At 43.7% G+C, this 72,089-nt stretch overlaps 1 protein-coding gene across 2 annotated transcripts; it reads right to left on the bottom strand.

Moving 5' to 3' along the window:
• Positions 1 to 21,164: 21,164 nt before the first annotated feature.
• Mindy4b (MINDY family member 4B) lies at positions 21,165 to 53,820 on the bottom strand. Of its 2 annotated transcripts, none has more exons than XM_063282895.1 (12): positions 53,596 to 53,820; positions 53,337 to 53,364; positions 51,578 to 51,745; positions 44,215 to 44,334; positions 43,445 to 43,536; positions 40,467 to 40,632; positions 39,784 to 39,849; positions 36,385 to 36,455; positions 35,316 to 35,388; positions 34,546 to 34,707; positions 24,412 to 24,592; positions 21,165 to 22,993 (listed from the first exon to the last, which is right to left on the bottom strand). In XM_063282895.1, exons 1-12 carry the CDS (start codon positions 53,658 to 53,660, stop codon positions 22,851 to 22,853), a joined length of 1,335 nt encoding a protein of 444 aa, XP_063138965.1. In that variant the 5' UTR covers positions 53,661 to 53,820; the 3' UTR covers positions 21,165 to 22,850. The 2 variants fall into 2 exon arrangements, with proteins under 2 accessions (XP_063138965.1, XP_063138966.1); XM_063282896.1 differs by having other exon boundaries at positions 21,171 to 22,993; positions 53,337 to 53,370; positions 53,606 to 53,712.
• Positions 53,821 to 72,089: the final 18,269 nt, after the last annotated feature.

The raw sequence follows: 72,089 nt of genomic DNA on the forward strand, positions 1-72,089 counted from the left end.
ATTAATCAAGCTATTATTACGATATTTCTACTTCCAGAAGAATGGACAAGTGGCAACGGAGTAGTCAAGACATGCAAGTACAGCAAGGAAGGGCAATAAGGAGCCATTCTGAAACTGAAGAGGGCACGGCTGATAAGGCTCTTGGGAATGGGAGCTGCTTGAGGTAGGTGGGCAGCTACACCATGAGATGCAAGTCAGTCCTGGTCCATCCTCCCTGCAGCATCCACTGGCCTCTGCCTTCCCACTGCTGTACTTGCTTGTTTGAGAGTGGAAGCAGCCTCTCGGGCTGGGGTAGGAGGTGGCCGCTAGTGATGAGCTCGCAGTGAATCCCGCTTTTTTATTTTTATGGCCAATCTTGATTTCACAGTCATGATTTCTATCATGACTATTTCCCCCTGTGCAACATTTTCAAGGATGAAGACACTTCCAGCAGTGTCTTCACCGCAATGGTTGGTCTGATTTGGGGTTGTACCCTATGTGTATACATTTTTTTAATTATGGTGCTAGTTTAGCTATTCTGCCAGCCAGGTTCCACCTCCTGAAGATTCCTAAAGCATCACTATTAACCATGGACCCAGTGTTCAAACTCATGAACGTGGAGGGGACATCTCAGACCCAAGGCCATAACAGATGATCATAGGCTTGATGCTTTTAGACATAGTTTTAGGTGGTTTGTTGTCGTTCTGTTTGTCTGAGATGGTTTTGCCCATGTAGCCCAGGCTGGTCTTGAACTCATGACCCTTCTGCTTTAGCTTCTTTACTGATGATTAGAGGTATGCAACGTCACATCTGGCTCAGAGGGTTTTGAGTATAGCAACTCCATGTACCCATCTTTTTACTTCCTAGTGCAATAGCAATACTACAGAGAAGATGAGATGCTTTCTTTTAGAAGGGCACATTTATCACATAGCTGTAGAATTTGGTGGTCTGTTACAATTGCCAACTTGATTAAAATATGACATACCCAAGGGATTAGTAAAGCACATTTCTGTGTTCCTGTAATGGAGATGTAGCTGGCAATTAGGTCATGATGGATTTTTCTTAATCAATTAATTAATATTTTGGCGGATGCATAATATAACGGCACCACTGATGCTGGTGAGATTTGGGGGGGTGGGGGTTTAGTTTGAGGAAGTACAACGCTGGGAGGTTCATGGGCTTATAATCTTGTCCTAGTACCTTCTTGTGTTCTTTCTCTACTTAGTGATTTCCATGGTGTGAACTGTGATGCTCTGCCATGACTTCCTCACCGTGATGTCAAAACTCTCTTGACAGTGATTCAAAATAAGCCTTCCTTTCTTGATGTTCCTGTCTGGCCACTGTGACAAGACAACGAATGGAGGCAAGGATGTCTATTTGTCTCATGGTTCTGAAGGGACAAGACTGGAGGATTAATTTGCGATGGCATTGCTGGCAGAGTCCTCCAGCAGTGCAAGGCTTCACATGCCAAGGGACGGGTGTGCTCATGTCTCGGCCTATCTCTCTTCTGTAAATCCACCATCATTTGATCCTGGGTCCTTTTCTTCTTAATCCTCCCCAAAGCTCCACCTGTAGGCACCACAGTTGGATCGAGTGCCACCCACTTACTACTTCACACTCAGGCTCAATGTCAGCACACGAAATCTTGGAAGATAGATGCCCATGACCCTGTGCCAGTTCATCCCCACTGGAAATCACTGCACGTTTACTACAAGTTGTTACCTAATAAAGGAAAGCAGGTTACCAATGGCAATAGTCAAAACACTCCTGGAACACAGTCCTCTGAGCATTGCGGTCATGGCTGTTTCAAACCAGAGCAGCTCATGAGCAATTCACAAGACTGGAGGTCTATGGATATTGCTTTGTGGAGCTAAGGGAAAGCTCATGGGGCACATGAGACAGCTTGGTGGGAGTAATTCTCACTGCAGCATGTGAGGCCCAGTCAATATATAGAGTTTGTTTCCCCAGAAAAGTTCAAGCAAGATCCCCAAAGAAAAATCTGAGAACAAGTGTTCTTACAGAGCAGAGCATTAATAAATCTCCACTTGGTTTCTGTAGAACTTCTCTCTGTCTCTGTCTCTCTGTTTCTGTCTCTCTATCTCTGTCTCTCTACCTCTCTGTCTTTCTGTCTCTCTGGGTCTCTGTCTCTCTGTTTCTCTCTGTCTCTCTCTGTCTCTGTCTCTCTCTCTGTCTCTGTCTCTGTCTCTCTCTCTGTCTCTCTGTCTCTGTCTCTCTGTCTCTCTCTGTCTCTCTCTCTGTCTCTCTCTGTCTCTCTCTGTCTCTCTGTCTCTCTCTGTCTCTCCCTCTGTCTCTTTTTCTCTCTGTCTCTCTCTCTTTCTCTGTCTCTCTCTCCCTCCCCCCGACCCCTATGCCTTCTGTGCATTTCTAAGTTTCCAAAATTTTAGATGGTCTAATTTCTGAAAGTTGCTCAAGATTTAGAAATTAGCATATTTTTCTGAAGGACAGTCAGCATTCTTGATGTTTCTCTCTCTACTCCTTACATGTTTACCTTTTCTTAGTCCTCACAGTTCGTTGGTGAGCTTTCGTATGGGTTTACACTGCAGGAGTCTGTTTCCCCTTTTATCCATAAAAGACACCTTTTGAGTGGCAGACCTGAGGTGAGCCTGAGCCTCCCGTGGTCTACCTCTGACAGTGAGCTAAATCCCCAGCCTTTTTTCTCCTTAGACAAATGTCGATAAAAGAGCATCTTGGGAAATGTAACCTAGGTGCTGTTTCTTGTTTTGTTTTGTTCTCTGATGTATTAATGAGCATCTGTTCAGCCCTGTTTCTCATGCCTTAGATGTTTTATGTATCCTTTTTCATTGCCACAACTGGATAGCAGTACATTTTCTTAGGCCAAGAACGGCTGCTTTTCTTTCTCTGACTCTTCAGTTTTGAGCATGGTAACATCCAGCATTCAGGCCATAGAAAAGTCTGACTGAATGGAAATGAATGGGTCTGGTCACCGTGAGACGTGGTGCCACTTTCTGTACCTGTAGAGGGTTAGGTTTGTTTTGAGCGCCCAACCCTGGTGCTTTAAGCAGAGATTTAAAACGAATCCAACCAGTCAGATCAGAGCCTTGACCTATACATTTTGACAGTCTTGACCTTGAATGCTCTCAACATGGAAAATATTTAATATACAAGTGGACTGTGGTGTACTCCATTTTGGAGCAATCCTTCTTTAGCGAATGCCATCTGTCAGGAACTCTGTGGAGTCAAGCTGTGGGTCCACCCTGTTACCTGTGCTCAGCATTGCAGCTTTGGCTGGAATACAGCTGCAGTGTTTTGCTTGGAGAGTCTTTGGGGACCAAGCTTGTGCTTGGGACCTTCATGGCCTTTCTTCCACCCTGGCCCTCATGCCACAGTTTTCTTGGACACAATGGCAAGCCTAACCTTGGGAAGTTGTCTGGATATCTCTTTTTCAGTAGCTTACTGTCCTACTTGTCATCTGTCACTCTGGTAGGACTTCTGAAGGGTGTCATGAAAAGGAACCCCCCCTTGGGGTCAGTTTGGGTCTATATCACCTAATTCTGGAGTCTTAAGAGAAGTGGGGTTTTTGATAAGTAGGGATAAAAGCCTGGTTAAAAAGCATCATTTGGAGACACAACTTAAAAGAATCACATGTGATGAATAGGTTAAAAAAATCGGAGACCAAATATAAAAGCTAAACAGATGGCCGGTAGAGGCATTAGTGGGTCCAAAAAGGAAGGTGACCAACTAGAACTAACTGTTTCCATTGAGGGATCTCTGACATGCAGCAATGGAGAGGTGACTGGCTGCTGTTTGGGTCTGATGGAAACTGGGTTTACAGTGCAGGCGGCTGGGTGTTCGCCCAACAGCGTTGCTATTGTGTCCGTAGTTTGGCCGGAATCAGCTGCAACTTTCTGCTTGGGCATAGTTTCTGGACCCACCTTGCCTTGGGGACCCGTGCCATGTACGGCATCTTGATCCTGATCTACCTTCCACACCTCCCTCTGGCAGGCACCCGGGAGCACTGCTTTAGTTTCTAACTCCAGTTCTCGCCTGTGGTGTGAGCAGCTATGGATGGCTCCTAGCCCTTCCAAGCAGGGACAATGTGACAATGTTCAGCCTCACGCTTACCACTCACTCTTCCTAACTTCCCTTCTGAGGCTTCCTTGTAAATGTTGAAGTGCAAACAAACAAACAAACAAAAAACCCACAGAGGGGGCTGGAGAGATGGCTCAGAGGTTAAGAGCACTGTCTGCTCTTCCAGAGGTCCTGAGTTCAACTCCCAGCAACCACATGGTGGCTCACAACCATCTATAATCAGGTCTGGTGCCCTCTTCTGGCCTGCAGGCATACATGCAGGCAGAAAGCTGTATGATGTATATATAATAAATAAATGTTTTTTTTTAAAAAAGAATCTTTAAAAAAACAAAAACCCACAGAGCCTTGCTTGGTGCCCACACATACATCACCAGGAGTATAGAGTAGACATGTCAAGGAAAGGCCCTTCATCCTGAGCTGATGAATAGTCTCCCTTTCCCCGTGAGATAAGCAGCCTACAGGGGACTTTAAGGAACTTGGCAGAGGAATGCAGTGAGGTCAAGTGCCAAGCGTACTCCACCATTGTACCCTATTCTTGCCCCTCCTTCCTTCCTCATGGCTCCCCTTGTCCCTTGCTCCTGGTTCCTGGAGTCATAATCCCTGGTAATGATAAAATATGTAGTGTTCTACAACTTGCTACGGGTATTATTTGACTTAATGATGTCATAAAGCAAAGTTCATTCAGCAAAAGCCATAACTTGCAAATTCCAGTGTCTTCCCATCCTAGCATTTTGTGGTATAAGTCCTTTTGATGCTGGCTGGTGTCAGTATGCTGCAGAGCCCAGGCAGCCTCCACCGTCGGTGTCCTGTGACTTCATAGTGTGCCACAACATTAAGCTCTGATGCCTATTCAATGAATGTGTGGCTTACGATGTCTTCAATGTCTTGGGCCCATTAGGATGAATGTGGAAGTGAATCCTCTAAGTATTCACCTCTTAGACTCTCCCCTGGAGAACACTGCTTCCTCAATCCCATGTTCAACCTTTCTGGACCAGGACTCCATCCTTCCCCATGTTCTATGAACAAGGCAAGATTGGAAATAAACAACCATATGAATACTTCTTTCTCTTTCCCCAAAGGAAGTCTTAAGCTCTATAAATCAAGAGGCAGGGAGCATTTCACAAAGCCACTCAACCACACATTTCAATTTACATCTCATTGATCCTATGTTAGCATGTAGGGAGAGAGTTATTAGAGACCATGGCTCAGTGCTTCCCGCAGGCACCTCTGTCTCTCCCAGAAGACCTTGTCACTGTGAGAGGGCATGGACAGCCAGGTAGACATAGGTGTCAAGCCCTCCTGGTGACATTCAGGAGTTGGAGACAAATCACTGTGGAGGAAGATCCAAGTTAGGAGAGAAGTCACCTCTCTTGCCACATTCCACAGACATTTCTCTTCGGTCATCAAAGAAAACAGGCTTCAAGCATCATGGGGACCATAGAGCTCCCACTCTAAATAATACTCAGAAGAAATACAATTTATTACTCACTGACTAGTCTTCTTTTAATTGGAAAATCCACATGAAAAAATCTTAGGAAAAAGATAGATGATCAGCTGTAGTCATGTTCACCCAATACAGGTGCAGGGACCTGGGCGGGGCAGTTAGCGAGCAAGCATGGTGTGGTCTGATTCGAGGGTCCTATCAGTGGCTGTGCTGCTCCTCCCTGTGCCACTCAGATTGGTAATTTTCACACTATCTCCTTTTATAGCCCCAGGTGTGTGCACACAGAGCCTCGTTGCTGGCTTTCTCTTTTGTGCCTATCATGCAGCAGATTGCACAGCTGGAAACAGTCTGGATCCCTTCACTCCTAAAGCTGGTGTCCTGGAGTACGGAAGTCTTTATCAAGTCCTTCTCTTCTGGACTCAGGAAACATGAGGGTGAGGAGGCCTAAAGATGTCAGAGCCAGGGAGAATGGAAGACACCAACAAAATAGGCCTTCCAGACACAGCAGGCCCAATACACGTGTGAATCCACAGAACCTGTGGCAGCCTGCACAGGGCCTGCCCAGAACCAAACCAGACAGGGTCCCAGAGCTACAACGGAGAAGTAGACACAAGTTCCCATCCACAACCAAAACGCTATCTCCAGTTAAAACTTAGTTTCTCCAAGGGAATCTCACTGTGCATACAAACCAAACAGAAGGGCAGGTCCCAATGTCCAGTAGTAAAAGGCTAATACAGTGCAAGCTCAAAGCTATTTTTGGAATAATTTTTTCTCTTATTGCTTTGTTTGGGCTATTTACTTATTTGTTTTTATCTTATAGGTCTTCTGCTTGTATATTATAATTGTCGATTTTGAGTTTTCATGGGTTTTGTGTGTATGGTTTGTGTGTGTCTGTGTGGTGTGTATGTATGTGTGGTATGTGCATGTATCTGTGAATGTATGTGTGTGTATCTGTGCTTGGGTGGTATGTGTGTATGTGTGATGTGTGTATATGTGTAGTGTGTGTATGTGTGGTGTGGATGTATGTGTGGTGTGTATCTGTGAATGTATGCGTGTGTATCTCTGCTCATGTGGTATATGTGTGGTGTGTGTATGTGTGTGGTGTGTGTATAGGTGTGGTGTGTGTATTTGTGTAGTGTGTGAGTATGTGTGGTGTGGATGTATGTGTGGTGTGTGTCTATGTCTGTGTGTATGTCTGGTATATATCTGTGTATACGTGTGTGTCTGTGTATGTGTATGTCTGTGTATGTGTGGTATGTATGTGTGTCTATGTGGTATGTTTGTGTGTATGTGTAGCATGTGTGTCTATGTGGTGTATCTGTGTGTGTATGTATAGTATGTGTGTGCAAGTGGTTTGTATGTGTAGTGTATGTGTCTATGTGTGGTGTGTATGTGTACATGTGTGGGGCATGTATATGTGGAGTATATATGTATGTGAGTGTGTGTGAGTCTGCATTTCCCTTGCTCTTTCTTAGTCCCTGTTTTCTTTTTGTAAGTTTTGTTTTATCCTTGTTTGTTTCTTAAGAGAGAGATAGTTGGAGTTGGAAGGGTGGGGAAGGTCTGGGAAGAGATGAGGGAGGAGAAACTGTGATCAGAATATTTTGTATGAGAATAACTATTTTCAATAAAAATAGTCTTCCATTTTCCCCTTCCTTTCCTTTTCCCCTCCCCTCTTCTCTCCTTCCTCCTTCCTCTTTCCTCTCCTTTCCCTATCCCCTCCTCTTCTCTCTCCTCATTTTCCTTCCCCTCCCTCAGATAGGGTCTTACTATATAGGTCCAGTTGACCTCAAACTCATGATCCTACAGTTCTAGCCTCTTGATTGCTGGAATCTCACTTATGCACTACCATGTCTAGTTTATTTCTTTGCAATGTTGTAGATTAAAACTCTTGCTTCATATAGGCTACCAGCCCCAACAACTGAGCTTATACCCACATCCAGTTATCATAGATGTGAATATCCGTAGAAGACAAGTTACTAAAAATTTTCTCAATGGTGTAATCTAGGAATAATAATTCTAAGTTGGATTGGTTTTGTGTATGCATACATAGCAGCTGTCTGTGAGAGCATCATTTGTTAGCAAAAGATCCAATGTGTTTTGCAAAAAGTCCATGGGCTTACTTGATCTTTAGTGGCACCACCAGAGATACGATCATTTCTGTCCTACCCATTGCTTTGTGTTTCACAACAGCACTGCTTTGAAGATCAACTCCTTCTACAGGATGTATGATGTGGGGACCCTTTGAGGTATTGCAGAGGTGCTCCACAGGGGTGGATTTCCTAAGAACCTGAGAGAACTGTACATCTTTAAGGCATCTCACAAATCCTCAGGGGCTTTGGGTTAAGTCTTGGCCAGATCCAGCCCTGATCATGATCTTTCCGCCCTCCACTAATACTGGGAATTGTTTAAGATCAAGCTGTGTTTGTTAACAAATCTCCCTGCCGTGAATGGGGTGAGACAAAGAGGATTCTGAGCTCCATAATGAAATATACTTCATGGCAATTGTTCTCCTTATCCCTGCGTCCTCCTGTCCTACTTTCCATGAAGAGGGAGCTTTTGCCGAGATCCACAGCAGGCAGAGAACAGTTATGTTCTACAGTATCATGGATGCTTGTGGCTCAACATTTTTGTTATTCCAAAGACCCCTTAAGCAGTAGGTTATCGAGTCACATTTAATGATTTCATCTCTAAAAGAAAAGTCCTGATTTATAGTGTTTGTTAATTTATGTGATGTAAATAATCTTCCCAAGGTCATGCTATGCTGAATATTTATAGAAACTAGGAGGAGGTGCACACACTGTAACACCATGCTCTTGAAACTCCAGTCAACTCCAAGATACCACTGCTTCAGGTGACCCCTACTGACAGAGATCTGCTCTGAGGATGCCAAAAATGACCTATTCTATTCCCTTATCTATTAAGGGAACTGTTAGAGGTATTTTCTGAATAATGTATACACCATATATTAAAAAACTCCAGGATCATACTGTAATAAATCTGTAAATATTACTGAACGATGTAGAGAACCGGTATGCCCTCCAGCGCTTGCATGATGCACAGAGAACATGTTACATGTGTATGCACAAAACCATATCAGTATTTGTGTGTGTGCATGTGTGTGTGTGTTTGTGTGTGTGTGTATCTGTGTCTGTGCGTGTTTATTAGGCTTAAAAATTGTGCTAACCCTCAAGAGATGGGTTCAGTGGATAAGAGAACTTGCTGTGCAAACATGAGAGTCTGAGTTTGAATACCTGCACCCACGGGGAAAGTCAAGAATGATTGCCCATGCACATGTAAATCCAGTACTGACAGGGTAAATCTAGAATGGCTGGGGATTGCTGGTCACCAGTTTAGTTCCAAGTCCAGTGAAAGAGTCTGTCTCAGGAAATAAGGTGAACAGTGACAGAGCAGGGCACTTCATGTCCTCCTCTAGCCCTAATGTGTGCATAGGCGCGCGCACACACACACACACACACACACACACACACACACACACACACACACGCACACACACATACACACACATGCACACACACACACACACACACACACAAAAGCAACTTGTATCCATTTAATAATGCATCTTCTGGGGCTGGAGAGATGGCTCAGTGGTTAAGAGCACTGACTGCTCTTCCAGAGGTCCTGAGTTCAATTCCCAGCAACCACTTGGTGGCTCACAGCCATCTGTAATGGGATCTGATGTCCTCTTCTGGTGTGGGTCTGAAGATAGCTGCAGTGTACTCATATAAATACAAATAAATAAATAATACTTAAGAAATAATGCACTTTCTTCTCAACCATTTCCTACTTCAGAACCCATCCATTTTTTTCTTTCTGTTCTTTTTTTCTTCCATACCTTCCTCATCCCCCCCTTCCTTCCTTTTCTTTGTACCTGCTGGGGCAAGGAAGGCATCAAGAAACCAAGTTTAGTTTAGCACCGGACTCCATTTTTAGACACCCAAGACCCAGACTTTACCTATTGTTTAGAGTCCCACAGTTTTTCAGCGGGACTTTGATTATTTACTAAGTGTTTTAAGTACTAGTGTAGGCTAGTGGTTTTAATCAATATCTGCTATCATCAGTTTCCTTTGAGAATCTTAGTCATAAGTTACATGACACATTTACTTTAATATAAAACTTGACAGGTTTTTTTTTCTCAAAAGACTACCTAGGGATTTTTCATTGAAATGAACACATATTAATTTAGACTATACTCAGTCCTGACCCATCTTTTGGTGGGTGTTTAGAAAGATGATTATAGGGCTCTCCTATAGCTTGGATGGATCCCTGTGTGAACATAAACCCCTTTTGGATATTCCTACTACCACTACAGTCCCCTGGTCTTCTGTGGATGCTGCTCATAGTTTTATCAACTCATGATGGCAAGACGTAATCTAGTCAAAATAGAGAAGCTTATAGAATCAGTAATTTAGTCAACACACTTTTAATTAGTGCTCGATCCTAGTACCAGGTCCTACATTAACTGCTGAGAGTCAACATTGGACAAAGCAGACGAGATTCTTCTCCATATGGGGCTTATATCTTAGTGAGAAGAGGAAGGCTGTGAATGAGTGGATGGATAGGATGAGAGTCAGTGAATGAGTAAAGGAAGGAATGAATAAATGAATGAATGAATGAATGAAGTGCCAGCAGATCACCTCTGGGGGCATTATTTAGTTAGGAAGCAGAGTAGCACTGGACTCTTTAAATCTCTCCAAAGCTCCGTATGTGGTTGGCTACAGAGTCCAAAGGTTGCTGTTTCGAGCCAGAGCTGTTGGAAACACCTAGTTTTAAAGGTGACCTTTTGTTATTGGTAGGACTCGGGATGCAAATTCAATTCTCTGGGAAGTTATCTATGCTCGAGAGACCTAGTATTTTTATTAACAAGCAGCAACCTAAGAGGGGCAGATTCTGAGATATTCTAACCCTCTAAGCCATTTACCTCCCAGCCACAGGCCCTCTGTTACTCTGAGTCTCTCCCTGGCTCAGTCTGTCCCTGTGAGTCCTTATAGCTGCTCTCTCATCATGACCTCATGGCGAATCTCTTGGCAAACTGCTCCTTATGACTTCGCCTGGACCTTCTGCCTCATGGCCACCTCTTCTCTTCCTTCCTCTTGGTCCTCCTTGTATTCCTTTCTACCTGGCATCCCCTCCCCCCACAACTGAACTGAAAATCCCTTCCTACTCTTGTCTGCCCAGTTAATTGGCTGATCAGCTCTTTAATGATTAGGAATCAGCAGCTGAGTACAAGCTGCTCCAAGTTGCCTCGAACCTGGACTTGCTAAAAGCTGGTGTAAACCAGTCCAGCTGCTGGGATTGTCCCTTGTTTCCTCAGCTGGCTCAGCTAACCAGATACTTCTGGTGATACAGCCCATTCTGACTCCCCTTCTAGCCTTTGACTAACATTCTAGCCTCTCTGGGTCCTGACAATAATGTCCTAATTTTAGCAGGAAGTAGTTTCAGAAGAGAGTACCTCACTCCTTATCCTCTACAAGAGGCTGGAGTGTTAAAAGGAAACTCCCCAGCATAGGAAACAAAATTTTCTTGTTTTGCCTAAAGAATGTCAAGTGCCCCATCATATTGTGTGACTGATTCAGCTAATGACTTTACCTGTTGATAGATTTGGGACTATTGGTCTTAACAGGTACTTTTCCTGGTATGCCAACAGGTACCATAGGTAGCGTCACTTGTATTGAAGATTCTATCAGACAAATTGACTGGCTTGAACGTCCATGACTATGTTAGTGGTTCAGAGCCAACTTCATTGTCCACCTCTATGTTTGACCTAACATCTGTTCTTGTGAGTATAAGGTAAAACCCTTTTGGAATATACAAACGGATCATTAGCCTCCACCAACCCAAAGGCTAAGTATGTCATCTGATAGCATTTAAGGCCACCAGCAGAGAGTTCCCTGCTTCGTCATAATTGACCTACTTGATGCTCCCACAGTCGAATCTCTTTACTTAGGACTTTTGTTTTTTCGTTCTGCTGCCATATTGGAACATGGTATCTGGAGTAAGATATTTACCATCACAAAAAGATTCTTATTCTCTTTTGTCTTATTTGGGTTTTTGTTGTTGTTGTTGTTGTTTTCTTTTTAAAGATTTATTGTTTATTTTATGTATGTGAGTACACTGTCGCTGTCTTTAGAGGGCATCAGATCTCTTTACAGATGGTTGTGAGCCACCATGTGGTTGCTGGGAATTGAACTCAGGACCTCTGGAAGAGCAGTCAGTGCTCTTAACCTCTGAGCCATCTCTCCAGCCCCTTAGTTGGGGTTTTTATTGCTGTGAAGAGACACCATGACCATGACAACTCTTATAAAGGAACACATTTAACTGGGGCTGGCTTACAGTTCAGAGGTTTAGTCCATTATCATCTTGTCAAGAAGCATGGCAGCATTCGGGCAGACATGGTGTTGAAGAAGGAGCTTAGAGTTTTATATCTACATCCTCAAGCAGCATGAAGAAAGAGACACTGGGCCTGGCTTGAGCATTTGAAACCTCAAAGCCCACCTATAGTGGCCCACTTCTTCCAATTAGGCCACACCTCCTAATAGTGCCTCTCCCTGCGAACCCATGGAAGCCATTTTCATTCAAACTACCACATCTTTGAAGCGGAGGCACTGCTTTTCATCAATGGAGGACACTTAAGCTGTTGCTGTAAGAAGGATCTTCTAATGTTGACTGTGGTGTAAGAATAGTGGAAAAACAAGATACTGCTTTTTTCTCCTTCATCTTTGAAATCTTAAATTTCTTTCTTCAAAAACTTGAAGTTTTTATCATATAAGTTTTTACTTACTTGGATAGTATTATCCCAAGAAATTTTAATAATATTTTATGCTATTGTAAAAGGTAGTGGTGTTTCTTTCTTAGACAGTTTGCTGTTTGTATCTATGAGGGATGCTAAATGTTCTGAGTTAATTTTGTATCCAGCTATGTTGCTAAAAGTGTTTATCATTTGTAGGAATTCCTGGTGAAATTTTTAGAGTCACATATAAGTACTATCCTGTCATCTGCAAATAAAGATGATTAAAGAACTATGAATTCTTCCCTTCTAATTTATATCCCCTTGATATCCTGATCTTTTCATTTAACTTTGGTGTTATGCTTCAAGAAAATTATCCTTTTCTTTTAGATTTTCCAATTTGATTGAATACAGCTTTTTAAAGTATGTCCTTATGATTCTGTGGATTTTCTCCATGTCTGTTGTTACTTTCCCCTTTTTGTTCCTGATTTTGTTAATTTGGATATTTTTCTCTCCACCTTTTAATTTAGACAAGGGCTTGTCAATCTTACTGATTTTATAAAGAAGCAAGTTTTTGTTCCATTGATTCTTTGTAATGTTCTTTTTGGTTTTTATTTTATTGATTTCAGTCCCAAGCTTGATTATTTCTTGGTATTTACTCTTTTAGAATGTGATTTCTTCCTTTAGTTCTAGGGTTTTTTAGGTGTGTTGTTAAGTTGCTAGCATGAGATCTCTCTAGTTTCTTTATGTAGGCACTTAGTGCTGTGAACTTACCTCTTAGAGCAGCCTTCATTATGTCTGATAAGTTTGGAAAGTCTTTAACTTTTTTCTTGATCCGTTTTTCATTCAGTAGAAATTGTTCAGTTTCCACAAGTTTGTAAGCTTTCTGTTGTTGATATCAAGATTTAACGCTTGGTAGTCTGATATGTACATTGTATTATTTCAGTTTTCTTATATCTGTTGAAATTTGCTTTGGGTCTGAGTATGTGGTCAATTTTTAGGGGCAAAAAATTCATGGGGCTTAGAGAAAAAATGTATATTTTGTGTTTGGGTGAAATGTTCTCTATTTATCTGCTAGGTCCATTTGGTTCATAATATCTGTTAGCTCTAACATTTCTCTGTTTAGTTTTTGTCTTGATGACCTGTCTACTGGTGAGATTAGGGTATTAAAATCTCCCACTATCATTATATGAGTATCAACATGTAATTTAAGCTATTGTTGTGTTTTATTTACAAACTTGGGTGCCCTTGTGCTTGGGGCACAGATGTTATGAAATGCAATGTCTTCTTAGCAGATTTTTGCTTTGATGACTATGAAGTAGCCTTTCCTGTCTCTTCTGTTTAGTTTGCATCTATTTTGTTATATATTAAAATGGCTACGCTAGCTTTCTTTTTAGGTCCATTTGCGTGGACTATCTTTTCCAACCCTTTATCCTGAGGTACTGCCTACTTTTGATGTGGAGGTGGATTTCTTGGATGCAGCAGCAGGACAGATCCTGTTTTTGCGTCCATTCTGCTAGTCTCTGTCATGTCTTTTTATTGGGAAATTTAGACCACTGGCTGTATCAATGGCCAATGATTGTTGATTCCTGTTATGTTGGTGTGTGTGTGTGTGTGTGTGTGTGTGTGTGTGTGTGTGTGTGTGTGTGTGTGTGTGTGTTTTTGCCTTCCTTTGACTTTGCTGGTCTGAGGTATTTATTCCCTGTGGGGTTTTTTTTTTTTTTTTTTTTTTTTTTTTGTAGTTAACCTCTTTACATTGGAGTTTTCCTTCTAGAAATTTTTGTAGGGCTGGATTTGTAAATGTTGCTTAAGTCTGGATTTATCATGGAATGCTTTATTTTTTTCTCTCTATGGTGATTGAAAGTTTTGATGGGTATAGTAATCTGGGCTGGTGTCTATGGTCTCAGAGTCTGCAGCACAGCTGTTCAGGCCCTTCTGGCTTTTAGAGTCTCCATTGAGAAGTAAAATGTAATGCTAATAAGTCTGCCTTTATTTGTTACTTGGTCTTTTTCCCTCTCAGTGTTTAATATTCCTTCTTTTGTTCGATATGTTTAGCATTTTGATTATTATGTGGCAAGGGGACTTTCTTTCCTGGTTCAATCTCTTCCATGTTTCTTCCTCTTCTTCTTCTTCTTCCTCTTCTTCTTCTTCTTCTTCCTCTTCTTCTTCTTCTTCCTCTTCTTCTTCTTCCTCTTCTTCTTCTTCTTCCTCTTCTTCTTCTTCCTCTTCTTCTTCTTCCTCTTCTTCTTCTTCTTCTTCTTCTTCTTCTTCTTCTTCTTCTTCTTCTTCTTCTTCTTCTTCTTAAAAATTATGACCATTTTTTCTTTTATTGGATTTTTTTAAATTTACATTTTAAATGTTATCTACTTTCCCAGTTTCCTCTTCAGAAACCCACTATCTCATCCCCTCTCCTCCTGCTTCTATGAGGGTACTCCCTTACCCACCCACCTACTCCCTCCCATCTCTCTACTCGGACCTTCCCTTACACTGGGGCATCGAGCCTTCACAGGACCAAGAGCCTTTCCTCCCATTGATGCCTGACAAGGCCATCCTCTGCTACATATGTGGATGGAGGCATAGGTCCATCCCTGTGTACTCTTGGGATGGTGGTTTAATCCCTGGGAGCTCTAGGGTGTCTGGTTGATATTGTTGTTCCTCCTATGGGGTTACAAACCCCTTCAGCTCGTTCAGTTCTTTCTTTAACTCCCAATGGAATCCCCGTGCTCAGTCCAATGGTTAGCTGCAAGCATTCTCATTTGTATCAGTAAGGCTCTGGCAGAGTCTCTCAGGAGACATTCATCTCAGGCTGTTGTCAGCAAGCACTTCTTAGCATCAGCAATAGTGACTGGATTTGGTGTCTGTGTATGGGATGGATCCCCAGGTGGGGCAGTCTCGGGATGACATTTCCTTCAGTCTCTGCTCCACACTTTGTCTCTGTATTTCCTCCTGTATTTTGTTTCCCCTTCTAAGAAGGACTGAAGCATCCACACTTTTGTCTTTCTTTCTTGAGATTCATATGGTCTATAAATTGTATCTTGTGTATTCCAAACTTTTAGACTAATATCCACTTATTAGTGAGTACATACCTTGTATTTTTTTTGTTTTTGTTTTTCTTTTTTTTTGCGATTGGGTTACCTCACTCAGGATGATATTTTCTAGTTCCATCCATTTGCCTAAGAATTTCATGAAGTCATTGATTTTATAGCTAAGTAGCACTCCATTGTATAAATGTACCACATTTTTTTGTATCCATTCCTCTATTGAAGGACATCTGGATTCTTTCTAGCTTCTGGGTATTATAAATAAGGCTGCTATGAACATAGTAGAACATGTGTCCTTGTTATATACTGGAGCATCTTTTGGGTATATGCCCATTGCATTCTTCTTGTGCCTTTATCTCCTTCTTTAGGTTAGGAAGTTTTTCTTCTATGATTTTGTTGAAAATATTTTCTGTGCTTTTGATCTGTGCTTCTTCTCCTTCCTCTATTCTTATTATTTTTAGATCTGGTCTTTTCTTGGTGTCCCAGATTTCTAGGATGTTTTGTGTCAGAAGGTTTTTAGATGTGACACTCGTTCTCTCTTCCATCTCTTGTGTTTTGTTGGTGAAGCAGGCCTTGGCACAGTTCCTGTTAGAATTTAAATTTCTCATTTCTAGAATTCCTCTAACTGGTTTCCTTACTGATTCTATTATTTTCTGGTCTGGAATAGTTTTATTTGCTTTTTATGTTTGTTTATTTGTGTTTTTCAACTGTGTTTTCCTGGATTTATTTAAAGGGTTTATTCATTTCTTTCTACTGTTTGTGTTGTTGTTGTTTTTATTGCCTCAGGGTATTTATTCATTTCTCCTTTAGGGGCCCCTATAATATTCATATGACTGTTTTAAGGTCTTTTCCTTGTGCTTCAGGTATATTGAAAAATCCAGGGCCTGCTGTGGTGGTTTTGCTGGGCTCTACTGGAGACATATTGCTCTTGGCATTATTGAATTATTGATTGTGTTTTTACAATGGCATCTGGGCATCTGGGATTTGTATGATTATAGGTCGAGGTGCTAATTTCTGGTTTTGCTTTTGTTTTGTGAATGTTTTGTTCCTTGGTTTCTGTTTCCTTTCTGGATTTTAAGAGAATGTAATGGCTGTCTATTGCCTTGTAGGAAATTTTCTGTGAACCTAATGATTGTAGACCCTGGAAGTTTTCCATAAAATGTGCTTTAGGGTATTAGGAGATGACACTTACGGGGATAGGCTGGGGGTCTAAAGTGATTCACAGAAGGAGGGAGGATCTATTTATTTAATCTCCTTGGAAAGGGGATAGACAGTGAAGAGAGCAGACGTTCTGCTCTAATGCTGGTCTTGAGACTAGTGGATTGAATCTGTTTCCTTGACCTGCTCAGCTAGTTTCCAGTGCTCAGGGAATGTCTGCTAGCAATGGAGGCTGGGAAAATGTAGTAGTTGATAGTGGAAAAGAAGATCTTTGTGATCTACTTGGGATGGAGTCAGAGAGTAAAGGGAGACCACAGCATCGTGTGAGACTGTGGGGATTGAGACTGGAGGAGAGGAAGGAAAGATAAAGGTTGCAGATGACTACCTGTTTCCTGACAAGATTTGCCTCTGGGCTAGTTGGAGATGGGGGCCACTGGCATTGGGAGCTGGAATACACAATGAGTTTGGGCAGGGAGGTGAGGAATGGAAGGTCTGTGAGATCCACAAGAGGTGTGGTTGGGTGGAGGGAAAGGGAAGGCTGCAGCAGGTGGAGTGTTGCAGAGCTAGGGGTTAGACTGAGGGATTGGGCCTGAGGGAGAGCGAAGATCTGCAGTCTACCTGGTTCCCTGGCAGGGATGGTTTGTGTAGTAGGGGATGTTTGCAGGGTTTGAGTCACAGCCCAATTTTAGAACATCACCCCAAAGAGACCATAACTAGATCTAATCTTCACCCCCTTCCTCACATTTCTGCTCTCCCTCCAACCTTAGGAAACAGCCAACCATTGTTTATCCTCTACTCTTGTCTGTTATAGTAATTTGTTACACATTTGCTACACACTAGCTTGTATGATGTGTGGTCTTTCACTTGGCATAACTTTTCCAAGTTCATCTATGGGATAGCCAACTACGATGTGGTCATCTATGTATGTTATTCCTTTTTTATTTCGGAAAATATTATATTGCATGGGTATATTGCATTTTAAAAACACATTGTGGTGTGTTTGTGTGTGTGTGTGTGTGTGTGTGTGTGTGTGTGTGTGTGTGTGTGTGTGTGTAACGTGCTCACCTTTACCTGGATAATTATATTTGATAATACGATTGAAAATATCACTCTCACAGCACCACCTTGTGGTCAGCAGTGGAAATGCTTTCTTTGTCATTTGACTCAAGTCACTGAAGGAAAGAAAAGGACACACAGTTTTGTGGGAGTTTAGCATGTACCAGCCGCCCCAAGTCCTTTTTGGGAAGAGCTATGAGGGTAATGTTTTAAATATGGTTAAAGTGTGGAGGTGAAGGTGTATCTCAGGTGGCAGAGTGCTCTCCTAGCAAGTATGAAACTCTGGATCAAATCTCCAGCTCTATAAACCAGGCTTGGGGGTGCTTGCCTGTAATCACAGCAGTCAGGAGGCAAGGACAGGAGGGTCACAAGCTCAGAGTCATCCTCAGCTACAAAGAGTTCAAGGACAGACTGGGTGGGATCCATGAGACCCCATGCCTCATAAATAAGTTAGTAAAGTAACTAAAACTGGATAATGTGAAAATAATGGGTTGAATTCACCCAAACTTGGTCCTCTCTGAGTTTTGACACAGTCTTGGTCCTCTCTGAGTTTTGACACAGTCATTTACTAAAAATACTTGTTATCTAGACTGTGTCTGGCGACCAGTAACGGTGCCTTAGGGATTTGCGGCAGGATGCATTTCTGCAATCTAGTTTTTCGTTTATTTTCATGCAGTTGGGTTCTTTTTGTTAACCTTGAATGCTAGGGATTGAATGCGAATCTGACAAATGCTCCACCACTGGCCTACACCTCAGACCCAGATGGACACACCCATTCATAGCAAGCCAGAAGGAGACACCTGGAAGTGGATCCCTGCAGCGATTGGGCCTTTCTGACCTCGTCGGGTCTGGGCCGTCCCTTTCACTGGTGCCCTGTGTGTCCCTTGCTCCGGTCCTTTAGATGGTCACTCCTGTTCAGGCTGACTCCTGTGGGTATTTGGGAAGCCTTTCTGCTATATGCAATCAGGTTCTCTCTCTCTCTCTCTCTCTCTCTCTCTCTCTCTCTCTCTCTTTCTCTCTTTCTCTCTCCTTTCTCTTTTCCTTCCCTCTTTCCTCTTCCCCAAAGAATGTCAGACCAGAATATTTAAAAAAAATTAAACTTAAACAATTACCATGCTGAAAATGTACATATTTTATATAAGGTCTGTTTTTTTTTTTTTGTTTTTTGTTTTTTTTTGTGTGTGTCCTTTAGATTTCTTACATCATACAAGTTCCTATGATTTGGTCATGTCCTCCAGTATTCGTTCGGGTCCGGTTCAGTCCAAACCAGCTCTAGCCAGTGGGAAGTCTTCCCCTCTCCTTCCCCTCCCCCATGTCTCCCTATCTCCATGCCTACCTTTCTCCCTCTCTTTAGTGAGGGAACAACGTTTCACCAGTTACCAAATGAGAAACTCAGAAATCACCATCTTCCACATTCCTCCCCTTCCCTCTTCTTGCAGCCCACCTCAGCCTACCCTTTCTTTGACCTCCCTACTTGCTTCAAGGCACTCTTGTCAGTCTCCTGTAACTGCCCTCAGTCTGCTCAGATCATTCTCAGCCGACCATCCAGCTAGTCTCTGGGCTCTGGCCAGTCTGTTTTCACAGCAAGGCCTTTGTTCAAAATGCAAATCCTGCCAGGCCTATTGAAGTCCTTCTAGAGTCTCGCGCCCCCTAGTGTAGAAGGCCATGTGGTGCCTTGCCTGCCAGTCCAGCTGTTTCTCTCCCTCTCCTGGCTTCTCCGTGTGTTCTCTGCACATCGGTCCTGTTGGCTTTAAAGCCCATGAGACGTGGGAGGAGGCTGGCCGATTTTGCTGTGTTTTTCAGCCGAAGCACAGTGACTGGCACTTGAGGAGGAAATGACCCCTATTGATCATATTATACATTTGGTCTCCAGCTGGTGACGCCATTTAGGGAGGTTCTGGAAACTTGGGAATTAGAGTCAAGGTGGAGGAAGAAGATCGCCTGTATCCTTGAAGCTGTATGCTTCCTCGACCCCCTCTAGTGTCCTGTCCATCTTGATATGAACTTCTCTCTCCGGCTTTAGCCTCCTTACCATGATTGAAACCTATGAGACAATGAACCAAAAGAAAGAATTCCTTAAGTTGTTTTCAGATATTTTGGTTTCAAACGTGACTTGGGAACTAGAAAAGTTGAATGAACGACTGATAATTTCTCAAACTCCCTACCAAGGCAATTATGATATACCAAGGCAGTTGATAAAAATACTTATTGTTTAAGGTAAGCTCAGGTCCAGGTATGACTGAAAGTTCCATGAAATCTGGACCGGGCAACACAGGCCTCATCTAGTTGCTTTGGGCTGTTTCTGAAAGACAAGGAAACCAGACCTGCCTGCCCCTTGCCTAGTCCTATCTGGTCTATCAGTATGCTTAAACTTGAAACAATTGTTTCCATGTTTCTCCCCTGGTAGTATACTATTATTCCGAGTCACATACTAGTCTAGGTTTGTCTTAGGGTTTATGTTGGTGTGATGAAACACCATGACCATAAGCAACTTGAGGATGAAAGGGTTTATTTTAATTCACAGCTTGTAATCTATCAAGAGCCCAGGAAGTACCTGGAGCAGGAGCCTGGAAGCAGAGCTGATGCAGAGGTTATGGAGGAGTGATGCCCATGGCTCCTTCAGCCGGCATTCACAGAGCACTCAGGACCACCTGTCCAGGGATGGCCCCACTCACAGTGGGCTGGGCCATGGCACATCAATCAGGAAGGAGGAGAATGCGCTAATACTCGGTGCACAGTGAAAGTTTATAGAGACATTTTCTTAATGAAGAGTCCCTCTTCCCAAGTGACTCCACCTTGCGTCAATCTGATGAAACACTAGCCAGGACAAGGTTGATATTTCAAAAAGAAAATATTTCTGTCTTCTCATCATCCCACTTGCACTTAAAGGTACAGTCAGCTTAGGTCGCTATTCCGAAAGAGTAATATATCCATTGTTGTGTAAATTGCCTTTCCCTTGATTGAGAAGCTAATGGGGAAAAAAAAATAAAGTCATTTCCTTTGAAACACGACTTTAAAGGTGAACTGGTAGTCAGGAAATGGACAGCTTGTGGAAAAGGTTGGAGTCAATGTGCTGTTGACCTAGGCATGATCCTGTCAAGGACCGTAAGCTTTAGATCGTGGGGAAATGCCAAAGCCTTAACCCACTTCCGGTGTGGTCCAGAGGGATGGTGAACTCTTTCTTTGGTTGCTGTGTGAATGGCAACAGGGTAGCAAATGTCTGTTCTAGTTTTTCTGCCCAGACGTTTGCAGCCCGAAGAATGCTCTTCTACAGAGACTGCCCCTACCTAGATTGGCTAAACCTGCTTCCTTGATCAACTGTATAACAAAAGCCCTGCCCCCCACTTATAAGTAAGTAACAGCCCTGCCTTCTTGTGCATCTGTGTGCTGTAGCCCACCTCTCTATTCTGCTGTACACAGTAAACACACTAAGCTTCTCTGCTACGGAGGCTTCTCAATCAGAGAGCCCACCCACCCCCAGCTTGTCTGTGTGTCTGTCTTTTCTTCATTCCCACACTGCCAGACTGGTTCATCCCTGGAGCCATGCTCAATGCAGAAATAGCTATTGCTAAATAACACATCCCCATCTTAAAAATAAATCCAAATACACGAGTGGGTGCTTCACTTCAAGATAAAGTAAAAACTCACACAGAATATTGACATGACATGCTAGTGAAGAATACCTTTATGTAAAACAATTATTATCTTTCCATATAAACATGGGAACTTAGTCTTCCCTTCACTGTCATTATTTTATTAATACAATTTTGTTTCAGGAATATTTAAACATGAATTACAACATATGACACGTGGCAAGCTAACATAGCTATAAACAAGATAAAATTTCAAAGACTATGGAAACACCAAAGAACAAATAAAGGTAGGGGTGGAAATTGGGGACCTGGGCTCTTTTCAACAAGCTGCTATAAGGAGCTCTGTGCTTTGGGTGAGAGTTGCTGGGTTTTCTCATCAGTAACCCCCTTCTTCTTCCTTCTGCAGAGCCCTGAATTTGGGTAGCAAGTGAACCTGTGTTCAGTCAGACACGAGGGACCACAGCTGATCTGAGAGTCATGGAGTCCCCAGGGACCAGGCCCCAGGCAATTCTTGGGCCAAGAAACTGTTCTTACTGAGGCTTGGCAATGTCTCTGGGACTGAGTGCTACCCGACACAGTGCTTCATGGTTGGCAATCAAGCTCCCCAGTTAGCAACCCCCAAAGAGACAATGTACCTCCCCCAAAACACAATGCAGCTAAGCCCAAAGGAGACCAGCGTTTGTATTTAAAATTCTCAATGAAAGCGCAGATGATAAAGATTCCATAGCCAGCCGCCTGAGCCAATGGGCTTTCTCTGTTGACACAAGTTATTATTCACTTTGAAGCCTTGTCTTCCCCACTCATTCCAGGTTATAATACTATTCTTAAGCCAAATGAAAAGACATTTAGTAAATTAACATGGACCCCGAGTGCAGAGAAGTTGTTCCTTGGAATCTCTTTGATCTCTACACCCAAAGCCCTAAATTAGTGAGTCAGCAGACAGGCTGTGGGGGTAGGAAAATGTCTAGATGCTTCCCCTGTATCTTCTAGAAAGAATGTGTGTCTAGTATGTGTACCTTTTCAGAAAACGTGTGGGTATTTAGCATAAGAGAGAAAGATCCCATTCTTTAAAGGATGTTTTCATCTTTGAACACTGAGATGAGAAAAGACTGTAGAATCTTATTTTATGCAGGAATAAGACGGTCTCTGTTTATGTTATTATTATTTATATCTACCTTAAGAGAAAGAAACAAAAAGAATACCGGTAGGAAGAATGTCTCCTTTGGCCTGATGTTTTAACTGCTTGAGTCGTCTGAGCACCTGCAGAGCTCCTCCCCCACTGGGCACCGCCCTCTCCCAGTAGGAGGAGGCCCCTTAGCTAATGTGGCCCTGTGAGAGGTGTCCTTGGAGAGGAGCACTGCCTGTACCAGGAAGGCTCGAGAAGACTTGAGCTGTTGCCATGACTAAAAGCCGATGATGCACTCTGATGACTTCATCCTCAAATGGAAGTGAGCCTCAGCCTCCAGTCTTAGTGAAGCCACAGAAAAAGAACAATTCGGAAAACATGAAGAGGAGAGACAGTGTTTTCTCTTCTGAATTAAATGAAGGAATTACCACTCAGACCCTGGGATAAAAACACATTCTCTACAGCACTGATAATGACTGAAAAGGCACAGCATAGCGAAAGAATGAGAAACCAACAGGGGTGCTTCTCAGTGGGACTCGCGAAAGGGGAAATATAGGAATTAAACGCCCACCCCTGCACTGCACATTTTCATCCTTTTTGTTCTGACCCTTCAGAGTCCTTCCTAGTTTTCTTTTTAGAAAAAGGGACTAGTTCCATTCCAGTTGATGGTAGCCTCTCTCCATTTGGTTCTGATTAACATTTCCAGCGAAGAAAACCGTCTTCCCGATCCGCGTTTATCTTCATGGTGCCCCCTTTCCCATTGGTGAGAATGAGTATCTGAGAAAAGAACAGTAGCGTTGACATCCAGGTCCACTGGCCCATTCCCAACAAAGCCAGCATCCCGGGAGAAGACACAAAGGGCAGGGTAGGCTACGGTCTTAGAACTGGCTAAGTGGAAGGATGCTTGCAGGCAGTGTGTTAAAATACCCACATAAAATAAATCTGCAGTCGCTATGTGCTGGGATGAGAATATTCACATCATTTAATGCAACCCGTGATGTGACACATAGGTGTTTGTCACTGATATAGCCCAGGAAACAGATAAAAGGAAAGCCCATCACTTGTTAACAAGTGTTCATTTTGAGGTAGATTATAGACAGGGAATTTAGAACTTGTTCTCAAGGCCTAGGTTTCTCTCCTGTGACCCAGGTGACATTTGAGAGAGTATGTAAAATATCATTGCTGCGCTGCACTGATTCATTTATTGGCCAAATATAGCAACTGTACCACTAAGAATAGATCCTAGAGTACCTGCTTCATATGGCCACTGGGAATTTAATGCTAGTGCTACATTCACTCTCAACACAGTACTCAGAGCAGAATGTGTGGGATGTTTGTAAGCAGGGGAGGGGGATGATGCTTAGCTCACAGGTAAGGTGAAATAAGAATGGTAATAGATGGTAAAGAACATGTGGCCAGTGTCACACTAAATTAAATGAACTAATATGCATTTCTCATAATTACAGAAAAAAATAGGGACCCCAGGGTTATGGTGCTAAATGCAAAATCAGTTGTTGACAAAACCATACAACTGGGGCCAAGGCTGCTGACAGGAGTCATGTGTCACCTGTTAACGTCTCGTCAAAGGTGCCAGTATTGAGAGACTTCTTAAAGTTTCCTCGTTAGCTTAAGGAACTGGAGTTGTAACTGAGACAAAAGGATCTTCCTGCCACCGTGGTTTGCTACTGTCCATCCCAGCATCTGGTTCATAGTTTTCCCTCAAAAATGCTTTTCGAATTAGTCTGGACAAAAATTCATTCTCACTTCAGCTGTGTCCATCACTGGATGCATTGTCCTGTGTTGGCCTTGGGTACAGCATTGGCCTGGGTACAGAACTGGCCAGTGGAACTCCGTGTTTCCTTTGCTTTTACATCCCTTTCTTGGGAGAAGAATTCCTGGAAACTTGACTCTTTAACTCTTATTTTTTTAAATCTTATCTAAAAATGTATTTGTTTTTCCATGTTATTTCTAATGCTAACACATGTACACACACACACACACACACACACACACACACACACGTGTCTCCATTTTCAAGCCACACATGACAATGGATTTAGATCTAGGCAGGAGCTTCATTTCAAAACCCAAGTCTGAGTGTTTCGTGCAGCATGAATGACCACGCGGCTGTTAAACAAGGACAGCTTTATCTCTGGGTGCACTAAAGCACACACTTGGGAGTCTCAAGTGCCCACCTATTGTAAGATGCACAGGCCTTTGCTGGGAGGGCTGGCCACTGTAAAAGTGCAGATCAAAGACGCGCTCCATTTTCCAGTCTGATAAGAGCTGCCTATTTGTGCAGAAAAGGATGCTGTAATTTCCGTTGATGTTGCACAGCCAGATAGGAAACACAGGAGTCTTCAGCCTGCTGCCTACCTGGAAGGGGAAAGGAGGACGCAGGTGAACATCTAGATCCTTCAGAGTAGTGACAGAGGCCGATTCATCCTCCTGTTTAAAAAGAAGTTCCACTTCAAGCTTCCTATTGCACATGTAGCTTGCAGGCCAATGTACATGATGTAATACTCAAAACTGAGGCTTCGTGGAGAATGAATTTGCACTTACGAATTTGGTGAAGTGGAAATGCCTTCCTTTGCCCAGAATGGATTGTGCTTTTTAAAATGCAGTGGCCTTATAGAGAAGGCAAAGATTCTCTAGCATGGCTTTACAGCTAGATAATATAAGCTGAAATATAACTATGGATGTAGATGGAGAAGATGAGAACGCCGCTTCTGTCTGTGTCATTGGCTAGAGTAATTGCTTCCAGTGTAATTCCCGAGGTCAGGCAATGCTTCACGAAGCATATGTGAAGTTTCTGGTAACACAACCATGTATACTGGAGAAAAAAATGGTAGGAAATGTGGGAAACACACTTGTGCACACTTATACCTGCGAGTTAGTATGTAGGTTATTGGTGGAGACAGACACACGACAGAGTGTATTGGTTTCTTATTACCATGGTGGGCTAGAGTTCTGAACAATGCAGAATTCATCCCAATTAGATGAAAGTAGAAAAGGGTAAGCTAGGAAAACCATCCAAAATGTCTTCCCAAGACAGCCAGCACTGGGAAACTCTCAGATTTTAATGACTTAGTTTTTAGGTCTTTTTCTTTTTTGTCATGTCTCAAACCACTCCTGATTTGTTTGTATAGATACAGTATTTCTTTTCTAGAACCATACAGATGTCTCTTTGAGCAACTATTACTAAATAAAGACCATAGCAGTTTTCAAAAGTTCTGAAGAACATTTGAAATGTAGTTGAGAGGGCAATTGAAGCCAAAGGTCAGAGACATAGGGACCATATGGAGCTACTATGTCTAAGGGTTTTGACAAATAGGGTACCACAAGTAGCCCCAGCATTTGGTGGAGGGTGCCTGGTCAGTTTCCATTCCTTCATGGATCTCTAAGGTGGGGTGTTTTCTTAGGGCCAAAGGTAACAGTTAGGACCTGTTTGTGAGTGTATATGAGCTTTATCCACATTGAAGTCTGATTTAAAGACTGCTCTTCTGGAACCTGAAAGGCCTCATAAAGAAGTTTAGCTTTGATTCCAACAGAAATACAGATGTAGCAGTCACTACCTGCCATTACCAGAAAGGAACATAGTTGCTATTTACAGGCAAGAATTCCTATGTCTAAGGTTGATTTCTCGAGGTAGCTGGGCAAATGTCACGGGAACTGAGGATCAGGATATGCTTAGGTAATGAACAGGGCATCCATTAAGTCTGGAACAAAACAAGGAAGTTGCCAGGGGTTTGCCCTAAGAGAGCGTAAACTTTGAATCAACGTGATATGGCGAAGCCTTGGCCTCATTAACAGTCCAAAGTCTTGTCCAAGTTGGTTAAGTATCACCAGGCCTTTGTCTATGGATATGAGTGTGTTTCCAGTGGCTACAGAGGCAGTACAGATTAGTGGCCAAAGTTATGACAAGAGATTATAGCCATCGCTGGGCTTCAGACATAAAGGTCTATTGGGAGAATCTTTCAGGGTTCTTGAGAAAAACTCTTTCAGGGGTTTCAGACAGTATCTGGGTAGACTGGCATCCCAGACCTCTGAGGAAATATTTGGGAACTGACCAGATACTTGTGAAACAACTATATTTCTGTTTCTGAGAAACTTTCCATTCAAGATTATTAAAGTAACTTGGAGTACTTGTAGAATCCAGAAAACCAGAAAGGGAAAGGAGGAGGGAAAAGAAAGAAACCAGAGGCCGTATGAAAAGAAGAATCATGGGGAGGCAGATTTAGGTGGAGAGGGATGTGAGGGTAGGGTGGCAGAAGGGATAGATGAGGGATAAATAAGGATGCTTGAAAAACTCTACATGGAAACCTATTTTAATATATATATATTAATATTACACTTGCTCTTGGAAACCCCCTGAAACTTGATGGTAAGAGTTTATTTCTTGAAGACACTGGTCATAGGACATGAAAAACATCAAGTTAGAACTGACAAGAAAGATTCCTTCCTGATGGTTAGCTTTTATAGAATTGGAAAGTATTATCTAGGCTTTCTGGTAGGGTGTGGAAGTCATTAACATTTTTACCTAGCTCCGAACCTGTGCACTTCAATAATAACTCACGTGGCAAGATATCTCATGGATACAGTAGTAGCATGATTTTTATAGGAGTAAGTAACCACTTTCTGATAGGATTTAAGGCCTGCTCCACGGGAGAAAATGCATGCCTGATAGTTTAAAACTAGCCAAGAACCTTTGGTTGGGAGCTAGAAAGCCCTGGAGTCAACCAAGTGCTATTTTTTGTTGTTGTTGTTGTTGTTGTTGTTAAATGGACCAACTGTTGCCTAAATTCTTATCTTTATACGCACAGACATGTGCAGATCTCAGATGACACCAGAGAAGTTTCTTTGTGCAGTGGACAGTGGTTAACACAAATACAACTAAACAAAGTGCAGAAAATAAGTGTCACTGGAATGCTCAGCTGTAAATGCGACATCTTTCCAGAACGCAAAGCTACTGCGGCACTTCTGAATGGCACAGTGACCAGATTTCACCCCGAGCAGGCAGTGTTTCCTCCCTGGAGAGATTGTGCTAGATAGAACCTTGCATGATGCTGGTGGCACTTTGGGTAACAAGTCAGGAGATGAGCCTGAAGATTACCACTGAGAAAACATCTGGTTTGAAGTAATGTAACTGGTCAGGCAGAAATGAAGATCTTCTAAAGAGACACTTGTGACTCTCAGTGTGGCTGTCAGACTAGTAAAACAATGAACCCTAAACAAATGGGGCATTCCTGGAGAATCTCATGCTGGGAGAAAGAAAAGACCCCAGCCAAGAGAGAAATTGAACTCCCGGATTTGAAGTAGTTCTAATAACCTGTCGGAGAGACTGGAGCCCAGATAATGATGGATGGAGGGTAGGCAGGACCACTCGTTGGCCAGGACTGTTTAGTTGTGTGAATTCTTGGCCCACTATTTAAACTTTGGTCTCCCTTCAGGACCCAAAAATGAGCTTAGGGTTGTTGCTGGATCTCTCTGGTCCTCTTTCCAGTGTGATCACATCGAATAAATCTCCCTTTTGTGTTTTCCGCTGTTGATTTAACTCTTTTAACTGGATTATTAACCTGGCTTGAGACAAAGGGGCAACCCTCAAATTTGAAAACAGTAAATCCTGTAAAAATAAAACAGAGCACCTTCTGGGTGAATCCTGTCAGCTTCCACCCCAACCCCTGTCCCCCCTTTTGGCACTCCACAGGGCCGTTTGACTGGCGTGTCTCCGTTTAAGCATTTTAATTGTTTTTAGACAGACATGATTTACCAACTACCCTTCCCCCTTTTGCAGGATTCTAAATATATTGCGTTGGTGAGATTCCACCAATTCTGAACTTGTGCACGTTGCCATGGTAAAAAGGAAATTAAATTGTGATACAGTGGCACTATAAATAAAATACCTCCCTTCTTGGGCTCGTGTATTGTGTAAGAAGCTCAGTTGTTCCAGCATTACCCACAGCAACCTCTGTAACACACGCCTTTCTCTAAGCCAATGTGAAATGGTACGGACAGGAGGGATGGCACGGAGTCCATCGAGAGAGCAAATACTGAGTCAGTGTGGATTTTCTTTCCCGGGCCTCTGGTACAACAGTGCTTAGAAAGCGCGTTTGCATAATGAGCTTAATATTGTGCATCCCCGGGCCCCAGGCTGGTAATGAGAATGGCGGAAAGGTATAGGAACCGTTGTGCTCTCTTCATCGAGCCCTGGTGACAATTCCAGCACCGTTAATGGCGTGGCTTTCCTCTCTGCCACCTGGAACACGCAGTTAATGTAACTTCTCTGGCAGAGTTTGCAGGTATGTTGTAAAGACAAATTGGACCATGCCTGCGGGGGTGCAACCTTGGTGACTTAGTGGCAGAGTGTAGAGAGCGCCGCTTCATTGGGTATTTTCAAAGTTGGGTTTCTTCTCATCAGCCTCTCCAAAGGGAAGATGTAAAGAGAGCAGAGGGTACCACTGGGATGGGCGTAGGCACTGCCAGGGCTGCTGTGGGAATGATTCTGGCAAGATCTAAATGACTTCATTCCCTTCGAAAACTCGGAGTTGGTTTTTCTTCCCGCCGGCAGGTGTGAGGATAGCACGCACCCGCTAAGGCTTTCCAGATGGTGTTAAACTCAAACTGCTTCATGTTCTCACTTAGGTATTGGAGCCCCACACGCAAACCTGTACCTTCAAATAGAAAAGTAACAGGGAGGCTTCAAAATGGTGCTGCGCCTCATGGGTAACTGGCTGCTTCCTGCAGGAACTGTCAGTCTGGTAGGCTCTAGGGGGCTTGTCATGTCATCTGATGAGAACACTATCTTTTTTTCCTTTTTAAAGCTCACCCACTGAGCTGTGACATTGGGACAGAAAGATGTGTGGGCTTTTTTTTCCCTGCAATCTCTGCAGTTTTATCACAGAGTAAGAAAAGATTGACTCAGGGAAGACAAAGGCAGAGCTACGGGATGGGTTTACCTAAGTCACAGAACCCAGCTCTTGGGTGGCACGGACATTGACTTCTAAACATAGACACTGTTTTTTTCTCTTAGGTTCATCTCACCAGTGCGTACACATACTATTAGAGTCTATTGTGCCCACCCTGGGTAGGACCCAGCTAATGTCCTGAGAGCACTGCATAGCACGTCTGTGGGTCTCACACAGTGTTACCGTGCCTTGGGCCAGAAAGGAAGGGCCCTGGCTATGGAGGCTCTCCAAACCAACAGTATGCATCACACTATTCTGAAACCTCATTTTCTTTCTTGAGCAAATGTCTGCTCTGCAAGGTGTTTCCATCCCAGAATAGGATGCCATGAAATATTTGACTTCAGAATCCACTGCAGCCAGCACAATGGTACTTGTACCTCTCTAGGCACCGTGGAGCTTATTCTAATAAAGGTGAAAAGTGCTGATACCGATAGATGTTATCTGCCTCTCTAGGAACTGAATGGGGACAAATACTTTAGAAAGCATGCGACCAAGTACTGTGATTCACATCCACAGAAGTTCATACCAGTGTTAGCTTTAAACTACTCAGCTGTCATACATCAAAATCCTTATGCTGGGGCATGATGATGTGGGCCTTTAATCCCAACACTTGGGAAGCACAGGCAAGTGAATCTCTGTGAGTTCGAGGCCAACCTGGTCTACAAAGTGAGTTCCAAGACATACAGGGCTACACAAGGAACCTTGTCTCAAACAAAAACAAACAAACAAACAAACAAACAAACAAAAACAAGGCCCAAACAAAACAATTCTCTGCCACTGTCTAAATGTTAGAGCCTCAGCAGCAAACACTAAAGGTTGTGTTAGACCAATTTGCATTTATAATTGATTTTAAAGTGCTAATTATAACATAACTCCAAGAACTAGTATTTATATATTTATAATTTACTGGCAAACCACTGACATGGTCCTACAAAGACTGCGAGCTTGGAGTCTTGCTAGAACAGGACTCAAAACCCTTCTCTGACATGTAACAAGTCAAGGCTTTGGGTAAGACCCCCTTCCTCCCTCTGGCCGTTCTAATCTCTTAACTTAATGACTAAACAACAAACTGGGCTTAAGATCGTAGCTTTGGGTTGTTAGTGGAATAAGACGTCATTGCTAGTATCCATTGCTGGTAGGGAGTCTGGCAAAAGTAAGTACTCTCTGCCCACAGCTGTCAGCGCCACAGTGAGTGAAGTCTAACTGTAACCGCCATCTGTCACGAGTAGGGAGAGACACACCTGTGCATGTGAGTGCAAAATCCAGTCACTGCTATATGAGCTGAGGGTTGCTTTTGTCCTGATGCAGCAGGATGATATGGAAAGAGTTAAAAAAAAACAAAACAAAAAACCTTCACATGAAATCCACTGTGTGTGTGTGTGTGTTTTATATATATCCATGTTTCAGAAGCTTAAGTAAGACAAATGTCTGCTTGTAGCTGCTCCATAATACATTAAAAAAAAAAAGAACTCTGAGTGCATGACAGAAGCATCATCATAAACGTCCTCAGGGTTTCAAGCCATTAGTGTACAATTTCTGGCAATTTTCACCGAGGGCACATTCGCAGACATCTCCCTGGGGGGAGAACTCTGAGTCCAAGAAAAGCAGGATGAAAAGCCACATTAGTCACTTTCCCTAAAGCTGGAGGCATTTTAGATTTCATTTCTATGTAGATTTTTAACGTGACCCCAGGCAGTCTCTAGCCTCTGCCCTACTTCCAATTGGCAAGCAAGCCTTGGATGATGCCCTGTGGTCTCTGACATCGTGTCCTCCTCCCAGCAGGGAAGCTCTCTTTTTTCCCTCATGTGCTGTGGGCTCTCAACTGCCTTTAAGTTCCTTGCAAACATCCTCTTCCCATTAGAGGCTATTTTAGGCTCTGCAGGTAATTTTCTTTAGAGCATGGTTTAGTGCCAGATCCCTGTGAATCCTTGACTCTGACTCTGACTCTGACATGCCCCACCCCTTCGTGGTGGCATTTTCTCTGATGTGGTCCTTTTCTTCCGAGCAGCTTCTTTGCAAACACCTGTTCCATTTTAGCCTCAGATAAAGCCTGTGGCTTGTTCCCAAAGCCTCTCGAATGTCACAAGGGAACAAAAGGCTGTCCACCTCGTCAGCTCTCAGGAGACAGGGTATGCTGATTCTTGGAGGTTCTGTTGAAACACCTGGTTCCTCAGTCCCTCACACTGTGGATTTAATCACGGAGCCAAAGGGGTTTATTTAATTTCATCCTTCCTTTAGAATAATAATTTTCACCTAGGGACAATTCTGTCCTCACCACCCAATAGGGACACTTGGAAAGGTCTGCAAATGTTCTGGATTGCCTTGCTGGTGGTAGGGCAACTTGCATCTAGTGGGTGCTGCCCAAGAGCTTGCAGCGTGCAGCATAGCCCCACAACCATTGATTGACAGGTATTCACAGTGTCCAAAGCCGAGAAGTCTTACTAGGGACAGAGGTTTCTAGTCCTCGCTGACCATTAAGATCATCTGTAAATTTTAAGGTCAAGCATCTAGTGTTCCCCAGATAACGTAAGACTGTTTGGGAGTCAAAATGGCCTTTCACTTTTAGGACCCCATGCAAAATGAAAGGGCAGCGACTCTTGTTAAAATCCTAATGTGTAGTTCTGTTTGATGATACGCATGCTCTACTTATGCAGTTGGTGATGCTTGGGGATGTCCCCAGGCACGGAGAGTTCCCAGAGCTTTCTGAGTGGGTTTAGTATGCAGCCAGATTGATGTCATTGCGAGCCAGCATTTATTATTTGTGTTATTATACAATAGTGATACTCAACCTGTGGGTCATGACGCCTTGGGAGGGGGAGGGTCAAACGACCCTTTCACAGGGTGCATTTTAAGAGCCATGGAAAACACAGGTAGTTACGTTATGATTTGTAACAGTAGCAAAATTATAGCTATGAAGTAGACCCTTTCACAGGGTGCATTTTAAGAGCCACAGAAAACACAGGTAGTTACGTTATGATTTGTAACAGTAGCAAAATTATAGCTATGAAGTAGCAACCGCAACTATGAAGTATGCTTGGGAGTCGCCACACGTGAGGAATTGTACTGAAGGGTGGTAGTGTTAGGAAGGTTAAGAACCATGTTCTAGAATAATCAGCATGTGCCATGTGTGGGCCACATAGGACTCGTTTTTGTATCTGGACACAGATCCTTCCCACTAAGTGCTCTGAGTGACCCTGGCTGACTGACACATGAGGACGCTGCTCCTTGTCATCTGCCAAAGTCTTGTATGTACCGAGGGCAGTTTGGCCAGCCGTGGGGATTGAGAGCCATGATTCTGTTTGCTTCAGACCCATCCTGTTGCTCAGAGGGCAGGAGAGGCTTATCAGTCATCAGCTCAGGTTGAGTGACTGGGCAGGTCTTTTCCCTGCTGAGGTCTCCAATGTGTGTGGATTTCTGGGTAGGACTATTTTCTATCACCGTAGGACGCCTTGCCTTTGTAGTAAGGCTTCCAAACACGGGAGGGGTTGCCCACTGCTGGACTGTGGCACAGAGGTCAGAGGCATGGGGAGAAACTCTTAAAATGAACATGTATTTATGTAACTGTGTGCAAGGGAAAAAACGATTGCTTGGTTTATATCACCACGGCAATAAAGGTTAAAAACAATCTTAAACTCGAGTTGAATTAAGGAAAAGCATCAGTACTAGTAAAGATGATGTTGGGGCGTGGTCTAACTCATAAACCACCCGACCATATTGTGAAAGAACTCTGTAATAATAGAGAAAGCACTAAAATTATTGTCACTTTTATTGTTCCACCCCTTGGGACTTGATCTAGTTTATTTTCCCAGTTTTGTCAAAACAGAAGCTTGGCACATCGCTGAGTTCTGAGAGAAACAGAATATTAGACCAGAGGCATGCAGTGACTTATGGATGGCTAACGGAAAAGCAAGAGATGTAAAAACAACCCTTACTTGTGCCCGAGTTTTCTCTATTAAACGTACTAAAGTCCAAAGTAAACCCCCAAAATGTCTAGAAAATGTGATTAGGGACTTTATGATCACAACCCATCTGTTCTCATCTTGGACATACCAAAGTTTGGCCTTTACTATTCCTGTCGTGGGGTTTTTTTGCAGCCATTGAATTCACTAATGGCCAGATTCTCATTAGCATATAAAGATAAATGCAAAAAAGATACTAAGGAGAGAAACATAGGATTACACATGAGGACGGAAGAGAGAAGGAAGCATTTCTGAAAAGACAGATCGCTGGATAACAGGGTTGGGCTAATTTCTCTTAGTTTATTTGGTACTTCTCACATTTTGTCTGATAGACCTGGATTATACGCTTAAGGACAAATGAGGAAAACATTCTGTGCATAAAAGCGAGCAGCCTGCGTGGCCTGATGATGCCATCCAGACACATGGGTGAGATGCTGGGTTTGTGAATAACACACAGTAACTAGACACAGGCAGAGGGGCAGGCAAGGTTGTCGATTTGAACACACCTTGTGAGAAAGTCTGTGCACATGAAGGGCATCCAGCAGGAACAGGCGCACTGACAGAGGGCAGGGGCTTAGAAGGGCCCTTGCTTGCCCCCAGGGTTAGGAGGGATGGGCAAAGGAGCCTCCGTCAGAGGGAACTCCAGAGAAGTGCTGCTTTCCATGAAGTGGCCTTGTCTCTCCCGAATGTCAGGATGAAAACCTCTCATGGTTCATGGTCTGGGGAAACTGTTTGTGTCTTCACTTTCCAGTCCTTGTTCTCTACTTGTGCATTGTTTGCTTTCTATCAGAAGGTGTTTATCCTCTGACCCAAACATGTTTGTGATAGATATATCAGAAATGGAGCCCCCATTCTATATTTCTTAAAGAGTTCAGGAATGGGAAGAATAAGTACACTCATTTGCATAAATAAAGGATTGGGGATAGAGCTACTTGCTCGAAATATTTCAGAGAAGGAGGCTGTGGCTGCCTGGGCATGAAAGGAAACGTCCATGTATCTGGGTATTTCGAATATTGTTTTTCAGTCAATGTTTTCACACGAGGTTTTCATTTTATATATACTTTGTAGGTATTAAAATATGTAAAATACAGTATGAAGAACACAGACTTGGATGTTTCCATTTAGAGTGTGTGTAAGAGAGAGTCAGAGACAGAGACACACAGAAAGAGACACAGAAAGAAACAAAGAGAGTCAGGGAGAGAGAGAGAGAGAGAGAGAGAGAGAGAGAGAGAGAGAGAGAGAGAGAGAGAGAGAAACAGAGACAAAGAGAGACAGAGATGGGAGGGAGGTATATCAATGGCACCAAAAGGAAAAGAAGGCTCAGAATTTAATCCATATAGAAACTTTTAAAAATGACAAGATACTTGCATTCTGGTTAGAGAGTTAAGAGTCAAGACACACTAACCTGTGAGAGCTGGTCACCCTCAGCAGTGTCCTTACTCCACTGCAAGTAGCCAACATCACTGCGGGTCAGGACTCCATGTAATGCTCCCTCAGATCTTCCTTCCTCATAGCCATTGAAGACATTTGGACTTGCTCTCCCAGTCAAAATCATGTTCAAAACTGCCTAGATTGGATATTTCATTAATATTTATATTAGGTAGCAATGGAATGAAAACCTTTAAAAAGTATTACAGAAATGGTCATGGATGTCGCTCAATAGAGTACTTGCCTGTCAGGCCTAAGGGCCTAGATTCAACGCTCAGCACAAAAAAGGCAAAAAACGTCATTTTAAATTCTCAGTTTGTTTTGCTTTGGTTTTGTTTGTTTTTTACTGGTAAAGAATTCAGCCATATCAACAGAGCTCTGGAAAAGCGTACATGTGCTGTGAAATTGATAGAAGGAGAACAATAGTCTCTTGGCTTTTCTTCTATATTTGTTTAATAGAGGTTTCCATTGTCGTGCGTTAGGAAACACGGAGCTAAAACGTTTCATGCCATTTGTTCCTGCCAGATCTTAGGGAGTCTTGGCAAGACATCTTCTGTTTCTGAGATCTCAGGCTTTCAGGGTTATTCTAGGAAGGACAGTGGAAACCAGAAGAGAGTAGGCTCTGGTAATAATACTTTATCTTTCAAAGACAGCACGCTCAGGTTTTGTATGAGGAGAAAGTGGACTTCCTTAGAAAATAAGCCTGATTCAGAGTCTACAAAAGAAATGCAAAGTCTTCCCACCTACCTGCCTGCACAAGATGCCTCCAGCTTGAGATTGCAAGAGATGAGTGGTGGTGCTATCCAGGTCCTTCTGAAGCCTGCAGAACGAGGGAACTGTCAGCATCTGGCCAGCAACAGTGATTCTATTGGGGAATATACGGGAACAAGGCCAGTGCACATATCCTTCATGTTTCTATATCTCGTAGGACTGGAACCTGTGTAGGGATGATGGGGAAGCAATGCTTTGGATGGTAAAGCAAGGGATACGTGGTAAGGAAGGGGGATGAAGACACAGGCAGGCCATACAGCACAGTCCCTGTGTGTGCTCTGGAGGGACACTGGGCTCACTAGAGAGGTGGCTAGCTTATCCTCTGACAGTCGGGACTCATGACCACACACCAGAGTGTTGGCTTAAAGCAGACCTGAACAAACCTATCAAGTGCACACCAGGGTGGCTGCAACTTCATCTCTTGGCTTAAAGATCAGAGGCTAGAGGTTCCAACCCTTGACCACATAAGGTGGCCTGGGACTCCTGTTGTCAACAGTGGAGCGTGCTGAGATGGAAACAGTACTGTGTTTCTGGGCGGAATTATTCATGAGACTGGAGGGCATGCCTTCTATGTGACAATAAAGATTTGGTGATAACACGTAGCTGAGGGTGGTGGTCTTCAAAGTACAGCATAAGAGAAAGTGGTATAGGTGTGAGCATTTACATGTTAATAGCCAAGCATGGTGGCACAGTGTGTACTATAATTTCACCTATGTGGGAGTTGGAGGCAGGAGAATAGCAAATGTGAGGTCAGCATGGACAATTTAGCAAGAATAATCCTCAGGAAAAAAATTTAAAGGTCTGGACATTGTAGCTCAGTAGTAGAGCTTGTCCGGTGTTTGTAAGGCTCTGTGTTCTAACCTCAGCGTGCATGGCATGCATGTGCACATATTAACACACACACACACACACACACACACACACACACACACACACACACACACATACACAAACACGGGATGAGGACATTTTCCCACCCAAGGGTCCGCATCTTTATGATCCCGATCCTGTAGGAGATGCCCGCAGGGGTGTTTGTAACATTTACCTCTCAAATGTTCTGGAGAGGACCAGGCTGTAGAGGAAGAGGATGACACCATGGCTTCCTTCTCCTTGGAACTATGGGGAAAAAACAGAGAGAGCGCGCAAGAGAACGAGAGAGCGAGATCGAGAGAGCGAGAGAGCGAGAGAGAGAGAGAGAGAGAGAGAGAGAGAGAGATGGAAGGAGGGAGGGAAGGAGGGAGAGAGGGAGAGGAGGAAGGGGAGAGAGAGGAAGGGAGAGGGAGAGGGAGGGAGACAGAGGAGACATTTTTGCTTAACACATTTCAGATAGATGGCATATGTGCTGGTGTGACTTCAAGGTCTTAGGTCTCAGAAAAGCCCTTCTCCTTCCTGGTTACTTGAAGAGCAGAGGCTCTCTTTGTCTTTGAGTCACCATCTTCTCTCTCAGTCTCTTTCTTCTTCTTCAATAGAAGGCCACGAATGGGCCAACATTCTCTTTGTCTTCACCATAGCTTGCCTTTCTTTTAGTAGTATTTAGTGATTCCCTTCTAATCATAGCTAAGATGCATAATCTGTTCCCTAGAAAGACCCTTGGTCTACACTGAGCTGTCTCCCCTGGCCCTGCCTTTGGCGGCCATGTCTTCCCAAGCTACACCACTGAATTCAGAAGGAGCAGGAGACTCACGGAAGCATATCTGACTGTGCATGAAGAGGTGCACGAGGACAGCTTTAGTCATTAGCCTCTTTAGTTTTAATTTTCTCTTCAACTTTCAGCAAATATTACATTTTCCCCTGGGGATTTGTTGCAAAGGTTAGTGTATGGTGCACATCTTGGTTCTTGAAGCATTTGGAATCCATACAAACTGTCCCTCATTAAAGCTGTTCTGCTTAGAACTTTCAAAAGGTAATTTGTGACTCCATGGATCAGATCCCAACTGATCAAATCCAAGCTTCTCAGGGGCTAGCCTTATCTTAGCTTTCTGTCACTATTCTCACTGCAAAGTAGTCTCTTTGTTGGCTAAAGCCTCATTTGAAGGTATGGCAGCAGGAAGATTTTTATCAAGACAAACTTTTTTTTTTCTTCATGGATTAGTGTGCCTACATGTCTGTCTGTAGCCTGGCAAAGCACAGAACCCTCAGACCTGAGAACAGGTTTCAGTGGCATAGGAGGCAGACAGGAATTCGAATAAGTATTCTCCAGGGTGTAAGAGAAACGGGCAGGGTAGGGATTGAGGCTAACTGGAACGCTGTTGTGTATTAGTTACCTGATTGCTGCTACAACAATACCATCGACTTGCTGGCTGAGGACAACACTGAGTATCTAGAGCTTCAAGTTCAGCATGGGTTTTAATGGACACAACTAACCTGACTACTAATCTGGGTTCTAATGGAGATCGGCTTTTTCCAACTTTAAATCTGTCCTCCTGTCTTACTCATGACCCACCACCTCGTCTTTTCTCTATCTTTACACCTCTCTAGCTCTAACTCCTCCTCTTCATTTGTATTGGTTAATTAGGCTAACCTAACTAACTGTGGTTAATTAGGCCCACCAGTACAATCCGGAGTCATCCCCCATCTCAGGATCCAGAGTCACTCGGACACCTCCTTTTTATCGGCTCTGACTCTCCTTCATCATGGCATAGTTTATTTACCCCTTGGGATTAGCAGCCTGTCAGTTAACTGAAGACGTAAAGGAATGTGAGCTCAGTGCTGCCACCACCTTTGCTGGGACAAATTCAGATTCCACCATCCGGGCAAGAAGTTTCCCAGTTATTTTTGGCATGTGCAGATTCAGATGTGCAGAGCTGTGACACTGTGCTGGCTTATGCTCAGCTCGTGTGACACCGTGTACTGATTCCCCAGGGTTGCTGTCACACTGCGTCAGAAAATCCAATGTCCTAAAGTAGTAGGAATTCATATCCTAATAGGTCTGGAAAGTGGGAGTTTGAAAGCAAAGTTGAGAGTAGGGCAGTGCTCTCTACGAAGGCCTTTCCTAGGGCCTTCCCTCAATCTTCATACATTGCTTGCTGACATCATTGGCATTTGTTGGGTTGCAGGACCATTACCCAGACATCTCTCTGCCTCCGCTGTCTCTCATGGAGCTCATCCCATGAAGCTGTTTGAAAATTTTCCCTCTTACTAAATACCAGCCATTGGGTTCCAGCTCACTCTGATCCTGTGTGACCTTTTCAGAACTTAAATGCACCCTTAGAGACCCAACTTCAAATAAAGTCACACTCCTAGAAACTTTAATCTGCGTGTTTTCAGGCTAGAGGGAAGGTACCTAGGACCTTAACATTTCACTTGGCGGGAGTGAGGTGGGCAGTTCAACTGACAACAGTGGTCCTCCTGCGGACAGGTAGGCCCCAAATCTCTATGCTGACGTCTCTGTCTAAATAAAACGGAATGCGGGACAGATGTAATTGGGAGTAAGTGGGATTTAGTTAAGGCAGCCTTGCCTGAGGGGTTTCTCTTTGTCACTCAAGAAAGGCTGCCTGTTCCTCCTTTGTGGGGTTACCAAGCTTGGGTTGGCTTGACTTGGGTGGCCCTCATGCCTATCTACCAACAATACAGTCTTCATGGGCTTATGGGTTTTCTACTCAGTCCTGCCCAATTCTTAGTTTTTGACTGGGAAACATGTTTGCAACCTCAGCTTAGATCCTCTGACCAAAACTCTGTCTATATTAGTTTAAGCAGGATCATCTACGTGTGTGCTATGTACCCATGCCTAAGTTCTCTGCCTCTGTTGTCTTTGCAATGAGTTTTATAAATCACACTTTTGCCCATAAACCCTGCAGCTTACAGCGTCATGGTTGCTCTACTAGTTATCCTTTACTCAAGATGTAAGTTTCTAATTTTCAGAAAAATCTTGGTTCACTTTCCTTTCCTCTATAGAAAGAAGAATGTTAAAAAGCAAGAGCCCCTTCTATTCCTCTATTGCTATTATCCACTCCTTTGTTCCCTTGTTACTCAGGGCGGAGAAGAAGCACTGTGTGGAAGGTCCGTTAGAAGAGGTGAAGGGAAGTAAGTAACCTTTGCAAGGTCCTAAGTCACTTACTCGAAGTCAATGTGACCCGTCTGTCTTGCAGACAACTTCGTTTTCCTCCATTTCTGTTATTATTCAATAGATGAGGTAAGCCTGCTTTAACATTTTTCTTCCCTCAGAAGAAGTCCTGATATAAGGACTGAAAGGTGCTATTCTCTGGGATTGATTAGCTGAAGAAAAGGAGGCGTCCATGAATGGCATCTCTGTGATCTGGCCTCTTTCTTGGCTGTGAGGAGGGAGAGGCAGGCTCCTCTGTCTCTTATTCCGCCCTTCCTCAGCCTTCAAAAAATGACCTGGTTTCCTTAACAAGAACCATTAGAAATGTGCTTCATAGAAGAATGAAGATCTCCCTAAGATCAGTTCCACAGAAAGGAATTATCTCAACATTTAGACACTTACACGCTGTAAATGATCATAGACGAATTTCTCAGTGGCTTCTTTCTCTGAGAATTCAAACAGCTGCAGCTATAGATGGGGAATTGAAGATAAAAATGCAAAGGAAGATGAAAGGCACCTCGAAGAGAGATCGTTTCACGGTTATTACCTAAAGGGAGGTTTTGTTTCATTACAGAGATCACATTGCTAAAAACTGACATCCAGCACAAGGCCACGTGAAGCACACACGGTAAAGCAGGGTGGCGACAGCATCCCTGCCACATTCCCCAGTTTTAAATAACAAATAACAAGGCCATAAGCAGATTTCCCCTGATAGAGTTTAGCTATCCTTATGATAACAGATAGAGAAATACAGTTAATGTTGACTTGATATATGGATTTTTTTCTTTTTTCTTTTCCTTTTTTTGGTGGAGCATATCAAACCCAAGGCTTAGCAGCACTTGTTACCACTAGAACACACCGAAGCCTACCAGCTTAAGTGCAGTATATTCTCAATTAAAGGGAACTTTAGGAGACATTCTTCATTTTCACTGCCCCAATCCCTTACGGCCCCTTGGTGCTTGCACCCTCTGAAGAAGGTATGGCTGGCTGATTCAGGTCCTCAGTGGGGGCTGTGCTTCCGTGACCATGATCACACTCAAGCGTCACTGGCTCTTTAGCCAACACAATGGCTGGAGCGCACTTACCCTCTCAATGAAATTGTCTCTGGAGCAGTCGAGAGTTGAAGTGCTATGGATGTCTTTGGTGACAAAGCAGACGATGGCTTTCTGAGCTGTGCCTGCAGCCCACAGGATGCCAGCTAACACAGCAGCTAGGGCTTGCTCCTGTTCACGCTGGCTCAGGTTACATAAGCTGCAATGCAGGCAGTGAGGGAATGAGCTCCTCTCCTGTTTGTGTCCTTTTCTGAGTGTGGGCGATAGCCTCCTGGCTTCCCTCTCAGCCTGCCACGCGAGGGTGTTGCGGGTCAGTCTGAGCTCTCTGCTTGGATTGTAACTACAGACCTCACAGCAGCATCTATCTTGTCCTATGCACACCTGTGTCCTCTGTCTCTGAACTCCAAAGTGGGTCACCCTGAACTTGTTGCCAACCAATATGGCCATTTTTTTTCCAAGTACGATCTGAAATAATCGCTGCAGTTTTGTCTCACAGACGTTCATTTCACACTGCATGTTTCACTCCCTCAGGCACAACTCTCTTCAGTTTCCACCTGAGCACACCTACGAAGAAGGAGCTTCGGCTCCCCCTTAGCCACCACTCACGGCAGTCAGCACTGTGCACACGTCACCTCAGGTAATCCATAGACTTGCTCTACGGCAATACGAGGATTGTCCCCATTTTAGGGTTAAGGGGAGAGTGAGATACAGAGTAGTTGCTCTGGACTCTCATCTTTAAAATGGGAGATCTCTGGTCCACACTCAGGCCATCTAGATACTAAGTCTCTGCTCTTTGCACTGAACCCAGTGTCCTGAGGGCCTCCGACTGCTCTGGAAAGTGGGAACAATCTTCCCTCTGCTTGGTTTTTCAAAATATAACATGTGCTTTTCACAAAGAAACATCAGCAGAGGCTATCAGTTATTTGTACAGTCTGTCTAGCACTTGGATGGGACAGAAGAACTACAAAGCTCCAGCTGTAGGCTAGCCTGGGCCATGTGTTAGGCTGTGTGCTTATGCATGTGTCCTTTGTTCTCACATGGAGGGCGTGTGCATGATCTCCTGTTCTCACATGGAGGGCGTGTGCATGACCTCTTGTTCTCACATGGAGGGCGTGTGCATGACCTCCTGTTCTCACATGGAGGGCGTGTGCATGACCTCCTGTTCTCACGTGGAGGGCGTGTGCATGATCTCCTGTTCTCACATGGAGGGCGTGTGCATGATCTCCTGTTCTCACATGGAGGGCGTGTGCATGACCTCTTGTTCTCACATGGAGGGCGTGTGCATGATCTCTTGTTCTCACATGGAGGGCGTGTGCATGATCTCTTGTTCTCACATGGAGGGCGTGTGCATGACCTCCTGTTCTCACATGGAGGGCGTGTGCATGACCTCCTGTTCTCACGTGGAGGGCGTGTGCATGATCTCCTGTTCTCACATGGAGGGCGTGTGCATGATCTCCTGTTCTCACATGGAGGGCGTGTGCATGACCTCTTGTTCTCACATGGAGGGCGTGTGCATGATCTCTTGTTCTCACATGGAGGGCGTGTGCATGATCTCTTGTTCTCACATGGAGGGCGTGTGCATGACCTCTTGTTCTCACATGGAGGGCGTGTGCATGACCTCTTGTTCTCACATGGAGGGCGTGTCTACCATCTACTTTGGGTTCTGCTCCCTGTGACTCCAGCTTTTCAAATTTCCTAATGGAGTTGAGTCACTTTGCCCAGAAATGACGAAGAATAATATATTTCTCTTTGGATGGCTCATAGCCAATGACTGGCTGGGGTGGGAGGTACAGAAACCTAGCCTCTCAATTGAAGGTGGACAGACTGAAGAGCAAAGCATGTTCCCTGGTTGCCCTTAGACTGTCCCTCACATGTCTGGAGACCACTGCCCTCCTTACAAGCATCTCCTCCATTTCCTTGCCCCCTCGCCCTCCTAGAGATGTCTCCTGAGGTCACCCCCTTATAAATCACTTGCAGAACCACTGAACTGAGAATAGGTCCCCCGTTGAAGGAATCAGAGAAAGAACTGGAAGAGCTTGAAGGGGCTCGAGACCCCAAAAGTACAACAATGCCAAGCAACCAGAGCTTCCAGGGACTAAGCCACTACCTAAAGACTATACATGGACTGACCCTGGACTCTGACCTCATAGGTAGCAATGAATATCCTAGTAAGAGCACCAGTGGAAGGGGAAGCCCTGGGTCCTGCTAAGACTGAACCCCCAGTGAACTAGTCTATGGGGGGAGGGCGGCAATGGGGGGAGGGTTGGGAGGGGAACACCCATAAGGAAGGGGAGGGGGGAGGGGAATGTTTGCCCGGAAACCGGGAAAGGGAATAACACTTGAAATGTATATAAGAAATACTCAAGTTAATAAAAAAAAATAAATCACTTGCAGAATAAACTTCCATCCTAGGCTCTTCTGCCTCTGAACAGACCTATTCAGGATCATAGACTATATTATACCTTGATCTCTTGTTTGGGGTGATAACTTATCTTGCTGGAGATACACGCCTACTGCTGATTTTTATTTTTGTTTTTTAAATATGTAAGGTAGGGGTCACAAGAGAGGTTTGTTAGTTTCTAAGAATAAATGAAATGATGTTTAAGCTGATTCTTTAACAGAGAGCTAAGTACAATACATTGTCCTATGTCAGCAAAGATTTTTCATCACTGCTTGAGTCTCCTTGAGATGTTTGTTGGGTTGGATCTTCCTATACAATGATGGGGAAATGAGCATGTCTGAAACCTGGTATCTCCACTTGGCTCAGCAGGTGGTCTGCAGGAGAACATGGACTCTGCCAAGCTCATTTTGCAGGCAAACATTGACTGCGACATCAGACATGAAAACCCTCCCCAGTGTAACCCAGCCCTCTGGGAGAACCTAAGCAATTTCTGTCATAAGGGGCAAAAATCCTTCCCGAAGCAACCTGAGAATTTCACTGTTATGGGTTAGCATATAAAGATTCTAGGTCCTTGGACCACTCTTTTAAGTGCTAAGCACAGTCCTCTTACCTGTGAAGGCTGCAGTCTTTCCCCTCTCTTGCGAACAGTAAATATTTGATGATAGATCCTTGAACAGCCATCTGAATGCTCTGGGCACCTCCCTGAGTGGGTAAAAAGAGCAGTGGGGTAGGAAGGCTGGAGCTGGGCTTTACATTCCAGTGGAACCTCAGGGCCAGCAGTCCTGGAAGTAGATCTTCGAACTGCATGTGGCTGTTTGTGCTTCTCTGTAGCCTTCCCTTCCTGGTGTGTCCTAGCAAAGGGACCCTACTCTTCTGTGTCACCTCCTCTAAGGGCTGTGACTGGGTCCCATCACCAAGGTAGACTCCATAATGACTAGCTTTCTGTGATGCTCTCAGCCTAGTGCCTGGGGAATCGAGGTCCTCTCCCTCTTCCACCACTGTGCCCTGCTTCTTACCACACTTTTACCTTGGAAGTAGACGGGAAACCATTGGCTAGCTCCTGAAATTTAGGTGTGGCTAGTAAATTCTGACATGGGTTACTGATATTCTAAACAAGCCAGAAAGAGTGTGCAGATTTCCTTCTGCCTTGGGAATCTTTATGGGACCTTGGAACTTGTAGAGAAACCATGTGAGAGCTTAGATGGGTTGGAGGAGTAAGACATGTGGACGTTGTTGGAGTCTAATAATCTTTGGTAACTTTACAGTCTTTTATCATTTACAGTTACACATTCATCTCTACATTTGATTGGCACATGCATCCACCAAGAAACACAGATCAGCATGGGATTAGAAGCTGGAAATGACTGAACCTGCTTTCACCTTTTCGACTTGTAAAGCAAAAGCCAGATCAGAGAAGGGATCATGGAACTTGAAATGTGCCTTTCTCCAGTCACTGCCGAGGACTTGGTTCGTATTTCCAAAGAGGCTTCTTTGCAACATCTGAAAAAGGGGGTGAAAAGCACTGTGAAGTAATTGATTTAGCTGGAGACAGTACCTCCTGGGCATGCCCCTCTTGGCGAAAGCATCCAGCCTTCTTCTCATCTTTGTTCAGATTGGCCTCAGACTTGAGTTCCAGATTTCATTGCATAAAGTCCTGGGCAAAACTCTCACATCAGGTTCTCTTAGGCCACTGCCCTGAAAATTTAGTTTGTCTCTGTGTCTCCTCCCACTGCCACTGCACTGATTTTTTTCCTCTTACTCCAACATCCAAGACGCTGTGATGCCTACTTCTTCAATCTTTGAGATTTTTTTTCTCTCTTGACCGAAGGAAGTAGATTAAACAGACATGACCCCATATTTCTGTCACAATAGTAAGTGATTCAGTGATATTCACCAAGGATCTTAGATGTTTTCCTGGATACTTTTGGCACAGTAAGATCTATGAGGGAATTTCTCCTTGAGTTGTTTCTGTCAGGGTATTTTATCATGGTCCTCGCTTCTTTACTATTTTGTTCTGGCTTGATGTCCCTACCAAGATAGAATAAAACCCTCTGATGTTATCAGCCAAACTTAATAAAAGAAACTAAGATGCTTAGTGTCTTCCTTTTATCTAGATTGCAGGACTGAAGGCAGAGAAGGGAGGCACTTGTAGCCCCCAAGCTAGCAGAAACAATGGGTTGCTGCACCGCATTCCTCTAATGTGTCCCCCACTTTGACTCTATACTTTCCATCGTCATGTTTTCTTTTGCCTTGTTTTCTGTAAAAAAAATCACTGCTCAATTAATATTTTATAATAATATCTATAACTAATAATTAAAATTAATATAATTGATAAATTTATAATTAATGTATAAATTATTTATAATTTAATAGATGATTATATTGAATGGATACTTTATACCACTTCTGCCAGTGGAAAGCAAAATGACTTGTCATGTGTCATCAGTGAAATAAAGTAGGAGTTGAACAGCGTTAAGGATTATAACTAGAGACTGCTGCGGTGTCCCTCTTTTCGTCATTAATCAGAGAGGTGAAAGGTTTTGAAGAAGAGTGACTGCGTACAGCCAGTCCCTTGCCAGTCGATTCCCCTGGCGTGCTGGACTGGAGAAGGGGATAACTTCCTCCAAGGTCACAGCTCTGTAGTATGTTCTTAAATGTCACATCACTAGGGCCAGAGATACTCACCCACAGTCTGGGACAGAGTCTGAGCAGAGAGGAAGACAGCCTCATGTCAAGGGTGTCCTGGGATGGGTCAGTGAGAGATTGGGGAGGAGGGCAAAGGGTGACACAAAGGGTGGACACTGAAGATGGGAAACGCGGGGGCCAATCCCAGAGAGCTTTAAACATCGTGCCGAGATGCTGGGAGTCAGTTACAGAACAGCAACAGGCTCTAGAGCCCAGCTGATCCAGAGCCATGATACCCTTTCCTACCTTTGGGCAGAGCAGGTCCCTTGGGGTTGCAGGAGATTGAGGAGAACTGAGTATGCTCGTCCCCTTGCCATCCTATTTTCACAGCTGCAGTGATTCCCCTCCATCTATGTGTCCACATTCGAGGAACGTTTATCTTTATAAAGACTAGAAGTGTGTGCATTTCCTTGGCAGCCAGAGCTGAGTAGTCAGGAAACTCTCTGAGCTAGGTCTTGGGGCAAAGGCATGGCAAGGAAAGGCAGAAGCATGCCCAGAGGCTGGAGATAAAACACAGGGGCACACACAGAGGCTGTTGGCCCACGGTGTACACAGGAGGAGCATGGCAAACTAACGAGAATCATCTTCCCAGCTGCAGAGTTTGAATAGCCCAGAAGATAGACTTTGATAATCCTGCCCCCGTAATGGCTTAAATGCCATCTTATAGCAATAACAAACGAGGTTAGTTTCTGTTTGTGGTTGAACCTCTCTTTCTCAAGGATTGGGCTATGTACCACCTGTAACCTTACCTCCGAATGGTTCTGTGCTACCTGATCCAGGAATGGCTGTCATGTCTGCTTCGAAGGTTATTATGATGACCTGTTGTTATGACCACTTTGCAAGCATGTCTTTGTTTCGGAAGGTCGTTATGACCAACTTGCTATACTTATACATTCTGCTTCTGCAACTCCACATATTTGTCTCCCAAATCTACCATGTGGAAACCCCCTGCTCCTGGACTATATCTTATCTATGCCCAATGCTGATCTCTTGAATGCTGCCTGAGTTAGGGACAGATAGGCTGAGTATATAGATTTTAAAAAGCTTGCTCTAACTAATTGCTTGCTTTAATTAATTTGGCCATGGTTTGGGCCATAGTTCTCCTCAAACCTGTGGAATTGGCAGCTTCCAACCCAAGGCCGGAGACTCACTCTGACCTTACTGACCATGTAACTGTTCTTTCCACACTGAGAAGCAGGGCAGCTGTTCTCATTCCACACCATGCCTGTTGAGGATGGAGAAGGACGGATGGGGGCTTGGGAAACATGAGTGTTGGGTAAATGCAGAATGTCACCATCCTTGCCTGTCAGTATGCAATTGTCTACCTTGTGTGGGAGAAAGTCCCAACACAGACAGGACAATACCAGAGATCAGCAAGAAAGGGGGAGAAACAGCCATGCATGAACATGAAAAATTAAGACTGAGAAGGCTTTTGGTTCAAATTCAACTTAAAAAGTGTAAGCCCGAGCAGACTTCCTGTTGCTATTGCTAGTTCCTACCTTCAGCTTGGCCTAACCCTCCGGTTGCACCTCTGAGGACCTCTCTAGAGCTGGAGGTGCCCTAGCCAGTGTAACAAAGACGGCCAATCCTACGTGCATAGTGTTAATTTTCATATCAGATATAATTTATGATAAAATTAATATGACACACACCTAATGATATCTGTGGGTTGTGCTTCCTGGGAACCAGATGCAAATGGCTGTAAAAGCCGATCTGAATGGCTCTTATTACTCAACACAATAAAGCATAGTTTAGGGTTGTCTTAGATAGGGTTTCCATTGCTGTGAACAGACACCATGACCAGGACAACTCTAATAAAGGACAACATTTAATTGGGGCTGGCTTAAAGGTCAGAGGTCCAGTCCATTATCATCAAGGCAGGAGTATGGCAGTGTCCAGGCAGCCATGGTATAGGAGGAGCTGAGAGTTCTACATCTTCATTGAAAGGAAGCCAGGAGCAGGTTGTTTTCAGGTAGCTGGGAGGAGGGAGCTCGAAGCCCACCCCCACCATGACACACTTCCTCCAACAAGGCCACACTTCCTAATAGTGCCTCTCCCTGGGCCAAGCATAGCAATTGCATTTCTATCTTCGTTCACTAGTTTTCTAGTATTTGTAGCACACACATTCAAGCAGGTGCTCGATCATAGTCCTCACGATGTTTGATATGTTCCTTACCTGTTTGAGGCAAGGAATGTGTGGCACCTGTGTGAATGATGATCACTGTCATCGTCACAATCGTCATCACAAGCATGGAACCAGGGAAGTGGGCATTTGTTATAAATACAGGGCTCTTTACAAGCATGTGGGCAAGCGATTGTGACAGGCAAGACAATGCAAAAATCCCTCCATTTTGTATGCTTGCGGAGGCCATTTCCGGTCTAACTAGGATCTGATCTCCTTGGTGGAGAATCGCCAACTCTATTCTAGAAACTAAAGGTCAAGCTGTGCAGTGAACGTATCTTAGCCTGTGTGTGTGGAACCTCCTAACCTCTTAGCTTCTGCAAAGCTCCCCGCCCCACTCCTGAAGCTGCTGAGCAAAATGCCAGGATGTGGGCTTTGCCTTTAAATCCCTGTGCTCTGGTCCCCTGAGGTCACACCTAGATCCCCAAGTACCTGGGTGTGGTCCCAGCTGGCTGAAATAAGACTTTCAATTGACTCTAAACTATGTCTGAGTGGTCATCTCTGGTGGGCTCCCCATAACACAACACAAGCAGGGTCATAATTTAGGACCTCTAGATGGGAGGCAGTGGGTCTTAAGCTAGAAAAAGGAGCATCCTCGCCCCTTCCTGACTTTTCTCCCCTCCCTACGAGTCTCATCTTAGGGGTCCCCATTGCTCAAATGCTGCAGAAGCCAGGCTAAAGGCTTCCCTATTAATAGGGGGTGCCCTGTTTATAGAAACCCAACAGTTCAAGTTCAAGGGGGAAAACAGGTTATAGCAGATCTCACTAGTGGGTCCTAAGATGCCTCAGAGTGATGTGCAGAGAGAGAATTAATAACCTCCGCCGAGGCCTGTTGATGAACTAGACCTCAGGCTGGTGCACCAGCCTCTGCCTCCTTATACCAAAAAAGCACACATGCTGTCCCTATAGCAGAGTCCATGTTTTTCTCTATCACATTTTTATGATATTTATCAGGGGTTTTATAGCTTTATCAGGGGTTCGCTTATTGGTTGCTAATAAGTGGTCACCAGAATGTGTTCCAGGCTAGGTGTGGGAGAGGGGTCTGGAAGTAGAAGCAGATGGGGATCTGGGACTGAAGGGATGGAAGGCTATTGGACAGGACTGGCTAAGAGCCCAGTGGTCATACTCTGACCCCGTTTCATTGGGGGCTGTTAGCTCATTCCGTCCACCAAGCCTGCTATGGGAGTCAGACAGGAAAAAATGCTCTAGTCTGAGACAAAAGGCAACAGTATGAAACGGGAGAGATGAGGATAGAGCCTGGGGGGTGGGGTGTTGCTGGACCCAACCCCCCACTTCCTGAGGGGATTCCCAGCAAAGGGACAGCCTGTGCCCTGTCAGAAGGCATCATGAATCAAGAGCTGTAGAGGCACACGAGACACTCAGTAAAGGTTTTGAGTCAGAGGCTCTGACAATTTGCCAGGAGGCTGCCCTGTCCAAATGCTGATTAGAACCGGTCAAGCTTCCAAGACTCCTCCCTACAACAGGTGCGCGTTCGGAATCCCAAAGGCCCTTTGAAGTCCCAAGGCGTGTTTAATGAATGCCGCTGTAATTCAGGGACATGCTAGCATCTGGGCCACATAATGGGAATAAGTCCAAATTCATTTTTTAAAGAAAAATCAATTCTCTCTACTTCTGGGACTTCCTTAACACTCCATCAACTCTGTTTCCACTGTGCTGGTCTGAATCTTTTGTTTTACAGCCTTTTCCAAAGGGAGAGAACTGCCTTGGGGAAGGTGGGGAGAGCTCCCCTGGCCTCTGTGTGTGATTGTTGGTTAAAGGAGCTTTCAGACATGGGCTCTCCTGCCTCCCCAACACTAGGCTTTCAAACATCTGCGAGTGCTTTTTTTACTTTTAAAATTTGTGTGTATTTTTAAAAATAGACAGTACGTTGTGTGGCTCAAAAGCCAGAGTACAAAATGTAAAAAGGCTTTCTCCCCATTAGTCTCCTTGCTCATCCCCCACCTCCTGGGTGGCCTAGGAAGCCTTGTGGAATCTACCTGCTTATTTGCAGGCAAATGTCAATATAGAATCACAATTTTCTCCCCTTTTCACACAAAAGGTGGTCTTTCAGAGATATAAACTAAAAATGAAAATACAAATCACATAGAAATTTCTTACAGATATAAAAACATTATCTTATCAAGTAAAATGCACATAGAAACTGATTGACCCACCTTCAGAGTGCTTGGGACGTCAAGGGTTTCAGAATTTGGAATATTATGTGTTATACACTCACGTGTGTGTGTGTGTGTGTGTGTGTGTGTGTGTCTGTGTGTTAAGATACCTTGGGAACAGGGCTCAATTATGAATACAAAGCTAGTTACAGTTTATATAATTCTCATGCCCAGTACACAAAGGGGCAAATGTAGTTGGTATGACATTTAGTATGCCTGCTTTTTGACTGCAAAATGAAGTCAGAAAGTTTCCTCTTGCCATGTCAATGCTCAAAAATGTTTTGTGTTTTGGAGCATTTTGGGTTTTGGACTGGTCACACACTGTATTGGCTGTTAACTTCTGAACTATAGCTAAGCATAGACTTCATAACCTTTGAGGCCTATAGGACTCCCAGGAGTACACACTGGGGTTCATTAGTTAGAAGAATGGCTAACTGGGGATGTAAGGCACAAGCCAAGATTCAGGATTCACAGCCATCAGTGAAATAGAGCATCTTGGGCCTTATGAGAACTCTGCTACCTCCCTGTTCTCCTGTGAGCCAGGGAAAGAAAAAAAACCTGTGACGGAGACAGATCTGCTTATGCAAAAGCACACCGCACCTTGATGCCAAGAAGCCTGACAAAGACTTTATATGATAGTTCTATGTAGCATTTCCAGAGACGGTTTTAGTTTCTGCTCATTTGTCTCAAGTGGGACCTGGAGAGGACACATGCAGCTTCATGTATGTGGTGGGTCTGGCTACACAGCAGATGCTTCTGGTCTTTACCAAGATACTTGTGTAGTTTTTAATTGTCTTTGCAACTGTCCAGGTGCACATGTCTTTGAAGGAACTGCTAACTCTCATCCTTAAGCCTTGAGGCTCTAGAATGTGGCACAGACACATTTGGAGGATGGGAGAGTGTGAGACATTGTCTTGGGGGCTTGAGTGTCATTCTGATTGTCATTTTGTGGAAGGATTCTGCTCTGTCACTCTCACCAGGGTCAAGACTTGAATTCAATAAATGGTCTCTGAGGTCAGAAACTTTCCAGATCACTGTAGAGCCTCAAATATCAATTTTTGCTTTTGCTTTGTTTGTTTCTTTTGTGACAGGTACCCTCTATGTACTGCAGGCTGTCCTGAACTCACTATGGCCTCAGACTTACAGAGATCCTCCTGCCTCTGCCTCCTAAGTGCTGGCATTAGATGTGTGCCACCATGCCTGGTTTGTCAAGTTCTTCTTAAGTCTACATATTAACTGATAGCTCCCCAAACTGTTCCTTTCTGAGATCAATGCCTCATTCTAAGGCCAAGCCTAGCAAATTTTCTCTCTCTTTCCCTCCTGCCCACTCCTGAGCAGTGCCCTCTCTTACCTCCATTGTTTTTTAACACATTTGTAGCACTTATCTATCTACTTAGAGTGTCTGTCCTAATGCATGTTAAGTAACAAGACATTAAAATGTACCTCCTGCCCTCCCTCAAACAAAACTGTCAGGATGAGGGAGTAAAAAGACAGAGTCTGTGAGGACAAGACAGCTAGCATCGGTGTCCTTCACAGTACCATAAATAAGTCATTTTAATTATATCCTCCTTTTATCCCCAACAGCCATCTGTAGTGTCATGTTCAGCAATACTGTCCCAGGGCAGGAGATCAGATGCCCCCGTCTTGCTGTCTATGGGAGGATAGCATTTCACTTCATGTTTAATGGACAAGCTGTACTTACTGTGGCCATTGCTGGGGAGATAGGAAAACCATGCAGTTTTGAAGAGATGACGGCGAGTCTCGGAATAGAACAGACACCACTGGATGACAACTGTCTCTGTCCTTGGGATGGGGACATTCTGGATCCACCTCCAGTTTCCTCAGCAAATCTATGGCTGCCATCATGATTCTGTAAGAAATGTCACCCCCAAAGAAAGCAAACAGCTAGTGAAGTCCTCGCTTAAAGTGTTCAGTGTTCAGGAAACGTTGTGTCACATTTAAAGATGTCTAAAACCATGATAAAAGGCAGTAAAAGAGCTGACGAGGCCCAAATGTCTGTGTCAAAGGGAACGTTCCAAAATTTTACGGGACTGGGAAGATGTAATTAATAATTAATGATATCAAGATCTTGACTTAAAATTATGTTTAGAGAAAAATAAAGTGTAAATGTCACCATGTCTGGGGATGACATTTTATAAGTGTTGACTGAGTCATATCTTTTCCATGTTATCTTTGTTATCTTATTAATCGGACAATCAAAGAATTGGGTCACCCCCATTAATCCTTCATATTTCCCCTCAAGGGAATGTGAAACACAGAACACTCATCCCACTTTTGCAAAAAAAAATCTATTTTTACATTTCTTTACTGATGTTTTGGCTCTTGTGCGTTAGTTAAAATCACCTCCTTCAGTTTGCTCATTCCTATACAGTATTATGAAGACAACCTCCCCATGGGTAGCTAGACCACAGCAGACTCGGCCTTCTTAGTTTTTCTGTATTCCTGGAGGTGAGGATGCTTTCTTATCTCATGAGCACAGCATCTGAGGCGCAGACTGCTGATGGGAGGAGATGAATTTTCTAACCCAAATGGAAAAAATCCACATTTACACCAGTGGGCTTGCCCATCCTATGTAAAACCAGAATTTGACATGTATTTACTTCTTCCTTTCAAAAATTGTCTTATCTTTTGAGTGGTCTATCTCCCCCGAGGTGACTATCAAAATTTAATATTTCCAGAACTAAAGTAGAAACATTATCTCCCTGATTCTAATTTAGACTATGGCTAAGAGGGTATTTAAAAAAAAAAATAAGGCTTTCGCTCACACGTTACTGGGAGGAAGGTGCTTAGCATTGTAGCTAATATTAACAATTCAGTTGCTTGATTACATGCATTAGTGCCAGGAAATATGATCTTAACGTTTAGTGCTGCACTGGTTCTGCGATTGAAGTGCATCTGGAAATTCAAAGTCATTACCTCCTTACGTTCTCAGGCTATGTGGATTACAAACATCTTTCATTTTACATTGTATGAGAGATTGGAAAATGCCCTTTCAGCACCCGAATATAATTTTATTTTCCCTTATTTAAAAACAGCAAGGGCAAACAAATTTTCAGAAGCCTATAAAGCTAACTATGTTCAAAGCTACTTTTCTTTAGGGGCCACGTTCACCTGTCACCCCCAACCTTTGTGTTATGAGTGTAGGATCTTTCTATTCTAATATCACTCTTCCTAAAGCAATAGCAATATGGCGTGCTTGATGGGGGGAAGTAGCTCTTAAAAGTAGGGAGAGAAATTAATGAGAAAAAATTATTTTTCTGTGGCTTTTCTAGTGTTACCTTTTCACCCAATAAATGCCAGTACCTGGGTGACATTGTGTGTGTCGAATAAACGCAAATTATGCTGTTTAATGTGAGTGTTCGAAGAAGGAGCAACTAGAGAGAGCGTCACTGCCTGAGCTACAAGCCCCTCTCCATTTTTGACTTTGAGAAAGTTATTACCTGGGGAGTTGCATGACTGCTTCCCAACCTGTAAGTGAAAGAGAAAACATTAAGTACCTTACTCAGTCTGTTTCAACCTTACATCTGCATACCTCCCCAGACCCTGCCTTGCTAGGGAAGTCTCTGTCAACAAATAGATAGGTGGGAGGCATTTTAGTTGTAAGTCTATAACGGAAACTTGTCTCTAGGCAAGCATAAAGGTTGATTACGTAGGCACCGAGAATCCCTGTGTCAGAGAAGTGAGACAATGAGGTCTTACCTGTGATTCTTACCTGAAGACTCCCCTCCATTGGTCAAGAAATAAAAGTTCCCTAGTAATTTCATTTAAGTCCAGTTCTAAAGGATTTTGCTCCTCGACTGAGATCTCTGGATCCATTTAGATAATTCAAGGACTTGGAAGGAAGAGGCTGTTCAGGTGGGAGAAGCAACCTGCGTGTGGGGAGGGCTGCCTGGAGCACAGGCTGATGGCAGCACCCAGCAGCCCACATCTCAGGCCACACTGTTGCTGCCCTGAGCCGAGTCCATTAAACTTTCATTAGAGATGCAGGACATTTTTTTGTTTTTGTCCACTGCCTAGGTTCCATGAATGTTTAATCCAAGATAGACTTACAAACAAAAGGATTTCAATTACCTGTATTAAATCATCAAGATAATGTAATTGATGAGATACCATGCAGACGATTGCTCCTTAGGCTAGGGTATCTTCGGGAAACTTTGTGGAGCAGAAGTACATTAACACTGGGGCCAAAGCCATCCTGATCACATAAAAATATTTTGTAGAGGCGAAGGAAGACAGATTTCTGACAGAGAATTTAGTGGACAGAAACCTGGCACAGATGCAGGACTGGTCTGATTTGGTCTGGTTCAAGGAGAGACCTAAAGAGTAACAACATCTCTCCCTGGTAGCTGAACGCACTGTACCTACAGTAATTGGCATACTAAACGCTATCAGTGATTGTGATCATGCAGATTTTCATGCCACTTTGGCCATTGCTGCAAAGACAAACGACTGCTTACCAGCAAGCGTTTTATGCCTTCTTCTGACTACTGAGTGTTAAAGTCCAACCTCATTAGGAGATTATTTTCTTTGGAGACATTTCTGGACATCAGCCCCATAAAATCCTAGCATGTAAAGAGATCACTTAGTTTCATTGTAACCAAAGTAGTCAGGGCAGAGATGATTGGTACATGCATGGCCTTGGAGTGTAACAAGGCACTAAAAACACAGGCAGCTTTAGACTTCCACAGTGCAACCTTGGAATATCCTACCACTGTTTCTTTCACTAATTTTGGGTGATGTTAACCATTTCATACTCACATGTCCTGTCTACCAGATTTAGTATCTGTTATTAACCTAAGAGGTATGGATAAATCCATTCTTATTGCCCCTTTTTAATTGTAAATTTTATTCAAAAAAAGTCTTTTGTTTTCCTCTTTATAATTTTACAGTTGTATTTGTGGCGTTGGTGTTTAATATTAGGTACCCCTTCTACAAAAAAAGAAAAAAGAAAACAAATTTCATAATTATTGTTCTAACTAATATAATGAGAAATGTTCTCAAAATTACTATTTAGAAAATTGCATAAAAATAAATTCTAGATCTGCCATTTTAATTATTTAAATTGAAAAAAATAGCTAAGAAGGTCATTTTTCTTAAAAATCATTATTAAATCTGTGTGTTTTGGGGCATTTTTCCTCTAGCTTGCATAGAATGCTTTGAAGATGGACACATACATCCCAGTGGTTAACAAGAGTTACCAAGACACCTGAGGGTCACTAGCAGATGCTGTGGAGAACAAGATGTCCTTGCCCTCTGTAGTGCAGGAAGCACAGAGAGGAAAGACTATGAGGCTATCACAGAGCATGAGCAAGAGAAATACACAGCCCCTGGGCCTAGGCTGCTTATCTCTGGGTCGTACTTCACCTACTACACACTGCCTTGGACAAGTTATGCAATCTTTTTGTACATAAGTGGTTTTTTTAAAATCTAAGAAATAGGAATTGTTTGCTATTATCTTTATTAAGATGTCTGATCTATGAACATGGTATATCCTCTCGTTTAGACTCCATGTATCTCTCAAGAGTTCCGTAGACTTAATCCAAGACTTGGTTAAATCCAATGATGATGGCCGTTTAAGCACACTCATCATTCACAATCGTCCCTTGTTCAGACTTCCACTACTTTCCCAACTTTTCTTTTCCCTTTCAGTTAGGTGCTGGCAAGGATCTCACAAGTGGAAAGGGCTGATTCTGGATACCAAGAGTTAATGGAGACTTAGCCACATCCAGCAGAGCCACAAGTCTTTTGTGCATTTGGTAAAAAGACACAGAATGGAAGGGTTGGATAAAAAAGTGAAGGGGAAAGAGTACAAGGTCCTGGGCTGGGGCAGTGGAAGGCACAGAACTATGTTTCCTTCTTCTATGTTTTGTACCTTTTCCCCTAGCCCAGAGCACACAGTCACCCAGGGTTCCTGCCCCAGCACTGCTTTTGATGCAATGAAGAAGTATGGGTAATTTGAATATAACGTATAGAATTCCAATCATGAGAAAAGCGAGTGTAGATTCCAAGTGTGGAAGTGGAATGTGTGAGGACATACTGGGATCAAGATTTGCTCTGCTCCTTCGGAAAGCCATGACTGTCGCGACAATCATTTACTTGGTTCGTTCTTAAAGTCACAGTCTGTAAGCCTTGAACTTGCACAAGCGTTTTCATTAGCTTACAAAATAACCCCAAACTTTTTCTTTTTTCCTTTGTTTTCATGTGACATTTCATCAACAGAGAAGCTGAATTTTAGAAGCTCTTGGTTTTATTTTGAAAGTCTTGTTAGTGTCTAAATAACCTTGCCTCTGGAAAGACTTCTTTAGGATCAGGTTAAATCCTGTACACTTCATTATTCACTTTCTCTAGGTTTACTTTCTGACACGGAACTGGCTATATTCTTTCCTAACACAATTCTGCTAATCCCATCTCTCTAGGTGTATTCTCCTTCTGTTCTCTGGTTATGGAGGACTATGGGGTCAGGCCCAGGGTCAGATCTCTACTCTTGTAACAATGTAACTGTAGAGAAGTTGTTTAGTCTCCCACGTTGTTTCCCATGCTCCCTTTGACTCAGGTAATAGAATCCTAATGACTGTTACTTGCCAAAAAACTAACTTTTAATCAGTGTTTTCTCCTCCATTACATGTTAAGATTCCCCCTTAACTTTTTATATTTATGGTTTTATTATTTATTTACTATTCATGTATTATTTTCAGAGTTGCAGCAAGAGTCTGCAACAGGCCAGGAACTCCAAAGTCCTGAGAGAGGAAACGGACTCAGTCTCTCAGCAATTGGCCGTTCACAAATTAGTAATGGCTGTGGGTCTCAATGATTATCTGAAAGGCCTGAAAAACGAGTATGATGCATGGAAAATATATGTTGGGTTTTTTGCACCTGATTCCTAAAATCTTGGGAACTCCTGAAAAACAAAGGAAATATGTGATCCTTCCCTACAAACTGGCAGATTCACAGTAGAGACTGAGTCCTAGGAAGACTAAGCTTTGATTGGAAGTTTGGAACTTTCAGCTGAAACCTCTGACTTCTGTGGAGTGAAAAGAGGTTGAATATTTAGTTCATCACCAAAGCTAATGGCTCAATCTGTCAGTAATGTCAGTGTAAAATTATTCCTAAGCAATAAGATTTAGGGAGCTGATAATTGTATCCAAGCACTAGAAGGGAGGCATTGCTTCCTCTGTGGGGACAGAGGCTTCTGCCCTTGGGACCTGTCCAGACCTCCCCCTTATGAATGTCTTCATCTCGATGCTTATTTGCATATTTTATAATAAATATAGTTAAGAGGCTTTTTGAGTTCTGTGACCTATTCCATCAAATTACCAAGGTTTCTTGGACACCATTGTTTTCGAGCTGGTAGGTCAAATTTTGGGTATCTGTTACAGATGGTTAGAAACTGTTGAAAGTCAACATGGAGAGGGAGTTGTAGCTCAAACAGTGAGGAATTTACCCGTGTGCCAGGCCCTTTTCTTTTCACTGTAACCAAATACCAATCAGAAGCAACTTGAAGGGAATATTTATTTTGGATGACAGCTTTTGGAGAAGGCATGTTGGCAAACACAGACCATAGTTTCTTGGTAGGAAGGCATAGGGACTAACCTGGTTGGATCTTCTGTAGCAGAAGTTTGTGGGACGGCTTGTTGACATCTTGGTAGGGGGAATGCAGATTTGAAGATTGGGAGCAGAGACAGGCTATAAACACTCACAGTGGTTTGTTTACTGTCTGTATGCTAGGCTAAGTATCAAAAAGTCTCATAATTCACAACACTGAATCATGAGCTGGGGACCGAGTGTTCAAATACACACACCTGACCTGGACAGTTCATTCTCAACCCTAGATTCAATCCAAGCACTGTAGTAAACAGAAAAATGTATTCCATGCTCTTAACCTGCCATCAGGGTTCAGTCTCACCTGTTGCAGACATGCTTGGAGCTCCCACATCAACTGACAGTGAAGTCAAATCCCCAGATCCAAAGCCTATCTTATGCCAGTGTTGAGTATCCCCTGCAGTTTACTGAACACCAGGATGGCCATATAGCCACAAGCTTTCCTTTGGTACCTGAGTGTTATCGTAGATGATCCAACACCCACAGTTAGAAGTCCTAAAGCCCAACTATCTTAGTGGGAACTTTTATTTCTATTTGTGTTAGTGAAGTACAAATTCTTATTGACATGATATCCTGTGGGACAAGTGGACCGTGCCACCAGATAGAGGAGTTGGTAAGGTGGAGGGAGCACAAGCCCTGTGAATCTCAGAGTTGAGAATGGTAGGAGTGGGACCAACTCCCTGCCTAACTCTTCTTGCTTGGACCATGTCACCACCACACCCCACTGAGGATCATGGCAATCAGTCACTTAGCATAAAGACCTAGAGTTCTCCATGCTAATGAGGTATCTAGATAGGCCTCAAGCAGTTAGCCAGTGAGCTTCCTTTCCCGGTCATTCCTTCCACAAAAGGACTTTAATCCTTGGCCCACCCTAAGTAAGGTGTAGGCATTCACATTCGCCATCAGACAAAGCAGTTTGGACAAGCAAGGACTGTCTCTTCTTCAAGGATCCCGGGGACGGGAGTGGGGCTTTGCTGTAAAGAGCTGCATCAAGTTCAGAATTAGTCATCAACTTGTAAATAAGGGTGGAGACTCAGCCTGGCCCGCTGGCTTGTGAGACTCTGAACAGGGGTCCCGCTAAGCCGTGCCCAAAATTCCTGACCCACAGACACTTAGATAACAGACAGGTGCTGTTTCAAGATGTGCCAGGTTGCGTGTCTGCCTAGATGCTTGGGTGCCCTGAGTGCAGCCGCTCAGGGAAGCAGAACACAGTCAATAAGGAGGTCCCCAGTCTGTTTTTCGGGTGGGAAACAATGGCGTCTGGAACAATTGCTGTGTTTCCCAATCTCCCATGTACCCATGCACAGCTGGCATGCTGCTGGGAGTTAGGAATGTCCTTTGTTCATGCTTCCCCTCCAGGTGTCCACATGCCAGGCGGGAAGGGTAAGATAGAGCCCGGGACAAAATCTGGTTTGATTCTGACTACCAAGAATACAGAGGGGCTGTAAGAGAGAAGGCCTGGGGAGAAACATATACATGGATCAAGGGTTCACAGGCACTAAATTTTGATCTCACTACTTGGGAGGCTGTGGCGAAGTTCTAGGCTGGCCTCAGTTGCATAGTAACACTCTGTTTAAAAAAAAAACAAAACAACAACAAAACAAGGATTAGTCAAACAAACAAACAAACAAACAAACCCAGCAGGGACAATCCACCACTCACTGAGTGAGTGACAGGAGAGGAAGACAACTGCACACATCTTTCCTAAGCGATTGTTCACATCTCTCTGGCTCTGACTACAAAGCCATTAACCTACGGACCACATGCAGCAGTGGGCCGTGACGTTTATCACTTGGTATCACCAGCACCATAGTACACCAGTTCTTTTTGTTTCTTAGTGTGTTAACTTGTGTCTGTTCTGTTTTCTTGACCTTGCAGTAACAGACAAGTGATGTTTACACTGGTGGACCTGAGACACAAAGGCTCTGCCTGATTCATCGTGTTGACCGTGTTGACCGTGTTGGGTTTTTTTTTTTGGGGGGGGGGCTCTGAGCTATTATTCTTTGTCAGGCTTTAGGGACCACTCCAGCATCTCAGAGGCAATGAGGAAGCAGCTTATAGATTATTGAATCTGCTGGGCAGTCTCATGTGGGGGATGTGGGGGGTGTGGGGGGTGTGGGGGGTGTGGGGGGTGTGGGGGATGTGGGGGATGTGGGGGGTGTGGGGGGTGTGGGGGGTGTGGGGGGTGTGGGGGATGTGGGGGGTATGGGGGGTGTGGGGGGTGTGGGGGGTGTGGGGGGTGTGGGGGATGTGGGGGATGTGGGGGATGTGGGGGATGTGGGAGAGAACCTAGAAATGAGATGAAGAGCTCTGGTCACCTGCTCAAGGAACCCAGATCCTGCTGTGGGCTGCTCCTGGCAAAGGACCAAGCCCAGAGCGATGACTGCTTCCTCTGTCTTCATGGAAATCCCCCTGGGTGATTGATCCCTTCCTCTACCGAATCAAGAGAAAGCAAATTAGATTCGGCAGGACAGTGTGTGATGCAGAATTTGGTCCTTGATTACGGAACTTCACTCTTATTGGTTGAAAAGTTGTATATAAATTTTTGTAGTGAACAATAAAAGTTAGACTTCCATGCTGGTCTCCACAGTCTGAAATCTCTGTGAGCTCGGTCTCTGCTTCTTCCCCACCCTCACTCCCCATTGGCCAGTCCAGGTTCTGACAGTCTCACATAAGAAACATCCCTCTGGGCCTAAGCAAGTGAAACAAAACAAAACAAAAACAAAAGCAAACAAACAAAACACCTACCCGGTTGGACAATATGAGACATTCCTATTTAATACGAGCGTGGATTCTACCGAATTTCTCAGGTCGGCCTAGCTCTCCTGAAGAGTCTTGACCTGGAGCACAGGGCCTCGTGTGGGCCCCGACGTGTTTGTGGTTGGGTTTTGTAGCACTCTGTGCTCCTTTTATGGACATAAAAAACGTTCTATTTTCTTTGAAATCCAGAAAGCTCCTTCAGAGGCAACAGGCAAGTACTTCTAGGATCCAGAAGCCTTACACATTGATAAAATCAGAAAGGGAGGCAGCCTAGCCGATGAGCCCAATAAGAAATGGGGTGCAGCAAGCCTCTTGGAATCTTCTACAGGTAGTGGGAGTCCTCCTCTCCTCCCCCCTCTTATGCCACCTGCCATGTCTAGCCAGCGGGAACTGCTTCTGTGACTCTTGACAGTACTGGGGACAACGCCACATGAAGCTGACCCCCACATCCTGGCAGCTGTGTCTGCAGTTTGCAGATCAGGCTCTTGGCTCTTAATGTACTCAGGTCCCTCACCCTCTCTACTGGGAAATAAGTTATAAATAACAAATCAGAGTGCTCTTTCATCAGAGGCTACGGTTACTAGGAGACAGGCACTGCAGTCAGGTTCTCTGTTGTCACTGAACATCCATGTTGCAGTGTGAGTTGGTCCTGTATAATTCTTAATTACACATTTTTCTTCATTTTTCTTTCTTTCTTCCTTCCTTCCTTCCTTCCTTTCTTTCTTTCTTTCTTTTTTTTTTTTTTTTTTTTTTGCCTAGCAAAAAATCCTTTTAAGGAATGAAGAGATGGGCTCCAATCTGAACTGCTCTGAAACTCTGGATGAATTGATTCACCTTTCGGGGCCCCAGTTTAATGCTAATTAGATGAAATGGTTGGGGTACATTAATGACTAGCCCACAGTCAAATTTTACTCTTCTGTTTTGATATATCTTGTAATTTAAGAGTTATTTTTCTATCTTAATTTCTTTTTATTATTACTATTTTGATTTCTTGAGACAATGCTTCTCTGTGTAGCCCAGGCTGGTTACCTGCCTCAGACTCCTAAGTGCCAAGGTATTGGGTACAGGCCACCATGTCTGCCGATTTTTATGTGTTTGTGTGATTAAATAACTGAGAGAAGAACATCTATTACATGGAATATTATACTATTTCATAGTACCACAGAGTGTACAATTATAGAAGGTATGATAATATAATTACATACTATATAAAAAATACTACTTTATAATGGAAAGTTTGTATCTGTAAATAAAGTTTTATTGGAAAACAGCCCCACTCTGGGTTTCTGTACTGTGAGCATTTTTGCATACAATAGCAGGATTGAAGAGTGGTGACCAAAATCATAGGGCCTGCCAAGCCTAACATATTTTCTATTGACCCCATCTAGAAACTTTGCTGACTCCAGAACTGAATAAAACTGTATTTTTAAATATATTTTTATTGGTTATTTTATTTATTTACATTTCAAATGTTATCCCCCCTTCCCTGTTGCCCCTCTGCAAACCTCCTATTCCATCCCTCCCTCGTCCCCCTGCTTCTAGGAGGGAGTTCCTCCACCCCACTCCCACCTCACCACCCTAGCATTCCCCTATGCTGGGGCATCGAACCTCCACAGGACCAAGGGCCTTCTTTCCCACTCATCCAGATAAGGCAATTCTCTGCTAAATATGCAGCTGGAACCATGGGTCCCTCCATGTGTACTCTTTGGTTGGTGGTTTAGTCCCTGGGAGCTCTGGAGGGTCTGGTTGGTTGATATTATTTTTCTTCCTATGGGGTTGTGAACCCCTTCAGCTCCTTCAGTCTTTCTCCTAATTCATCCGTTGGGGTCCCCATGCTCAGTCCAATGGTTGGTTGTGAGCATCCACATCTGTATTGGATCTGGCAGAGCCTCTCAGGGGACAGCCATACCAGGCTCCTGTCAGTAAGCACTTCTTGGCATCAGCAATAGTGTCTGGGTTTGGTGTCTGCAGATGGGATGGATCTCTAGATGGGGCAGTCTCCAGATGGCCTTTCCTTCAGTCTCTGCTCTACTCTTTGGACAGGAAAAAATATGTGCTAATATTTTTGAGATGGATGGGTGGCCCCATCCCTCAACTGGGAGCCATGCCTAACCTCTGGATATGGTCTCTGCAGGTTCTCTCTCCCTACTGTTGGGTATTTCAGCTAATGTCTTCCCCACTAGGTCCAGGAATCTCTTGTTTTCTTGGCATCTGGGACTTTCTAGTGACTACCCCAGTTCCCCATCCCCCACTGCTACATACCTCTGCTCAATTTTCTGACTCTCTGTACTTCTCCCCTGTCTCCTCTCACGTGAGATGGCTCAGTGGTTAAGAGCACTGACTGCTCTTCCAGAGACCCTGAGTTCAATTCCCAGCAACCACATAGTGGCTCACAACCATCAGTAATGGGATCCGATGCTCTCTTCTGGTGTGTCTGAAGACAGTGACAGAACTGGATTCTTGCAGCTCCACTTTACAAACTGCCTAATTCTCATCACAACTTATTGTCTACCTTGGAAAAGATACTAGGCTCTTGGTGACCCGGGCCTGGAACAGTGATGCAGTGTTGATTATTTTTGGCAGGTCCTGAAAAGGATCAGGACATGTGTTGGCCAGAGAAAAGTCTGGGTGCTCAATTCAGGCTGCCCCGCTCAGTGTCACACCAGGCCTCAGACACCTAAGCTTTCCCTGAGAGCCAGGGGCTGCATCGGTTGTAGAATTAGGGTACCCTTGTGTGGCGGAGAGATCCCCAGATATGCAACTAAAGCACACTAGAGGTTCAAGGATCTTTCCCAGAAAATCCCAAGTCATTCCATGTGAAAGATACATGGCAATTACTTACAATGTACTGAGTATATCTGAAAAAAAAATTGCACACCTGATTCAGATATGGACACCTACACTGAACATGCTAAGGAATGAAGTATTTGGACTCCAGGGTCAGATGGTGGTGGTGGTGGTGGTGGTGGTGGTGGTGGTGGTGGTGGTGGTGGTGGTGGTGGTGGTGGTGGAGGTGATGGTACCACCACTGTGTAAGGCCTGCAGGGATTACCTCAAACCTGGGGTCTAGAAATTTCATTCCCCCCTCTCCCTCTCTCTCCTCTATCCTTTCTACTTTCTTTTGTCTTCTCCTCATTATCTCCCTCCTTGAGACAGGATAGCCACATCTGAATCAGGTAGGTCTGAATTAGGGTCTGAAGCTTGCAGCAGCTGCTGGAGAATCCCTCAGTGCAAAGAGTAGTGTGTCAAACCTGCCAGGCACATGCAGGATATCCATGTCATGAAACTCACTGTGCAGCCCGGTCTGATCTCGAGGTCTTCTTGCCTTAGGCCTTCCATCTTGAGGACACAATCTCTCTTACAAGAACCTTAGCTAAGAGGGCTGGAGAAATGGCTCAGCAGCACTGGCTGCTCTTCCGCAGGATCAGGGTTCAATCGCCAGCAGCCAATGGCAGCTCACACCTGTCTGTGGCTTCTGACACCTTCAGACAGGCATACACGCAGGCAAAATACTAATGAGCATAAAATAAAGATAAGTTATATAAAAAGAACCTTAACTAAGTAATTATGTTATTAACGGAATGAGGAGGAAGAAGAGGGGGGAGAGAGAGAAAAGGAGCTGCAGTATCGGCTTGGACTTACGAATCCATGCCCTTTCCGCGTGCTCAGGGTAAAGGATCAACTGTGATCTCGTACTTTCCATATTCAGGCAGCAGTCAGAGTTATCCATTAAGAAAAGGCTCCACCGGGGAACTGGAGAGTTGGCTCAGAGGTTTAGAGCACTTGCTGTCACTTCAGAGGACCAGAGTTCAATTACCAGGAGCATATGGCCACCTGCAACTCCAGCTCCAGATGCTAGCGTTGCCTACAAATGAAAATAAAACAGGAAAAACAAAGGCCCTCCTGGCAATCACTGACACTGAGGGGGAAACTTTATAGTTGTATATTTTCACCAAAGTGGCTATGGAGTAATTATTACATAATCAGTTCTAATCATGTATTTTGTCTTGATAAAGGAATTCTGTGTATTATGATCGAGGGGAGGAGGTGGGCTTTCCACCTTTTGCCTCTCCTCTCTACGTCCTTTGAAGCATCTTTATCTCAATCATAGCCCTTTTGTGATTGTGTACTTGTGGGTGGAAACATCACTTCCCACTCCATGCTGGGTACAGTGACAGGTGAGCTTTTCTGTGCTAGATTTGCAGGCAGAGGAACACCTTCTCTTGTGTTCACATGTCTACTTCTCCTTGATGTCCAGGATACGTCACACATTTAGCTGGAGAATGGAGCCTCTGACGGCCCTTCTTTAGACCCTGCCTCTAAGGCTTCTGTTCTAGCTCTTCATCTTCCCTGTATTGTGACACATAGGTTGTTTCTCTACAGAACGATAGAAAATTTCCCACCAGATCCTTGTTGAAAATAGCAGGACAATGAATGGGTCAGTTAGCCTTGTAAGTTTCTACAAAGTGTTCTTATGGCTTGGCTAGTTTTCAATCCTTGTCAGGCCCCAGCATGCTGATGAAATCATGTCTGCCCAGTGATCTGCTGGATGAACTCCAAGCACACAAGACCTTTGCCCAGTGTCTGTGCTTGGATGCTCCCAGAGTTGGCTTCCACTAGGACGCTGAGCACTTCTCAAGGTGGATCCACTCACGTCCATGTTGCCTTGGCTCCACCAGCTCACTGCATGAACACTGCCTTCTCCACATTTAATGGTTTGCGGGTCATTTCTCAACTGAAGGGAGTCATGACTGAACCTACAATCCGAAGTGCCTGCAATTCACAGAACAAGAACTTTGAACTATCTGGGCAGTGGACAGATTTAGAAAGTCCCAAAACGTCTCACACAGAAACTTCCAAGTTCAAAGTAGCCATTTTAAAAATAGCAGATAAGCCTTACTATTATTAATGAAAAATGAAACAGCAGCCTTAAAGCAGAAAGGAAAGCGTGGGATGGAAGATTAAAAAGGGTAGGGAATAGAGGCTTGAGGTATGTCTTCATGTTGCTTTGTTCATCTTGGGGGACTATGTGCACAGCCCAAATATTGCTGACCTGAGATTGCCCAGGTAGGGCAGGCTTGACACCCCCGCTCTTCACTGTTTGGTAGAAACAAATGCTCCCGAGGAAGCACACACCATCTGGTAGAATTTATCGAGGCATCATTAGCTTTGCCAACTGTGATGGGGGATCACCTTGTATGTTGTGGATAATTCAGTCACAGACTGATTCTTAACTAAGCAGAATATGGGCTGTAGAGCTTTCTAGATGCACTAAGCAGATAGAAGTGAAAACTGATAAGACTGAGGCTTCTACTTCTTGTTCCAAATGTTGACACCTGTGTATGGGGAAGAGGAAACAGGAACTTGTCGTGAGAGGCTGTACGAAGACATGTGGCACCTCAGACACAAAAAGCTTGTTTAGGACACGGGTCAGAAGGTATCTCAGTGCCAGGAGGGCTCTTCTCCTCCCTGACTCCACCCCACCACAGGTCTCAGCTCTTTCAGAACCAGGAGGGGTCACAGCATTCCTTGGGAACAGTTCCTCCTTGTGGTTATGTAGTTTGGCTACATAGAGATTTAAGGTTGGCTGTGAGCTGTGGGCTGTGAGCTGTGCTGATGTAGAGACTGAAATAACAGACTTATTTCTGAGGACCCAGGGGTAATGAAAACCTCTGAGAATAAAATGGGAGGGACTTGAGGGAGAGGGCCTGGGTGAGGAGCAATGTGTTAATTCTCTGTTAGGAGGGGCTATTAAGAGCTACTAAGGCTACTGTTATTGATATCTGTGTGGACATCCTGTACAAGCCAGGCATGATGGCTATTCTTGGTTGTCAACCTGACTGTGTCTGGAGCCAATTAAAACTCTGAAATGGAGCGGCATACTTGGGAGGGACTTTTGTTTAATTTGAAATGTGAAGATCCATTTTAATCTGCGTCTCTGAGGTGCGAAGGCACACCTTTACATCTAAGTGTTCTGAGGTGAAAAGATAAACCTTTGTCTAATCTGGGCCATGCCTTCTGCTGGAAGCCTACATAAGGACCTGGAGTAAAGGAGTTTTTGTTCTTTGCCTGCTTGTTCTGGCCTTGTGAGCAAGTCTATTTCTTCACTGGTATTAGAGCCACTTCTCCAGGATTTCAGTGCATTCTGAAGGCCACCCGAGACATTCAGTCTCATGAACCAGATTACTGGATCCTTGGACCTTCTGTACGTAAGCAGCTGTTGTTGGGTTACCTGGTCCACAACCTGAGCATCATCTAATAAGCCCCTTTCTACCATCTATCTATCTAGTCTGTACGTTCAGACTCTCCAGAGACCAGTGACTAAGAAAGAGTTTGGTACCAGAAGTGGTTCTAGAACAACAAAAATATGAAGATGAATCTTTTTTTCTGTTTGACCTGATTTATAAAAATGAAGACACTAAATCCTGACTGACAAAATAAGTTGTCTACACCATAGAAAGCTAAAAGCAGAATCTTAGCTTCTTGGGTTTGGGATTTGTAGATTTTGTGAAAATTATACATACACACATATATACATACATACATGTAGTATACATGATACATATAAACTACATACATAGTATATAAATAATATATACATATGCATATATTACATACATAGTACATAAATAATATGTACCACATACATATATACATAACACACATACTCACACACACACACACACACACACACACATATATATATATATATATATATATATATATATATATTTACTGTAGTCCAGCCATGAGGTGCATTCCTTTTTTTTCTTTTTTCTTTTCTTGAATTTTTTTTATTTACATTTCAAATGTGAAATGAAACCTTTCCTGGTTTCCTGTCCATAAGCCCCCTAGCCCATCCCACTCCCCTTTCTTCTATGACAGTGTTCCCAGACCCATCCGCCTACCCCTTCCCCCTTCCTGCCAGTGTAGACTTTCCTCTACACTGGGGGTGGGGGGGTCCAGGTTTGGCAGGACCAAGGGCTTCTCCCATGAGGTGCATTTCATTTTAAAGGGTCAGATGGCTTAGCCCATTTAATTTTCTTTGAGCTAAATTTGAGTTCACTGAGTATGTTAAAGCTAGATTATCCAAAACAAAAAGCCTTTTCAAACCACATATTTTAAAGACTATCAAACATCTGCATGTACAGCCTAAATCCTATCACATAGATTCTATCTGCAGCTATCCTCCTTTTTACTACATAGTGTAAGTCATATGTTGTCCCTAAATTTATTACTTTCCTTGTTTATGACACGCACAATATGGTCTCTTCCATATCATCATGCTAATCTATTTCTGTGCTCCAGGTCACAGTCCGAAATCTAGGAAAACTTTTTTCTATTTTTTTAATTGGATATATTTCTTTATTTACATTTCAAATGTTATTCCATTTCCCGGTTTCCTGTACATAAGCCCCATATTTCCTCCCCCTCCCCTTCCCCCATAAGGGTGTTTCTCCCCTCATACACCCCCCTTACCATCTCCTCCCCAACATTCCCCTGCACTGGGGATCCAACCTTGGCAGGACAAAGGGCTTCCCCTTCCACTGGTGCCCCAACAAGGCTAGTCTCCAATATGCAGTTGGAGCCCTGGGTCTGTCCATGTATAGTCTTTGGGTAGTGTTTAGTCCCTGGAAGCTCCGGTTGTTTTGGCATTGTTGTTCTTATGGGGTCAAAGGACCCTTCAGCTCTTTTAATCCTTTCTCTAATTCCTCCAACGGGGACCCCGTTCTCGTTCAGTGGTTTGCTGCTAGCATTCACCTCTATATTTGACATGCCCTGGCTATGTCTCTCAGGAGAGATCTATATTCGGTTCGTGTCAGAATGTACTTCTTAGCTTCATCCATCTTATCTAGTTTGGGTGACTGTATATGTATGGGCCACATGTGGGGCAGGCTGTTTCTTCAGTCTCTGCTCTAAATGTTGCCTCCATAGCCTCTCCTATGGATAGTTTTGTTCCCCCTTTTAAGAAGGAGTGAAGCATTCACATTTTGGTCATCCTTCTTCTTGAGCTTCATGTGGTCTGTAAGGGTTGGGGATTTGGCTCAGTGGTAGAGCGCTTGCCTAGGAAGCGCAAGGTCCTGGGTTCGGTCCCCAGCCCCGGAAAAAAAAATGTGGTCTGTAGATTGCATCCTGAGTAATTTGAGCTTTTGGGCTAATATCCACTTATCAGTGAGTGCATACCATGTGTGTTTTTCTGTGATTGAGTTACCTTACTCAGGATGATATTTTCTAGTTCATTCCATTTGCCTATGAATTGCATGAAGTCATTGTTTTTGATAGCTAAGTAGTACTCCATTGTGTAGACGTACCACATTTTCTGAATCCTCTCCTCTGTTGAAGGGCATCTGGGTTCTTTCCAGCTTTGGCTATTATAAATAAGGCTGCTATGAACATAGTGGAACATGTGTCTTTGTTGTGTGTTGGAGCATCTCTTGGGGATATGCCCAGGAAAAGTATAGCTGGGTCCACAGGTAGTGGAATGTCCAATTTTCTGAGGAACCTCCATTCTGATTTCCAGAATGGTTTTACCAGTTTGCAATCCCACCAACAATGGAGGAGTGTTTCTCTTTCTCCACATCCTCGCCAGTATCTGCTGTCACCTGAGTTTTTTTTATTTTAGCCATTCTGACTGGTGTGAGGTAGAATCTCAGGGTTGTTTTTATTTGCATTTCCCTGATGACTAAAGATGTTGAACATTTCTTTATGTGCTTCTCAGCCATTTGGTATTCCTCAGTTGAGAATTCTTTGTTTAGCTCTGTACATCATTTTTAATATGATTATTTGGTTCTCTGGAGTCTAAATTCTTGAGTTCTTTGGATATTAGCTCTCTATCGGATTTGGGATTGGTTGATCCTAGCATCTCTGGATACACTGACAAAGGAAAATAATTATCTCCACGATAAAATGAGCCAACTTTACTATCTCAGAATATGGTAAAGAAGAACAAATAACTTAGCGATGAAATTGACAGGGTCCAGATGCTTCCAAGTGTGCCCTGGGAAAGAACCGTCTCTCTACCAGCCACAGAATTCAAGGCAGGGAAAATCAGACTTCATTATAAGGTTGGCTGGATAATGGGCAAAATTGAAGTCCCAGTCTTGGAGGGGGTTAGTGGTTAAAGTAACAACATTAATTGGTAAAGAATGGAATTCTGTCACTTGGGACCAGAGATACGTGAAAGGACCCTATTGAAGAGGAGAATTTCAAAGCCTCCGATTCTCAAGGGTTGATCTCACTTGAGAAAGTAGTCATTCCATTCCCAGTGGAAGATGTTCCCCAAGCCCTGAAATAATTGCCTTTTCTACCTTTCAGCGAGGAAATTAATTCTTCATTGTCTGCTAAATGAGCAGTGACTTTCTCTTAAGGAAATGCCAGGTAAGATAATACTGATGTTCCTTAGGACCCATCAAATAGTTACCTTTAGACTTATAACCAGACTTAAGGCATAGTAGGCTCCTAAAGGGGAGGTAAAAAGTAGTCCATGAAGAGATGTGCTATACTACTAAAGAGTTTAATGAGTTTGCTAATTCATTCAAGTAGAAGTCTAGAGAATATGCGTGGGAATGGATTGTAAGGTGTGGGATAATGGTGGAAGGGATATAAAACTAGATCAGGCTGAATTTATTGATATAAGCCCTTTGAATGAAGATATTAAGTTTGTGTAGAAGTTCAAACAGTTAACAACAAAAAGTGTCAAAAGTTTGTTTGAATAGTTGACAGAAGCAGTTGTCAAAAGATGGCCTACTGAAAAGAAGTCATAGATAGCTAATATTCTTTGGCTTAGTGTGGATGAAAGGATTTTAAGGCTCAGGGAAATTGCAGTGCTAGAGTGGGTACACTGTGCAAAATGTAATCCTGCACAATGAGAAGGCCCAGAAGACATGTTCTTTACTAATCCTATAAGACACACACTTGTGAAAGGAGCACTAGCATGTTTGAAGGGTTTTGTTGTCATCACCCTTTACATTGTGCTTATGGTTCAAGAAGCTGCTGCTTGGTTGGGTAAATTAAAAGCAGTGGGTTTAATTTGTCCCCGAAGTAGCAGGAGCCAGGTGGCAGCATTGAATCACCAAAGACGAAGTGATTGTACTTATCATACTGGGCAGCATAGACAAAGCAAAGTCCACAGTGATCTGACCCACAGGCAAAGTGAATTTTATCGTGATATGACTTGTATGGACCTTTGGTACTGGCTAATCAAAGATGGTGTTTCCATTCACAAAGTAGGTAAGATGCTTGCTAAGATTTTCTCAAAATAATGAAAGAAAGGCTCTATTAAATTGTGTGTGGGGGGTGTGAGGAATTTTAGATCATAAACCAATTTCCAGACCTGAGACAGTTCACAGACCCAGAACCCCTTGAATGAAGGGGTCTCCAGGTTCCCCTGAGGAAGGACCTTGAAAAAATACCTAAGAGTTTTACTGTTAGTCTTTCTCTATACTTTTCTCACAGGGACCTACAGCGTTTTACAGGTGTGGTTGTACACTGTGGGAAAGGAAACAGTCAGACTTTTCAGGGTCTACTGGATCCTAGTTTTGAATGTTGGTTGTGGAAAATCCCAAGAAACATTTCGTTTTATACGGATTAGGGGATTAATGGAATTCATCTGAAGTTGGGAATCACAGTAGATCCAGTGGATCCTGGATCTCATCCTGTGGTTATTTCATCAGTCCCAGAACGTTTAAGTGGGATAGATATACTTAGAATTCCCTGACCTATGGTGTGAGGACTACTTTGGTTGAAAAGGCTAAGTGGAAGCCTTTAGAGTTGCTTCTGCCAGGGAAAATAGTGAATCAAAACCAGTATCATTTCCCTAGAGGAACTGTAGAAATTAGTGCCACCCTCAAGGAGTTAAAAGATGCAGGGTGGGTGGTTCCCACCACATCTCCCTTTAATTCTCCTATCATGCCTGTACAGGAGACGGATGCATCATGAGAATGACAGATGACTATTGAAAACTCTGTCAGGTAGTGACTCGGATTGCAGCTGCTGTAGCAGATGTGGTGTCCTTTCCTGAGCAGACTAACACATCTTCTCGTACATGGTATGCAGCTATTGATCTAGCAGATGCCTTTTACTTGGTATCTGTCCATAAAGACTGTCAGAAATCATTTGCTTTCAGTTGCCCAAGGCCAGAAATACCCTTCATAGTTTTACTTCAACTATATATTAGCTCTCCAGACCTTGTCATAACTTACAAGGAATCTTGATTGTCTGTCTCCTCAGAGTATCTCATTGTCCCAAAATGGATGACATTACACTGACTGAACCAAATGAGTGGAGCGCTCACTTTGGATTCATTGGCAACACGTTACATTCTATGTACATTAGAGGATGGAAAATAAATCCAACTAAAATTCAGGTGCCTTCTACCTCAGTGAAATTCCGTAGGAGTCCAGTGGTGTGGGGCATGCAGAAATAGTCTTTCTAAAGTGGAGGATAACTTTTTGCCCTGGCCCCTCCCACCACCAAAAAGGAAGCACAGTGTCAAGTGGGTCTATTTGGTTGGATTCTAGAGCTAGCACATCCCTGGTTTGGGTGTATTACTTCAGTCCACATACTAAGTGACTTGGAAAGCGGCTTGCTTTGTGTGGGGCCTGGAATAGGAGAAGGCTCTTCAACATGTCCAGGCTACTGTTCAGAACGCTCTGCTGCTTGAACTAGAAGATCCAGCAGACCCAATGGTACTTGACGTGCCAGTGGCAGATAGAGATGCAGTTTGGAGCCTTTGGCAGGCTCCTATGGTTGGATCACAGAAGAGACCTTTGGGATTTTAGAACAAGGCTCTTCTATCATCTTCAGACAACTGTTTTCCCTTTGAGAGACAGCTC

Source organism: Rattus norvegicus, chromosome 2 (assembly GCF_036323735.1).
Source record: "Rattus norvegicus strain BN/NHsdMcwi chromosome 2, GRCr8, whole genome shotgun sequence".
NCBI lineage: Eukaryota > Metazoa > Chordata > Mammalia > Rodentia > Muridae > Rattus > Rattus norvegicus.

Excerpts from the sequence above, each read along its gene's own strand:
- Mindy4b (XM_063282896.1), bottom strand. The coding sequence starts at position 53,712 with ATGGATCCAGAGATCTCAGTCGAGGAGCAAAATCCTTTAGAACTGGAC. Across the intron at positions 51,746-53,336 it reads GCAGTCATGCAACTCCCCAG|AATCATGATGGCAGCCATAG; the intron begins GTAATAACTTTC and ends CATTTCTTACAG. Across the intron at positions 34,708-35,315 it reads GAGGCATCTTGTGCAGGCAG|GCAGTTTTGAACATGATTTT; the intron begins GTAGGTGGGAAG and ends TATCCAATCTAG.